Below are 72,089 nucleotides of genomic sequence, written 5' to 3'. Positions count from 1 at the left end.
ACCAGATCCTCACCCCAAGCGGCACAGTGTCCACCAGGTACGTACAAATAGTTACGCCTCTCATAAATAACCAATTCATAGTATAAAGTCATCCATCCTCTATACTATAAAGAGGGGTTTCTAACACATGTTCTAGCATCCTATCGTCATCCATCAGATGGCTTACCAGTTCATGGTTTTTATAGAAAATACGATATTTAAAAATATAGCTTAATATAGGCTAACAATTAATTCCTCACCAAAAACAAGATGATAAATAACATATTTCATAAATTTGCTTAACAAAAAATCAATTAATAACTCGTAAGGCATGCATTTCATTTATGCAATTAAACTATGAAATTATGCAAATTTTAGAAAGGGTCCACTAACAGATACTCCTTAGCAGTAGAGTTGTGCCGATAAGGATTACGAATTCCCTCACTAGCAACTTCAGCTAAGCACAAAAATGTAATAAATAAATAAAAGGATTTTCTAAAGGATTTGGACTTGAACTAAATTAAATAAAGATTTGGGTTGAATGGGATAAGGTCTAATGGGTTTTAGGATCTTAAGGTTTTTGTGTTAAAAGGGTTTAGGGTGAAGAATGGTGGTTTGGGCTTAAACCCAAACCCACACTCACACACACACACGCTAGCCCACACATACATACACACACGTGCACCTCACACACGTGCACATGCTTACACACACATACCACACTTGCACGGACACACATACACACAACACACACATGCACAACACATGCACACACACACGGGTACACACCCACACATGCACACACGGACACACACTCACACAACACAACCCAAAACACACACACACATGGGCCATGTAGGGCACGGCCCAATCACACACACACTCTACACAAGCACGACCTGCAGGCCAATTAATCAAAAAGGGACTGGGCTGGTTCAAGACTGGGCTAAGGCCCCGAGGTGTTTGAGAAGGCCTGATGGCCTGGGTGGCTCTGGTGCAAATTGGGGAAGAACACCGGAGCTGTTGTAGCTCCGATCGACGGCGAACGTTCAAACAACAGTCAAACTAAGTACCAAATTGAAGAGAGAAAATAGCTGAAATGATAGGAACGGAATTATACCACTTAGAATCTCAACTGTGGTCGAGAATGGCGAGGTGGATCTCGGAACTCGTCAGGTTTTCTTACCGGGTTCTGGAAAACAACAATATAAGGCATGCACTGATTAGAACCTTCATTTGAACTGAGAATGACTCAACAAAATAGAAATAGAGTAGTGAGCCTCGCTTGAGTTTGAGTTTCAAAGGTTTGAAGCTCTCGGCTTCAATGGCAGAACAGACAGAGGTGTTCTACCAACGCATGCAGGGTTATAGTTGTGTTCCTATAGCTCCTAAGATCCTAGATATGTGGTAAATTATTTAGGTTTGATTTTTTTTTTTTTTGAAGAGGAAAGAAACAAAAGCTCTTTGAGCTCTTGGAAATTGAGGTTTCCCATGAGAGAAAGAGAGAGGTTTGAGATGGAAAGTGTTTCGGGAAGAGGGGGAAGAGAAGAGAGTCAGAGAGCTGCCACATGGTAGTTTAGGATAAAAAGGAACCTGGATCAACGACTAGGATTAAAAGAGAATAAGGGATTAAATTGATAGATTTAAAATATGTTTTAGGGGAAAAGAGAAATAAACTGAAAATATGGGGGTGGTTGTAACAATTTACCCCCTTATACAAATTTCGTCCTCGAAATTTAGAAGTTACACGAAAAGAAAGGGATATTGGTTCTGCATTAATTCCTCTGTTTCCCAAGTAGCTTCTTCGACTGCATGGTTTCTCCACAATACCTTTACCAAAGGAATAACTTTGTTCCGCAACACCTTATCCGGTCTGTCAAGGATAGCCACTGGTTCTTCTACATAGCTAGCATCCGGATTTACTTCTAATGGCTCTATCTGGATGATATGAGAGGGATCCGGTACATATTTCCGAAGCATGGAAACATGGAAAACGTTATGGATCAGTGATAACTCTGGTGGTAACTCCAACTTATAAGCAACTGCACCAATTCTCTCAATAATCTGATAGGGACCGACGTATCGATGACTCAACTTCCCTTGCTTACCAAAACGAACAACGCCCTTCCAGGGAGACAACTTCAAGAATACAAAGTCGCCCACTGTAAACTCACGATCCTTGGAGTGTTTGTCTGCAATGCTTTTCTGTCGGTCTTGTGCTACTTTCAAATTCGCCTTAATTAGTTGGATATTAGCGTTGATGGTATCCACAAGCTCTGGTCCCACCAATGGCCTTTCTCCTGCCTCTGTCCAATATAATGGCATCCTACACGCCTTCCCATAAAGTGCTTCAAAAGACGTCATACCAATACTCGAGAAGAATGCATGTACTGACATACTTGATTCACAGCAAATGCCAAATCAGGTCATTTCTAGGTGAGATACTGTAAAGCCCCAACTGTTGATCTATAAAATGTAGGATATAAGAAAAGAGTGCCTGAGTGATCCAATTTTGCAGAACCAACAAGAGTGGAGCAAGACTTGACACCAAGCATATTAGTTTTCTTTAACAAATCAATAACATATTTTGATTGGTTTAGAAACAACCCTTTAGCAGACCTATGAACTTCAATACCCAAAAAGTAATGAATGTCACCCAAGTCCTTCACTGGGAACATAGTTTGTAACTAAGCAATAATAGATTGACAGACTGAGCTAGAGCTACCAGTGATGATGATATCATCAACATATACTAAGATGAAGGTGATGGTAGAATCCTTTTTTATAAACAAACTGGTGTCATAGTAGAAAGAGGAAAATCCCAATGACAGGATGGCCTTGTAAAATGCTTCATACCAGGCTCCAGGTGCCTATTTTAAACCATAGAGAAACCTGTTGAGCTTGCATACATGGTGGGGTTTGGTTTGATCAACAAAGCCAGGTGGCTAGATTATGTAAACATCCTCATTTAAAGTTTGATGCAGGAAATCATTACTTACATCAAGCTGGTGCACAAACCAATCATAGGAAACAACAATGGATAACAAAATTCGAATAGTTATAGGCTTAGCAACAAGACTGAAATTCTCAGAGAAATCAAGCCCCTCTTGTTGATGAAACCTTTTTGCCACTAAACGAGCCTTATATCATTCTATTGAGCCATCTGGTTTATGTTTGACCTTGAACACTCATTTGCAACCTACCAGATTTAAACCAGGATGAGAAGGAATCAAATCCCAAGTTCTAGTGGATTGCAGGCACCAGTTTGACTTGGGGGTGGTGATTTAGTGGTAGTGGGTGGCAAAGTTGCTTTGTTACCTATTCCATTTAGAACCGCAGATTTTTTGTGTGCATCACATTCATGCATTTACAATTCATGTAACGGTATTAATACTTCTGAAAGGTGTTCTATTTGCTTGCAGTTCATGTTTGATACCAGATAAACCAAATCTTGGTTTTCGTTTCCCTTGTGACAGGCCGGGAAGTAAGGGGAAATGCCAAGTATCCGCTTGGGATTATGTCTTCTTAGGACTATTCTGGATGTATAATGCAAAGCTTGAAACTCCTCCTTCATGGATACCAACCAGTGTGGATTCTTTGAAGCTTGCAGAAAAGTTGTTGGTGTTGGAGGAAGATAAGCAAGTGACACGACAGAAGGTGGGAGAGAATGTTTGGTTGCAGTGACCTTTGGCTTGTGAATACCATCTTTAGCTCTTGTAATCATTGGGTGATAATTAGTAGGCAAAGGTGCAGGTGCCAAAGAGATAAGAAGTTGTGGAGTGCTTGAAGTAGTAGATGCGAATGCGGTAGAACTAGCAAATGTTGTAGAGACCTGATTATGTGATAAACAACCTTGACTAGCAGACCGGTAATTAGTTGTTGTAGAAGGAGCTGGAAGAGTCACAGTAATGGGAGATGAACTTGTAGATGGTGCAACTAGAGAGAAGCTAGAGGCTTAGAACATACCATTCTTAAAAGAAAACAGTTGTGCATCAAAAGTGATATGCCTTGATACATAAACTTTGTTAGTCACATGGTCAAAACATCTATGACCACTATGATTGAGACTATACCCAAAAAAAAACACACAGTTTGCTCTTGGCATCAAGTTTGTGAGATGAATAGGGTTACAACTAAGGATAACAAGCACAACCAAAAGCTTTATGAGTATGATACCTTGGAGTTGCTTTGAAAAGTATTTCTCAAGGACTAACAGAAGAGGATTGAGGAGGTAGCCTATTGATGAGATAGATAGTAGTTTGAAAAGCCTCTACCCCAAATTTTGTTGCCAAACCACTCTGAGAAAGAAGAGTTATACCTATTTCAAACACATGCTTATGTTTCCTCTCTACACACTTATTTTGTTCAGGTGTATGAGCATAACTTAATTGATGTGTAATGCCTTGTTCATTAAGAAAACTATGAAAGTTCTTGCTTAAGAACTCACCCCCTGAATCTGACCTTAGGCATTGTATCTTATGTTGGAAATGTGCCCTAAAACCAATCATATGATGATACTTTACGGACATTTCACATGTTAAACTAATCTAGTTTAAATATAAAGGGCAAAGATTATTGTTTGAGCCGTCTCATATAAATGTTATATGCTTAAACGATAAGTCCAAGGAATATGTGATTGGGAGAATGCAATCTAAAGAAGTTAGATTCATGAGACCATTCTTTCGTAGACACATCCTAAACGTTCCTGATCATAGGATTGCCAATTGGGCATTGACAGTCCGTTAAGATCAGTACGTGCTGTGTCTTCTCTCAGGGAGAGTGACTAGTCTCGAGTCATTGGTGTGTGTGACATCAAGACAAGTACGTAGGTGCTTAATAGAGAATGAGTTCACTGAACACGATCAACGAAGAGTTCTCATATTCATGTCACATGAGAACTCATGGTTGGGATAATGCAAAGTAGTCCTTTGACCTGAGGCATCACATCTGTCTTGTGGTTAAGTCCCTGATCTTTGATTATGCCAAAGTCAACCCATCCGCGGGTGTCCACGGCATCGTTGGGGTTAAGCCACTTAGCTATGGAGGCAAGTGAATGTGCAACAAGGGATCTCTAACCTTCAAACCATTTGGGGGAGAATACTCTATGATATGATTTAGAATCTCTGGCCAGAGTATGAATGAGATTTAGGAAGTCGTTCCAAATCACATTCAAGGAAATCATATAAGCACACGAATCACATTGGATAGTAGACATGAATAAATAAACTATCAAACCAAACAATGTGGTCAAGAGTATTGTATTAGAGAAAGACCGTATTGCATTTGTAATCCTAAACTGAATAGGTTCTCTACCTCTTCTGATTAGCTTGGGTAACCATGATATGCTGCTAGGTGTCACTCATGGTTTGTGGAAGCCCTAAACGTGTGTAATCACTAAAGGGAGAATTGAAAATAGTTTCAATTCACAATCGATGTAAAATGGTTTTAATCGCCCACTACCTCGCTAAAAGGAACCTAATGGATCGCACACCGTAAAAGGTAGAGATTGAAGAAACAATGGAGATGAGTAAGAATAATTAAATGGTTTAATTATTTATGGCAAGGATTAATTAATATGTTAATTAATCAAACGAATAAGTTCGTTAAAGACCTCGGGATAGTTTTGGACCTTAAGGCCCAATGGGCTTCGAACGTCAAGCCCATTGACTTAAGTTGTATGACAATTTAATGAATAAAGATTCACAAAGGCCCAAAAGCCCATATCCCTTATATGGCCGGCCATGTGTGTTGAATTAGGGTTTTTGGTTATTTAGGTCATTTAAAGAAGTGACTATATAAAGAACTTTATAGCCTAAAATTCATTAAGGGTTTTCTTTTGGAGAAAATTGGTGAGAACTTGTCTCTCATTTTCTCTCTAGGAGGCCGACCCCCTTGGAGGGTGTATCTAGCAATCCCACTACTCCAAGGTCACTCATTTCTTCTCCAATCTCTCCTTGGTGTGGAGACTTAGAGGTTTTCAATTTTGGGAACTTGGAGAAACCTTTTCATCCATCCAAATCCATAGATTTTAGATGCAAGGAATGAAGGCCCTCTCTTTGGGTGATTAGCCTTTGCTTATGCAAAGAGGAATCTACAAAGGTAAATTTCAACTCACTTTGATTTTGAGTTAAGTCTTGGTTCACCAATCTACTAGGCTTTGAATTTCATGGTTAATGTTTTGTTTTTGAATGCATGCAAGCATGATTCCGCCTTTTAATTGTTAATTGCATGCTATAGATGTTATTCAAATGAACATGTTTTCACAAAATCATCCTTCATCTTATAGTAAAAAATGTTTGAACTTTGAGAACAAAAGTCTTGAAAATTAAGTAGACATCAGATTTATAAACCATAGGATATAACCAGTTGTATTTAGTATAGTCATCTACCAAAATAAGGTAGTATTTGTAACCAGTACATGAAGTAATAGGAGAAGGACCTCAAACATCAATGTGTAGTAAATGAAAGGGCCTAGTGGAAGTACAAGGCAAAGTAGAAAATGGTAACCTAGAGGCCTTACCCAATTTACAATCAGTACAAATAGACCATGTATTGACAAAACCAATAACATGTAGCTAGTTTTTTATTGACAACAATAAGTAATACTAATTGATGGATGACCTAGTCTTTTATGCCAGATATGAGCATTAGCTTTAGTTACATCAATGCCTAAGGAGAGAGTGCAATTCCAGAGGTACCATTGGATGCATCCCAGTAGAAATGATATAGACCACCCTTACAGGGGCCCTGGAAGAGCATCCTCTCAGTTCTTAGGTCCTTTATACATAATCCAAATGGATCAAAGCTCAGAGAAGCTTAATTATCATAGACAAACTTGTAAACTGATAACAAGTTATGTGATGCTTTTGGAACTAACAACACATCATTGAGTTTAAAGGTAGCATTTATAGTACGAATTAAAGCAAATTCAGTATGAGAAATACACAGACCTTTACCATTACCAACAAATAGATGATCACTACTAGTGTAAAGAATGGCAGAATTGAGAGATGTGGGATCAGTGTCACATGGTGAGAGGCGCCACTGTCAGTTAACTAATAGCTCGGTGGAGGGGAAGTAGCAGCAGTCATGCCAATAGGAGGTCCGGTGTATGGTTTTTTAGATGAAAAGTGAGAGAGTTTCTCACAATTGAGAGCTTCATGTCCATATTTGAGACATAATTGACACTGAAGAAATCTACCAGAATTGTAAGTATTAGAGTTTTGATCAGAGAATGTGGATCTTGAACTAGGACCAGGACCAAGAAGACCTCCTGAGTTATTGTTATTATTACGATGGCCTCCAAAATTCCAATTTTGAGGGTATTGATTCCAATTTTAAAAGCGTCCACGATAATTTCCTCTATAATTGTTGGTTCCAGAAGATCTTTGTTGAGCTGTATAAGCATGAAACAGTGTAGAGGAAGATGAAGATGCTCTGGTCTTGCATTTTTGAAGAGAAATCTCCTTACTCAATAGTAATCCATGTAGTTCATCAGGATTAACAAACTCCGGTCTTGTTTCAATAGAATCAATAAACGATTTATACTCATCAGAGAGACCAGAAAGGATGTAAGCAACAAGATCAGAGATCAAAAATTTCCTTGAGAGAATTGAGATAATCAGTCATGGAAGAGTCGCCTTTTTGAACAGTTTGAATCTTTGAGCGTAAGCTATGAATATGAGTGCGAGAAACACCAGAGAAATGACACTCTAGAGATTCCCAGAGAGATCGGGAATCATCTATGCCAACCGTCAATGGAAGGAGATCTTCAGAAAGAATCGAATTAATCCAAATCATCAAGATTTGATCTCGTTCACACCAAGTCTTATACACTGGATTATGAACTCAAGATCCAAAAGAATCAGTCACAAATGGATGAGGACACATATCAGTGCCATTAACAAGCCCTAAAAGCTTGAATCGTTTCAGAAAAGGAATGAAGAGATTATGCCAGGTGATGTAATTGTGACGATTGAGCTTCATCACCACCATACCACTGATGTTCTGAACTGTAATCAAAGAGAGGCATTGAACTGGCCGATTTGTAACCTCGCCAAGAGAGCCAGAAGAAGCAACCGGAGAAGATAAGTTCGCAATAGCATTTGCCATCATAGAATCAAGATTTGAGAAGAGAGTGAAGAAATTGAGGGAATTAGGGCAGATAAGATCTGTTTGGGAGATAAAAAAAGGTGAGAAAGTGCAAGAAAATGGAGGCGATGTATTGAAGTCGGTAGACTACGGCGAAGATACCATGTAGAAACTTATAACTCTGTAGAAGAAAAGTCAGAAGGTAGAAAGGGAAAGAGAATTGTAGAGAGAGAAGCTGTTGAATAGAATGATTTCATTACTCTAACCATAATAGCTTAATAGCTAAGTAAAGCTTTAATCAGGTACATCATTAGTTTGTGGTCCTATTGTATCCTTAACAGCTCATGCGGACTTTATCATCGAGAGGCATGCAAAACAAGATTTGATGCACAATCCCTTCTGGCAACTAAGGTATTCGATCCACACTGTCTGTTAACATCATCTCCAGTATGTCATGATTCTCAAAAAATTGGTTACGGAAGGTCTGCCGCTTTGTAGTTCTCATTCTAATTTTCTAACTTTCTAACCTTAGCTGGTTAGCTTATCTATATATAGAGGATTCTTATTCCTTCTTGTTTATGGAATAGAATTGTATAAGGAATCAGACTACTATACCTCAACAATCCTCTCCTACAGTGTATACTTTTTAGCCAAAAATTCGTTCTACAGATGGATTTGAGCTAATTTTTCAGCTAGCAGCTGTCAGCTGTCAAATATTTGTGACGTTTCAAGGGTTTTTTTTAAAAAAATTTTGGCTGCTACCCATTGTTCTATTTCCTCACCACATTAGAGCACATCTAATGGGAGTCTTAGACCATCCCCAATAAGGGCTCTATCCTCTATAGGGCTCTCTATATTAAAGCCTTAATGAAGATATTCATCCCTTGTTGACTGTGAGATGTGTCCCTGAAATTGGTAGCCACCATCTATCTATTAGCAACAGATAACCCAAAGTCAGCCAAAAGGCAACCCCAATTTTAGGTGAAACCTGCACCAAAAAGCTATAATTAAAGGTTCTTATCATTTTCAATTGTCCATCAAGCACAAAGTTATCCATACTCGCCTCATGATTTTTCTTCAAAAATCTATATTATTCACAAGCTTCTTAATTCTTGTTACATTTGCCAAACTTGTTATCTGCAAAATTTTATTTTATCTATTTGCTTTCATCTTTCTTCCACCAAAGGCGAAAAAATCTTAGAAGGCAAAACTTGATTGAGGAAGATATAGTGTTAAGCCAAGCATGGATGTGATTAGGGAAGATACAATTGTTGGGAAAATCTTGTTGGAAATATTGGCAATAAGAACTACTTTGTAACAACCAGTCCCGAATAATTTTATGAATTTTTTATCGGAAAGGTATTTTGATAATTTCATTAGGTTTAGGCTAGATATTTTGAAATAGGTACTATTTGGTTCTTAATTTGTGTGCCTTGTGGGGCTCACTCTTGTTGGTTTGTCCCCCATCCCACTCTCATTTCTCATTTCCCTTCCCCGTGTACAATCTTAGACCTTCATCCCTCTATCTTCCTCATTTTCTCTCTATCTCTCTCCCTCACTGCATTCCCTTTCCCCCGATCACCCATACACACCAACTTTTTTTTTCTCTCTCTCTCTCTCTCTCTCGGATCTCCCTCACCTCCGTCATTCCTTTTCCTCTCTCTGTAAGTGCAGACTAGGAATGGCACCATGGAAACCGATGCAAAAACTTGGAGAAACCTGGCAAGTCAATCACCTCCGACGTTGGTTGAGCTTCGAAAACACCCTAAATCTTCCTCTTTGTTCCTTATATTTCATTTATGATAATATTTGTGTGTTGTGGACGTCGAAAATACGAAGAAAATACCTCGAACGAGCTTGTCCCAGATTCTGGTGAGGAACTTGGGCTTTAATTTGGTATATTGCATGATAGGTTTTGGTTAGGTTTTGGGGTTGAACGAAGCTTGGAAAGCTCCGACCTTCTTCTTCCTCGAAAAGGCCAACCCGGCCTGGAAACGAGTCAAACCCGACCCGTAAAACCTAGCCCAATGTTGGAAATGTGCCCTAAAACCAATCATATGATGATACTTTACGGACATTTCACATGTTAAACTAATCTAGTTTAATATCAAGGGCAAAGATTATTGTTTGAGCCGTCTCATATAAATGTTATACGCTTAAACGATAAGTCCAAGGAATATGTGATTGGGAGAATGCGATCTAAAGAAGTTAGATTCATGAGACCATTCTTTCGTAGACACATCCTAAACGTTCCTGATCATAGGATTGCCAATTGGGCATTGACAGTCCGTTAAGATCAGTACGTGCTGTGTCTTCTCTCAGCGAGAATGACTAGTCTCGAGTCATTGGTGTGTGTGACATCAAGACAAGCATGTAGGTGCTCAATAATGAATGAGTCCACTGAACACGATCAACGAGGAGTTCTCATACTCATGTCACATGAGAACTCATGGTTGGGATAATGCAAAGTAGTCATTTGACCTGAGGCATTATAGTTGTCTTGTGGTTAAGTCCTTGATCTTTGATTATGTCAAAGTCACTCCATCAGGCGGGTGTCCACGGCATCGTCGGGGTTAAGCCACTTAGCCATGGAGGCAAGTGAATGCGCAACAAGGGATCTCTAACCTTTAAACCGTTTGAGGGAGAATACTCTATGATATGATTAAGAATCTCTGGCCAGAGTATGACTGATATTAGGAAGTTGTTTCAAATCACATTCAAGGTAATCATATAAGCACACGAATCACATTGGATAGTAGACATGAATAAACTATCAATCCAAACAATGTGATCAAGAGTATTGTATTAGAGAAAGACCGTATTGCATTGTAATCCTAAACTGAATAGGTTCTCCACCTCTTCTGATTAGCTTGGGTAACCATGACATACTGCTGATCGGATCATATTTATATATATTTTTACTTCGAATTCACTCGTCTTTTCTTAGTTAGTTCCTTATATTTTTGAGTTATTTACGTTATTTTTGTGTTTATAGGATTTGTTATGCAAAGAAAATAAAAATAGAACAAGTGAAATTTTATGTAATAAATTCGTCAAAAGCAAATTTAAATTACAATATTGCTAATCCATTGTGACGCTAAATGATAAACCAATATTTAAACTATATATTTCATCCTTTTATATTTCTTTTCTTGTCTAATTTAGTTGGAAGTTTTAAGTATTTATGATACTTTTGATTTATTGTGTTTCTAGGAGAAGAAAGAAAGCTAAGAGAGATCAGCAAAAAGAGAACAGAAAGAAGGAAAAATAATAATGAGGACAGCAGGATAATTGGGAGAGGGAAAGAAGGCAGGCGTGAAAGGAGGGAGAAAACGGAAAGAATAAAAAATAAAAAGAAGAAGCTGCTTTGCAGCTGGAAAAAGGGAGAATAAAATAAAAAAAAGGCATGAAGAGAGTGGGAGTCAGTAAGGAGGAATAAACAAAGAAAGAAACAGAAATTGAATAAAGAAAGAGAGAGGGGTACGGGACAGATGGGGGGAGCTGCTTGGGCAGCGTGAAAAAAAGGAGAGCCTCGTGCGGGGAGTGTGAAGCGTGAAAAAAAGGGTTTACCTCGTGCGGGGAGTGTGAAGCAAAGAAGGGAAAATAATAGAATAAAAGAAAGGAGTTAGACAGTGGGTGGTCTTGGAGCTGGAAAGGAGGGAGAGGGGGCGCTGACAGGAGGTCAGGGCGTGGAAAGAATAAGGAGGGAGCTGCCTTGCGGAAACTGGGATAAAAGGGAGAGACGCAAGGATTGGGGGGGGAATTGGTGGAAGGCAGAGGGCTGCCCTTTGGGCAGCGTGAAGCTGCGGAGAGAAGGGAAGGGGGAAGCTGCCCTTTGGCAGCGAGGTCAGACAGCACAGGAAAACAGAAAGAAGGAGGGCAGCTCGCAGACGTAGAGAGGACAGGAGATCAGCATGAAAATGCAGTTCAGAGTCCATGCAGTTCAGAGTCCAAGCAGCAGATCCTTTCTTTCGGTTTAATCTTTCCAAACTCCTATTTTATTTTTGTTTTAATAATGTGTAATTAATTTTATTTTGGCTAGAGGTTAATTCAAAGCCATGATTTATATTTGTAATATGAATTGATTACCTTCGGTTGTGATTTCATAAGTTGTGATTTCAATTTACTTATCTGTTCGTATAAAAACTGATTTGTGTATGTTGGTTGAGAGTGCACGCTTAATTTACATGCATGAATTTGACGCTAAAATATAAGGGAATTTCACCTAATCGTTATGAACTTATATTCATAAGTAGTGAAGGTTGCTAGTCACAATCACGTTAAGTAAATTCTTGGCATAAGTTTCATGCAAATCATAGTAACGAGTGTCTCGTCAATGCTTATGTTTTTCATAGAACTTATTGATTCTTGCTTGTATCTCTATTATGCAACTCATGTAGGGAACTTGTAGGGAATGTTTTGGGTTGTCGTATGCAATCATCCAACCCAATAACTTGTGGAAAAACTGAGGGTTAATTTAAGCGTACCTAATTAACTTGGGGCATTGAGAATTAATAATTTATTGAAAGAACAACTGAAAATCAATTTAGGTTGCATATGTGTCATGTGTGGAGAAGAACCCTCTAGCTAGTCCGTCATTTATCATTTTACCTTAATTTTATGTTTTTGTCAATTCTGTAATTTAATTAAGTTTAATTTACTTTTCATCAAAACCAAACACCCATCCATTATTAAATTATATTATTTAGTTAGTTTTCTTTATTGTTAGTCTTTTAATTTAATTTCCGTCCATTTCAGTTCCTAGTGTTTAATTTAATTGTTTTCATTATTTTGAGTCATTTTAAGTGTGTTTCGAGTTATTAGAGTTTTTAGCCTAATTTTGTGTCCTTAAGTCTTGTTTAATATTTTTAAATTAATTTAGAATAGATTAGCAATCCCTCCTAATCCCCGGCCTAGAACGATACCCTACTTACATCTATACTACAATTGTCAAAAAGAGGGTTTAATTTGTGTGTTAACTTATTTCTCACATCAAATTTTGGCGCCGTTGCCGGGGATTAGCAACTTTGCTAATCCCTTTATTTTTGTTTTTGTTTATGTTTATATTGGTGTTTGTGTATTTTACTTTTGATATTTGATTTATTTTTCTTTCTTTGATTTTAGGTTCAAATGGAGCCGAGGGAAATTTAAAGGAAAGATGCGTCCGGCTAAAGACGTTAAATCAAGCGCTTCTTGGGAGGCAACCCAAGCATTCAACGAAGGGAGACTTTGGAATCGCTAACCCAATCAGCTTTGCATTCTTCCAACCTTATCTTTACTGCTTTCATTTTGTTTTGTTTAGTTAGTTGTGTTATTTGGTTGATTTCTGTGAGTTTGTGTTATTTAGTTTAAGTGTGGGGAAAGGTTAACCAAAGTCTCTTTACATTAATTTACATATAAAAAAAATAAAAAAATAAAAAAAAAGATAAATTTAAAATTAATGAAAAAAAAAAAAAATACATAAAAAAATAAAAAAAAAAAGTACAAATATTTTACAATGATGTAAACTAATAGTATTCATTGGTCGGGTGGTGCTTCAGTAGTAGGCGGGGCTTCAGCAGTCGGCGGGGCCACAGAAGGAGGAGGCGGCAGAGGTTGATCAGTTGGAGCTTCACTACGCGGTGCCGCTCCAGAAGACGAAGGCAGATGTTGTTGGAACAAACCCACAAACCTCCGATGATCAAGTAAAATTTGACCATCGGTGTCCTGCATCTGGTCAATCTTCCTCTTCATGCTGGTGGCATAGCTGTGTGCGAGCTTGTGCAATTCTTTATTCTCATGCTTGAGCCCTTTAATCTCTTGTTTGAGACTCTGTATTTCAGCCACCAACGACTCAACATGACGGGTTCGAGCATATAGGCGTTGGGCCATGTTGGATACAGAACCCGCACACTGCACGCTAAGGGCCAGAGACTCCTTAACCGCCAATTCATCAGACCGTCTAGCAAGTAGTCTGTTATCTTTAGGAGTGACAAGGTTCCGGGCCACCACCGCAGCTGTCATATCGTTCTTCATCACCGAAGCCCCAACGGTAAGGGGACCAGTAGGGGATATGAAGGAAGGGCGCCATATGTTGTCTGGTGAAGGCGGAGCTGCCTCTTCACGAATGTTCAAGTCAAAACGTCGATCAGAAGGGCCTGCCATTTTCTGAAGGTGTTGAGAAAGAAAGATCGGACAAATTAAGATTTCGGAAGTGCAAGAAGGGAGTGTTTACTGGAGGGATAAGTGTGTTGTGGAGCAAGATTAACGCCTCTATAAAAAGGAAGAAATCAAAGAGGCGCTCCTCAGAAATTGAAGAGGCGTCCTCTCGCAAATCGAAGAGTCGGGGCTCCTTTCTCAAAAGCCGGATTCTTTTCTGAAAAGAGGAGTTTCCTTTCTCAAAAGCCGGATTCTTTTCTCAAATGAGGCGTTTAATTTCTTAAAAGTTGGGCTTGCTCAGAAACCACGAGCCGAATCCCGGATTTCGAAAGATCACTTTGTCCAGACGTGTCGTCACTCGTCACATGCAACCGGTAGCTTTGCGGAAATTACGGGCAGCTTTGTCAGAAAGCGCGTAATTTGTACTATTCATCCATCCACCGGCTACCGACAATGAGTGAGATAACAGTTCCGGTTGTGAAGAAAAGCCCTATAAGTATTTACCTTCACCTTCCACAGCAAAGGCACACCCTCTCAGCACTTCTTCATCTCCGAAAATGCATTCCCAAAGAATCCTCCTAAGTCACTCTGTATTCCTCATTCCCTGGGATACCCTTGCTAACAACCCATCCAGAGCAAAAGTATTTCATATCATAAAGGTTGAAAGCAAGAGTATCTCATATCATGCTTTCTCCATGTCCTTCTCCTTGTCTTTGTTTTCCGACAAGGAGAAAGAGAGCAATCAGCCAGCACTTGGTATCAATCTTCCAATCTGGAGCCAACTGCCTGGAACCCCTTCCTGATTGCTTACCTAGCCTTGCTCTCGAGTACTCATCTTCTTCATCTTATGCTTCCGTTTTGTCTACCACATCTACTTGGGGGACAAGTAAGGGAGGTGAAAATGAGACCTCGAAGCATGTGGAGACAACGTGCTGATTCATCCTCAGCTAGGGACAAGAAAGAAGGAGAGAGCAAGAGGTGGGCACTTGGAAAGATTGAAGAAAGAATCAGACCAACACCTCTACCTCGTGCCTGCCCGCCGTGCAGAGGAAACAAGCAGAGAAGAATGCAGACTGCACAATCAAATAATCCCAGCAGAAGAAGTCTGAAATGAAACCAAGGCACGCTAATATTCCTCGCTCAGAATTCCAAACCAGTTCAAGAGGAAAGCTGTGGAAAGTCAACAAGCACGATCAATGATTACTTATTAGTTTTATTCATTATCTTTTATCGTAATTTTCAATTTTTCGTTTGCAATTTTTTTTAATTAATTTTCTTGCGTTACTTAACTGAATTATTTCTTTTCTTTGCAGGAACTTTTGGTTATTTCCACCCTTGAAGTTGATTGCAGAATTTTAGCTTGGGGGGTCATCGCTTGATTTTACTGCAAATTAGGGAAGTTTTCAGTCCAATTGCTTTATTTTGTTTTTTTTTATTATTTTGTTTATTTTATTTATTTTTGCATTATAGTGTTTTCTGACATTGGGGACAATGTCCAGTTTAAGTATGGGGGTAAAGGGTAAAAATGACCAAATTGAAATTTTTTGTACCTTCAACTTCGAACTGGTTTCATTTGTTTCTGTGTTGTTGCTTTTTATTTTTTAGTTTTGTTTTCTCTATAAAAAAAAAAAAAAAAAAAAAAAAAAAAAAAAAAAAAATCGGAAAATTTAAAAATCCAAAAATATTGTCTTGTTTTCCTTATTGTTTTGAATTAGATTTTTGTTAGTTTCCCGACCCAATGATATAATTGGATAAAATTTGAACCATGATCATCAAGAACTTAGTTAACATGTGTTTTGTGAAATTCCTAATTCTCGTATTAGTTTTGTACATGTTTGATCATCTTTGAAAAACCAAATGCACATAGCCTTGTTGATGTGAAACTAAAGCATGACTTAAAGCTTCATATGTGAATTTAGTGACCATATACATCCTATGTGAGTTTTTGAGCCTATTGAAAGTGTGTGCATTTTTCATACACTCCTATTCTTTCATGTGTGATGAACTTATGTGAGATACATCTCTAGAACTTGCGTAACGATCTTTCGAAATGTTTGTCATTGATTGCATGAACTTGGAAATGATAGAGGCATTAGGTTTACCACTATGGCCCAAATAACCATGTTTCCCAAAGAAAAATGATATCATTAGATTGCCAATTTGAGCCGTATTTGTTGAGCCTTTTATTTCTTATCACCAGATATGTCTACCCTTATACCTGAAACATTTTTCCTTACCCTTTCCAAGCGAGCAATGCGAGATTGTCTTATGAGAAACGTTTGTGAAGTACTGTGAAGATGTTTAGCAAAAGATTAAGTGTGGGGGTATTTCATTTTTGTATTAAAAAAAAAAAAAAAAAAAAAAAAAAAAAAAAAAAAGAGAGAAAAGAAAAAGAAAAAGAAAGATTGTATACGAAAAAAAAAAAAAAAGAAGAAAAAAAAAAAAGTTTTTTTTTTTTTAAAGTTTCAGTTTAAGAGTATGGTTGGAGGTGCTAGAAGAATTGTTGGAGAGCTTGAGTTCTTATAAATCTAAAGAAAAGAATTGCTTGCAATGTAGCTTGGAATTTGTGTTTTCCTATTCTTTTGTTTCAATAACCCTATCCCTAAACCTCATTACATCCAATAAAAGTCCTCTTGATTTAAGTTTTGCAATTATGACTGTAGAGAAGTGATCCTTATGCAAGCTTATGGTAGAAATTTCACATTTGATTCTTTGAGCGAAACACATTAAAACTAAACACATGTGTGATTGAGTGCATATCCCGTGAGAATGTCGCTAGTTTGCATATGATGATTTTAAAAATATAAAAAATTTTGAAATTGCATTAGTATGGCTATCTCACACACTACACTTCAAGGATGATTCAAAGATTACTGCTAATATTTGAATAAGGAAGATGAACTTGGATTAGTTCCTTGATGCTAGCTATGGTTCTTGATGATTTGTGTTCTCAAATGAAATTCTATGAGGGTCACATAGGGGGAAACTAATGTTTTTCATGTTAGTACTTTTTCATGTTTTCTTTGTTTTGCTCGAGGACTAGCAAAAGCTAAGTATGGGGGTATTTGATCGGATCATATTTATATATATTTTTACTTCGAATTCACTCGTCTTTTCTTAGTTAGTTCCTTATATTTTTGAGTTATTTACGTTATTTTTGTGTTTATAGGATTTGTTATGCAAAGAAAATAAAAATAGAACAAGTGAAATTTTATGTAATAAATTCGTCAAAAGCAAATTTAAATTACAATATTGCTAATCCATTGTGACGCTAAATGATAAACCAATATTTAAACTATATATTTCATCCTTTTATATTTCTTTTCTTGTCTAATTTAGTTGGAAGTTTTAAGTATTTATGATACTTTTGATTTATTGTGTTTCTAGGAGAAGAAAGAAAGCTAAGAGAGATCAGCAAAAAGAGAACAGAAAGAAGGAAAAATAATAATGAGGACAGCAGGATAATTGGGAGAGGGAAAGAAGGCAGGCGTGAAAGGAGGGAGAAAACGGAAAGAATAAAAAATAAAAAGAAGAAGCTGCTTTGCAGCTGGAAAAAGGGAGAATAAAATAAAAAAAAGGCATGAAGAGAGTGGGAGTCAGTAAGGAGGAATAAACAAAGAAAGAAACAGAAATTGAATAAAGAAAGAGAGAGGGGTACGGGACAGATGGGGGGAGCTGCTTGGGCAGCGTGAAAAAAAGGAGAGCCTCGTGCGGGGAGTGTGAAGCGTGAAAAAAAGGGTTTACCTCGTGCGGGGAGTGTGAAGCAAAGAAGGGAAAATAATAGAATAAAAGAAAGGAGTTAGACAGTGGGTGGTCTTGGAGCTGGAAAGGAGGGAGAGGGGGCGCTGACAGGAGGTCAGGGCGTGGAAAGAATAAGGAGGGAGCTGCCTTGCGGAAACTGGGATAAAAGGGAGAGACGCAAGGATTGGGGGGGGAATTGGTGGAAGGCAGAGGGCTGCCCTTTGGGCAGCGTGAAGCTGCGGAGAGAAGGGAAGGGGGAAGCTGCCCTTTGGCAGCGAGGTCAGACAGCACAGGAAAACAGAAAGAAGGAGGGCAGCTCGCAGACGTAGAGAGGACAGGAGATCAGCATGAAAATGCAGTTCAGAGTCCATGCAGTTCAGAGTCCAAGCAGCAGATCCTTTCTTTCGGTTTAATCTTTCCAAACTCCTATTTTATTTTTGTTTTAATAATGTGTAATTAATTTTATTTTGGCTAGAGGTTAATTCAAAGCCATGATTTATATTTGTAATATGAATTGATTACCTTCGGTTGTGATTTCATAAGTTGTGATTTCAATTTACTTATCTGTTCGTATAAAAACTGATTTGTGTATGTTGGTTGAGAGTGCACGCTTAATTTACATGCATGAATTTGACGCTAAAATATAAGGGAATTTCACCTAATCGTTATGAACTTATATTCATAAGTAGTGAAGGTTGCTAGTCACAATCACGTTAAGTAAATTCTTGGCATAAGTTTCATGCAAATCATAGTAACGAGTGTCTCGTCAATGCTTATGTTTTTCATAGAACTTATTGATTCTTGCTTGTATCTCTATTATGCAACTCATGTAGGGAACTTGTAGGGAATGTTTTGGGTTGTCGTATGCAATCATCCAACCCAATAACTTGTGGAAAAACTGAGGGTTAATTTAAGCGTACCTAATTAACTTGGGGCATTGAGAATTAATAATTTATTGAAAGAACAACTGAAAATCAATTTAGGTTGCATATGTGTCATGTGTGGAGAAGAACCCTCTAGCTAGTCCGTCATTTATCATTTTACCTTAATTTTATGTTTTTGTCAATTCTGTAATTTAATTAAGTTTAATTTACTTTTCATCAAAACCAAACACCCATCCATTATTAAATTATATTATTTAGTTAGTTTTCTTTATTGTTAGTCTTTTAATTTAATTTCCGTCCATTTCAGTTCCTAGTGTTTAATTTAATTGTTTTCATTATTTTGAGTCATTTTAAGTGTGTTTCGAGTTATTAGAGTTTTTAGCCTAATTTTGTGTCCTTAAGTCTTGTTTAATATTTTTAAATTAATTTAGAATAGATTAGCAATCCCTCCTAATCCCCGGCCTAGAACGATACCCTACTTACATCCATACTACAATTGTCAAAAAGAGGGTTTAATTTGTGTGTTAAGTATTTCTCACATCAACTGCTAGGTGTCACTCATGGTTTGTGGAAGCCCTAAACATGTATAATCACTAAGGGAGAATTGAAAGTAAGTTTCAATTCACAATCGATTTGAAAGAGTTTTAATCGCCCACTGCCTCGCTAAAAGGAACCTAATGGATCGTACACCGTGTAAGGCATAGATTGAAGAAACAACGGAGATGAGTAAGAATAATTAAATGGTTTAATTATTTATGGCAAGGATTAATTAGTATGTTAATTAATCAAACGAATAAAGTTCGTTAAAAGACCATGGGTTAGTTTTGGGCCTCAAGGCCCAATGGGCTTCGAACGTCAAGCCCATTGACTTAAGTTGTATGACAACTTAATGACAAATAATTCACAAAGGTCTTAAAAGCCCAATGAAACCCTATGGCTGGCCATTTTGTTAAAGGAGTGGGTTTTGGACTTAATTACAAGTTTGCCACTCCAATGAATAAAGGTATAAATATGACTTTATAGCCAAAATTCATTTAGGGTTTCTTTTAAAGAATTGGAGAGAACATATCTCTCTCTTTTCTCTCTAAAAGGCTGGCCCCCTTGGAGGGATTAGCTAGTAATCTTTCTCCTCCAAGGTCACTCATCTCTTCTTCACATCTTACCTTGGTGTGGAGACTTAGAGGTTCTTTACTTTGGGAACTTGGAGAAACCTATTCTTCCATCCAAATCCATGGATCTATGAAGCAAGGAATGAAGGCCCTCTCTTTGGGTGATTAGCCTTTGCTTATGCAAAGATGAATCTACAAAGGTATAATTTCTCAACTCACTTTGATTTGAGTTGAGTCTTGGTTCACCAATCTACTAGGCTTTGAATTTCATGGGTAATGTTTTGTTTTTGAGTGCATGCAAGCATGATTCCGCCTTTAATTGTTAATTACATGCTATATGATGTTGCTCAAATGAACATGTTTTCACAAAATTTCCTTCACCCAATCCCTTATTTTGGCCCAAACCTTAGGCCTATGTAACCAAGGCAACTTAGAGACCTAACCTATTAAGCCAAGTCCAGACCCAATTACCCGAGGCCCAACCCAGAACCCTGACCAACGCATGGGTCTGAGCATGGGCTTATGTGTGGGTGCAAGTGAACGTCTGCCTTGGCCGACACGCCTCTGCCGAAGGTACCATGCTCTGTCACCATCCATAGTAGTGACCACGGCGGCACTGGTGACTTTTCCAGCCAACTTTCCGGTGACTCAAATCAGTGCATGGCCATCTAGGATGCCGTCCGGTGGCCGCATGAGGGCACTTGCGGCGATGTGTAGGTGTACCCGAGGTCCCCCTTTATGTTTTTCGACATACTGAATTTGTTTATGACGTCCGTTTCCTGAAATTCAATCATTATGATAGAGTTTTATTAATTGGTACCTTTATGTGATTAGGTTCAATTATGTATGGCATTTCCGTCCTCTCTTGTTTGCATGGTTCTTCGACGGCGAAGTATCTGTGAGTCTCCCCCTTCTAAAATGCATGATTTTACTATTAGAAATGCATACATGAAAAGCATGATTTTATGTCTACGTTTTATGAAACGTTTATGAGTGAATTGGTTTCACGCTTTATGAATTATCATGCTTATTCGACTTGACGTTCTTTGTAGTATATATGATTGATGACTATATACCTACTTATGAACGTGGTATTACGATATGACGTTTTAGTTACTAAGCTCCGATTTGAGATATATATATATATATATATATTAGAAATATTATGTTAATGTTTTTATGTGGTTATTTAGTGGTTATTCATACGATATTGCCTACGGGCGAATGATACTTATATATATGACTTTGGCCGAGTGTAGGTTGGTGGCTTCAGCCGGAAGATACTTATATATGGCTTCGGCAGGGCGTTTGGTTGGTGGCTTCGGTCGGAAGATATTTATGTTGGCTTCGACCAGGCATTTGTAGATGGCTTCGGCCGGAAGGTATTTATTTGTGGCTTTGGCTGGGCGTTGGTTGATGGCTTCAGTCATAAGATATTTATAAATGGATTCGGTTGGGTGATGTAGGGCCTTCGGGCGATTTTGATACCACTTTTAAGCACAATATTTATAATATATGTTTTATGAAGTTTTATGGCATGCTAGGGTTTTCAGAAAACCTATAACATATTATACTATTGTGTTTTCATAAACTTTTGGGGTTAGTACGTTAAAGATTAACTGTTTTAGCATTACTTATATATCAACTTGGTCCACTCATGTTTTGTTTTGCGACCCCTCAGGACTTAGAAACGAGGCATACAATCCCGGCATCAAGGCACTCCCACATCGGCATCTTCGAGTCCTCTCGGTGTAGGACCCATCCCTTTGTTCATTCAATTTATTATTATTCTTTTTTAGTGTCTCAGATTAGTTGTATGCTCTGAATATGTTCCATAATTGCATATTCATTATAGAATTTACAAGTTTTATTTATGTTAGTTATTTCTTTCTGGTTCTCATGCATTCTAATATGGCTTCGTCATCTTCGGGTGTCGGTCAGCACGTGCCTACCTTGGTATTTGGAGGATATCAGGGTCAGGCATGTCATACTTTCCTAAAACAAATCACATAAAATTAATAGCAGTATATCACAATTATATTATCACAATTTATCAAATAGAATAAATCAAATACGATAAAATACTTATCTTTTGCAAGGTAGAAACAGCTTTTTATCGATGCTTGATTAGAAGATTTTAGGTTGAGGCGTGTAATCACTGTCTTTAAGAGTCAATTTGGCCCCTCGGAGACCATGTCTCGATGTAGCAGGTTATGGCGCCCACCCTCTAGGATACAACAACCTATGATCCTTGTAAGCGTACGCTCGCACTACTTAGATCGGGTGAACAATTCAATTCTTCCATTGGTATAAACCAATTGAATGACGTATCAACATTTGAAAGAATGAGGAATCCATAGACGAGAAAATGAGAGAGTTTTAGAGAAAGAGAAATAGATGAAAACATATATAAAAAATAAAAATAGTCTATCTATTTGCCACAACGTAAGGGGGAGTTTATATGGGACAAAGAGTAATTAAGTATTAGATAAATAATTACTAATTGAATGAGGAAACTTTACTATAAATGCCCACTAATGGGTTAATCAAGATAGGATCTTCAAAGACAAAATAAGGTTAAAGCACCAACATAATAACTCCTTTAATTTGTCAGTTTTGTTTGCAAACAAAACTGAAATTAAGATTAAAAGAAGTAATTGAGAATGATCAACATGATCAATGAGGAGTTGTATTTTGAAATACCCAATAAAAAAGTTCCAACAATACCCCACATATTTTAAAATACAATTCGGAACACCCACATATTTTAAAATACAATTCGAATCAGCAAAAACGAATTTGAGTAACACAAGTTTAAAGAGGACAACGAAGTACCAAAGGAAAGTGAGAATCCAACACATTAGAACTTATGTCTTTTAGACTTGAACCAGCCTTAGGACTAACCATCCACATTGAAATTTGGTGCATTTTAAATTTTCTATGAACCAATATTTCTTGTGTGAATCATAGGACTAACCATCCACATTGTAGTCTTGGAATCTAGCTTGTTCGAGCGGGTTGTCGTGAATAGGCCATGTGCCCACCTGAACATTCATGAGTGTTTTAGAGAACCTACCTAAACTCTCATAGCAAGTGGCCCCACTCCTACACACATACAGGTGAATCAATCAATTGTGCACTACAGTCAAGCACGCCACCCATATATAGGCTATAGTATTCATTAAGAACATAAGTTCAACCTTGGACACTATAGTTGTTGCAATCTCTACACCATAGGGATAGACTCTCAATATTATAAATTTGATAGGGCACACCCGATCAACAAATGACATGTCTTTTACCCATACGAACCTACTTCCTAGGATCTTCATTCACATAGGTTGGGTTACCATCACTCTTGATCAATGTTACAGGCATAAGTCTCATCGCCCTCAATGTAATAATCATCACTAGTATTTAGCTTAGTAGATTTGTCAGAGGATAGCTAGATCCAATTTTGACCTCAAAGTAGTAATTATAGCAAATACATATGCATAAGTCGTTTAGCTTAAGCTCTCATAGCTATGACATCACACACGATGACCTAGCTGATTTCTTCCACGAATAGTGGGATATCTCAAACCAAATACATTAGTCTCTTCCACAAATAGTGGGATATCTCAAACCAAACACAGTGATCTCTTCCACAATTAGTTGGATATAAACCTCTATAAGAGGCTTTTACGTCATTTAGCATGTACTGAAGCATTTGTAAAGGCTAATAACTTAGGTTTCATAAATTTACGTATCTATTCAAAAATCTCCGAAATATGACATTAACATGTATAACATCTATCACAAGTATCGTCATACTTATTAGTATCTTAAAAATATTCAGTACTCAGACTATACCTTTCCATGATCCATGCGATTTTGGTGCATCTACTTAAATATATCATAGAAACATAGCATACCCCCACATTTTAAAGTAGGCTTTTTAACTAAATGGTTACTGAGATTTGTATAACTCTTCACTTTGGTCCCTAAGATTTGAAATCAATAGAATTGGTCCCTGAGTTTGTCTACCATCAAACATATTGGTCATTCCTTGAAAAATCTCCATTAAATAAGAATAGAATGACCAAAATTCCCTTAATTTTTGTCAAATCATTTTGCCCCATTGTTTATTAAATTGAGGGTACATTTGTTATTTTGATCCTTATTTAACATAATTTTGTACAGAATGACCAAAATAATTGATGGTGGACAATCTCAGGGACCACTGATTTCAAATCTCAGGGACCAAAGTGACATTTTATACAAATCTCAGGGATCATTTTGGCTAAAAACCCTTCAAAGTATATGTCATCTCCAGTAATAAAGTTATTCCATTACATTAGGCTCCTTCAACCCCACAATTTTTAATGATGTCATGAAATTTACTCAAACAGACTCATTAGTGTCAACATCTAAAGATGTATAGTAATACTCATAATCACACAGGACAAAGCATCTAATTTAATTCCTCCAAGCAAATTCAGATGGAAAGACCCCCCACAGCTTAAAGATGCTATAGAATTGATATGCCAATATTGTCTCTTAATTAAATTGTATTAACATTGTGAAAAGAGGGACGATATCCTGATCTTTTCCACCAAGGTCACCGGATCAAGTGATCTAGGCCTTTGAAATTTCATCAAACGGCCAAAAATTATTATAGCTTTTAAGGGATCAAAACTGGTGGGCTGTTGGACGAAATTTCAAAGGCCCGGATCACTTGATTCGATGATCTTGGTGGAAGAGATCCGGAAAGAATCTCTTTCTGTGAAAAGACAATATAGTAGCCATAAAGACCAATAAGGAAAAGTGAAATAATCAATTTAAAAGGCAACCGTCTTATTCTCTTAGCCCCGTTACCAGGAAATAAGAAAGAAAGAAGAATCAAATTAATTATATAATTGCTAAACAATACATTAAGAATAAAGTAACAATATGGGTCTTACATGTCAAAGCGGCTTCCTTTCTAGTGATAGACAATGGCCATTAAACGAACATTGTCTATGGAAAAGGTTTGTTGCGTCGACCTCCAGAAGAAACACATAATCCTAACCAAATGAACATTTAGTACTTGGAAGTAATTATTTCCAACACTTTAAAACTTCCAACATATATATATGCAATGCCAATCTGGACTAAACTGCATCAATAAGCTTTTCTAAGTACCACGAATCCACATAGATCCAGAATGACACTAAACCAATCACAAAGAAACAGCAACTATGATCGCAAACGCCAACTCACTTCTTATATATACGTCACCAGTATACATACATAGATACATAGATACATATATATATATATATATATATATATATATATATATATATATATATATATGTCACTGATTATAGTTAAACACTACAAATTTCCCCACATTTTCATGTTATTCGTCTCTTTAAAATATAAAAGCATGAAACATCATCTCTCAAAATAATTTCAATACTAAATGCTCAAGAAATTTAGGATATGTTCGATACTTTACGTGAATCCAACTTTTTAAATTCAAAATCACTTTTCAAGTTTTAGACATTAAAAACTTGTTTGGTAGGACTATGTTCAAAAACTAAACTCAAGACTGACTTTAAAAAAGGCATATTTGTTGATTTGCCCCCTAAACTTGTATAGAGAGAGCTGTCAATTTCTCCCCTGAACTTTAATTTTATCTGATTACCATTCTGAACTTTTATAATTAGCCAATTTCCACCTTGAACTTTCATTTTAGCTGATTACCCCCTGAACTTTTTTAAATAGCCAATTTCCTTCCTGATGCTAGATTTAAAACATTTCATCCAATTTTTTTATCTATTTTGATCACGCAGACAACACATGACAATTGTATGTAGGCGACAAGAAAGGAAAATTAGATGGCTGAAAATTGGATGAAGATTTTAAAACCTAATGACACACCCCGACCTGGAATGTCCACCTGGACTTCGAATTAAACTGTGCTGGTCGACACCAGGGTGACAAAGCCATAAAGTCTAGTGATGTGGAAAATGTGCATAAATTTAAATCTAAAAGTGCCTAAATATAATAATGCGTTTGTGAGCGGGAATGAACCCATTTCACACATGATGTCAGAGCAGAAGTAAAGTACAGTAAGGTAGGATAAGAATTATACCATCAAAGGTAGCCACCTATACCGAGATTTGCCAAGAATCCTCATTGACACGAAAGCTCAGCACTAAAACTTGGAGGGGCGAAAAACAAGGGTGAGTGGGCCTAAAAACAAAGCTTTGTAAAAACCTTTTCGAAAACATAATAATCCCTCGCCGTAAAACAAGCATAGTTTCCAAATATACATACTACTTATAGTAAGAAAATATTTACCGTAGCCTACAAAATCTCAAGAATTCACTACGGCACAATATTTCATAAGTAAGCACATGACGTCCGTAATCACATAATCTCGCATAAACAAACATATCATATCGAGTGCTCATCGACACATTCTGACACACGAGTTCATGCAGAGATATTCTGACATGAACAAGGCTGGGTGTAACAATGATATACGTTTTAGTACTACAATCACGTGAAGACTGGCGCTATGCGCAGCACATACGAGTCCTAATTGCCTATAGCAATCTAGGACAGGACTGGCACCTACAATGGATCCAAAGTAAGCGTACGGTGTGATGTGCACATACACATGAAGGCCTAGCCCTGGCCTCGACGAGTACTAACACCGGTGCAACAACGATGAGCAAATAACGCAAACAAAATCATACAACGGTAAATCAATAACTTACGCCAACATAATACTATTCACTGCCATAATATAAATAAGGGATTCCTTAATAATATGCATACATGTGCATCCCGTAGGATTTAGGATAATTTCGTAAATTCCGTTATTTCGTTAATTCTTATAAACATTAGTCTAATCTAGGCATACGTAGGAAGTTCTTTTTCAAATGTATAAATGGAAACTAACTAAGTATATAATATTTAAAAGCAAAGACCCACTCACAGATACTTGCGAGGCTGTAGCCGTTCGAGCTAGGACAGTCGAAGTCTTCGATAGTAATCGCACCTAATCATAATATTGGGACTCATTAGTAAAACTCCACAAAGAAAATTAAATTTGGGAAAAAGAGTGCGGATTTGAAATTAGGATGTCGAAATACGCTAAGGAGGGTCCCCATAAAATTGTACTAAAAGTCCATAGAAAAGTCAACGGTCAACCCTAAAAATCAACCGAGTTGCCTTGGCAGTCAACTACGTTAAAACTTTGAAATGTCACTAAATGGATGTCAAAAATAGACTCAGGCCGTCAAAATTAGCATATGAGGGTTTCCGAGAAAATTTCAAAAAAGTTAACTGACTGTCAACAGTTAACTTTAACGGAATATTCCTTCTATATCTCTAAATGGGTCCGGGTCGGTTGGTTCAGATCTGGGTTTGGACTTGGACCTTCTTTTTTTTTCCTCTTCTTCTTCTTTTTCTCTAGCCAGTTGCCACTGTAACTGCCAGAATAAATCTTAGCTCCGACCATACAATATCTTCACTAAACCTAGCCTTCCAATATATCAAATTGAAGCTCAAAGGACAAGGAATCAGAATATACCTTTGGTTTCCTCGGTCGTGGTCAGAGTTGGCCAGAAAACGGCTCGAAAGTCGCCGGATCTCTGCTGGAAAACTAGGTTAAGCTTCCCCGAGTTAAATCTACCATAAAACCAGTCCAAAAATCATCTACTATACCTAAAATTGAAACTAAACAATAAGAGAGATTCACCCAAGGCATTTTTGAAACTCACCTTCATCGAAGAACATGGTGGATAGTGGCCATGGCTGCCATTTTGCAGAAAAGGCCTAGGTGTCATGAGTAAAACGAGATGATAGTCGTAGTGGTCTGCCATGAAGCTGGATAGAATGGTGATGGTTCAATGGTGGTGTAACTCGCCGAAGTTGCGAGGGATGATGGTGTGGTGTCGGGTTTGCGAGGGAGATGTTTATGAGAGAGATAAGTGAAGAGATAGAGAGAGTTGAGTGATGAGGTGAGGTAGTAATAAGGGAGTGGGTGAGTAAAAAGAGAAAGACCGAGATATCTAGAGGGTGAGGATTCAGGACAGGGCAGGAGTGGAGTGGGCCACAAATGGCTCACAAAACAATACAAAATATCTCTAAACTATGAAATTACCAATTTACCCTTGATATTATGTGTTTCGTAAAATTTTAACCGTAACTTCAATTTCGATTCCGCTTACGCCTACGAATTCGTACCGTTGAGAACTTCAAGAATACAGCAAAATAACAGCTCATACGCATCACAAAAAAAAAGGTCAATGAAAGTCAACAATCTCACCTCTAGGGCATTTTCGTCGATTCACTCACTTAAAATTTATAAAATCGTTAAATTTGGGACGGGTTGTCACACCTAATGCTAAGGGGAGATTGGCTATTTATAAAATTTTCGACGGGTAATCGACTAAAGTTAAAGTTCAATGGGGAAATTGCCTAATTATAAAAATTCAGGGTGTAATCGGCTAAAATTAAAGTTCAAGGGGAAATTGGCACCTCTATACAAGTTCAGGGGCAAACCGACAAATACCCCTAAGAAAAATAGTCTATTCTTCAAAAAATACCAAAAGTGAGTTTTTAGAGCTTTTAGACTTAAAGCTCACTCTTTTCTTTTCTCTCTCTCCCTTTCCGTCTCACTCTGAATCTATCTCTCTTTTTTTCTTCTCTCTCTTCCTTCTCTCTCATTTTTCTTCTTTCTCTGTCCTTCTGTCTCTCCTTCCTTCTCTCTACCTCATTCAATCCTCTCTCCTCTTTCTCTCCACCGATCCTCTCTTTCTTTCTTTCCTCCTCTTTCCTCTTTCTCCCTCTCCTACGACTCCCTCTTTGTAGATCTCTTTATCTTTAAGTTTTAAGATTTAAAAGAAATTTTAAATCTCATACTAAACAAGTTTTTGGGTATTAAAGAAAAGTGTTTTCAAGAGATGTTCTTAAGAAATGTTTTGAGAAATGATGAAAAATAATCAGTATATATATATATATATATAGTATGAAAAACAATCAGTATAACAATGTAATGCATGCAAACTGCAAATGTCTAATTATCACTTTTTAATAACTACCATCAACATGCATCCTCTATAGCATCAAGAATAAACCTTTCTACAAGCGACCATAACCCCTCCTGAGCATCTGGATAAGAAAATGTTGAACAAAAACTACTTTTTTCACCAATGCATTAGTCACACCACTCGAACTGTTATACACGTAGAGACAATATTGAGGAGCTCTTCAATCATAGGCATTGTTGGGAGTTCGTCATGAGCAAAGCTAGGAAAGAGGGATCACTGGAGAAAAAGGCCAAGGTAAGTTTGATCGCCATGAGCTTAGTGATAATAAGGCTGACCGGCGTCTAACAAAGAAACCCACCTTCAGCTCAATTGCATCTATAGATGGTAGGGGATGCAAAAGGAAAGAAAAGTTGGTAAATCCAAGCAAAAAAGGGGAATTCCAACTACTTTGAGGTGAACTGCCCTCAAGCACCACCAGACTGACTAAGAGAACCCTTAATTCTGAATCGTACCTTAGAATTTTGACCATGGACTCACCCGCTTCCCCATATGAGCTGCACAGACGGAGCAGTGATGCTACCATCATCCTGTCTTGGAGCAGTTAGCGAAGTCCAACGACTTTGCTGAGAAATACCATGTTTGTTCCACAAGACACAAAAACCTAATTCAAAAAGGAATCAATAGATATCCTATATTCTTGGAATCCTTATAATATAAGGATTGGCGCGCGCCACAAATAATCACATTCCTACGATTATTCAATATCTACTTCCTAGATATCCTCTGGGATTTTCCGATTCAATACAGATTCCATATCCTGAAAGGCCTATCTTAACTAGTATAAATACATTGTTTTATGTTTCATCTCTGGTAATGCAATTGTCACACACTTATTCTTTTGCCTACTACTTGAATCTCATAATATTGCTTACTTACTTGCCATCGGAGAGCCTTTAACTGACACACCCTTGCTCCGTCCTCAAGGTCCTTGGCTACTTACGGTTGTTCGTTATTTTATAGGTTACTCGAGTTTGTGTATCTCCACCACGTTGGTGTACGAATTTGGTTCCAACAACACATAATGGAATTAGGACTGCAACATCAACTATATTGTCTAAAACAATTGATAAGTTTGAAACAACCCCGCACATAAGTCATGTGCAAGGCACACAAATTATTTTGGAGGAAAATTTAACATTATGTATTATGTGTAATGATAAATTAAAATTTTAGAAAATTGAGATGACAATTCACTTAACATTTTAATTCATATGACAAATTGTAACAAGTGTACATATGTTTATGACATTTAAAAAACATCCCTTATTAAATTCATCCCTATCATCGTATCAAAATTCGCGTAATGCTAAGATAAATATATATCACATGCATACTTCTCTGTACTCCTCATTAGACTTTTATCACAAATGGTACCTGAAACTGACCCTTACCATCAAGATGGTCCTTGAAATTGAAAATCAATTAATGTAGTCCCTGAAAATAGGTGTCGCAAATCAAAGTGGTCATTCCGTCCCAATTCTATTAAAAGTTCCATTGAGTGCTGATGTGGCACATAAATGGGCCTCACTAGATTTACAAGTTTTTATCACAAATGGTCCCTGAAATTGAACCACACCATCAAGATGGTCCCTAAAATTGACCCACACTATCAAGATGGTTCCTGAAATTGAAAATCGATCAATGTAGTCCTTGAAAATAGATGTCGCAAATCAATATGATACTTCTGTCATAATTCTATAATTTTTTTGTTATGTGTTGATGTGGGTTTAATAATTAATTAAAATAGTTGTCTAAATAACTTTTTGCACAATGTAATTTTTTTTCTTGTAGTAGGGCCTACTTCAAACAAAGATCTCTTCCATAAATTCTCAAAGGCATAAGTCTTAACCAAGGTCTAAGAGGGGGCAAGGAAATAGTTTTCAACGAACAATAAACGCACCTCAGGTATAACCTCATTATCTCAAGGTAGATCTCCATGTTCTTTGCATCACCAGACCACCAGGGAAGCGCCGAACAAGCTCTCCAATATTAAGGTTGTGAGGATGTTGATCGCCTAAATGTTAACAGTCATGTCCCAAAAGTCGTTGCCAATCGGCCAAGCCGTCACCAAAGGTGATCTCTGAAGGATAAATTTTGTCCTAGCTAAGAACATGTGAGAACATTTGAACACATAGGCTAACTAATAACACTTTAAAGTAGGCATGCATTCAAAAACAATTCTAAAACCCATGACTTTCAAAGCCTAGTGAATGGTGAACAACAAGACTCTTTAACAACATTAAAGAGAAGAAAGGATTTTGAGATTCATTGCTCTTGAAGCTCATCCTTGTTTAAACAAGGGATTCACCCAAGTGGAGGGCCTTCAAGTCACCTCCTAGCTCCTTCGATCTTCCTTGTGTTTTTCTTCCTTTTGATACTCCTTTGCTCCTTGAGGATGTGAGGAAAGGATCTCCAAGAACACCAAAGATTTAGTGTCTCTAAGTCTCCACACCAAGGATGAGGTGTGAAGATGAAATGGATGACTTAGAGGAAGAAAGATTGCTAGCTATCCTTCCCCTAAGTGGTTGGCCTCTACGGAGAAAAAGAGAGAAAAAGTTTCTCTTCTTTTCCTCAAGAAAACCCTAGTGAGAGAATGCCTATAAAGTTGCCTTTATACCACCTCACATATGAGTGGCAAACTTGCAATTAACCCAAGTTTGCTACCACTCACCCTTGGTCGGTTTTGACTATGTTTTTGGGTTAATTTCCATTTAGTTTTAGTTGTCAACAACCTAAACTCAATGGGCCTTGTGGACCAAAAACCCTTTTGGGCCCCGAAACCCAAAACCAACTTAAAAGCCCAATACAAACCTAAGATCAATTAACTAATTAATTAATCTTGACCATTCTCAATTAAACTATTGATAGGAGCATATTTATGCGACTTAGTTAGCTTGTTTTCTTGCATTTTCATACTTTGTTTGTGTTTATTATAGTGTTTTAAGCTATTTTCGTGTGTTTGTAGGTCCATATAACAAAGTTGGCAAGAAAGTGCAATTTGGAGCATTTTGAGGCAGTTTTGGGCACCAAATGGATATCTTATGAATGGAGCAAGATGGATGGACGAATTTGAAGTTCAAGAGGCTAGGAATGTGCTGAAAAGAGTGAATAAATAAATCCAAGTCAAGGAAGATAAGAAATCAGCTCAAAAGAAGGAACATTATCCAAAACCTTATCCAACCTTATCTTATCTTATCCTTGCCAAACCTAACCTTATCTTATCCTATCTTATCCAAATCAATTTGTGCCTTAATTCCAGCTATTTCTAAGGGATAATTATGCATTTAAACTATATATTTCAGATTTTACAACCTTTATCCTTCTAGAACCCCTAAATTGGTGCTATAACATATTTTCTAGAAGCACCTAAAAATCTGGCGCCTAGACCCTTTCTAGAAGCCCTAGAACCTGCAATCCTTTTCCCTTAAGATTGTGCAATCCTTTTCCCTTATGATTTTGGTGAACCCTAGTCCTTTTCCTTCATGAATTGTGCCAAATACACATTCCTTTCCTTCAGAAATTCGTGGGTTTCCCTAGCCCTATAAATACAAACCTTTGTGCAGCAATTAAACCACCACCCTCTACCATAAATCACCTACATCCATCCACCACACCATCCACCACAATCCTCTTGTGCCGCAGCTTAGGAAGGAGAAGAATGAGCCATCTGGAGTGTTTCTAGGTGTATTCTATCTTTGTTTTCAATGTTTAATTCAAGTTATCTTTGTTTAATTGCGAACATGAGGAACTAATTTCTTTATAGTTAGAGGGGAATTCCAAACCATGATTATACTTGCAATATGAATTGATTACTTTCAATTGCGATTTGATAAATTGTGAATGCAATTCCCTTAACTGTTTTATTCAAAACTTATTCTTGTATGGTTATTAAGGTGGCCAACTTAGTTTGCATGCATGAATTTGATACTAGAATGTAAGGGAGTTTCACCTAATCATTATGAACTTATATTCATAAGTAGTAAAGGTTGTTAGTCACAATCATGTTAAGTAAATTCCTGGCATAAGTATCATGCGCTTTCATAGTTACGAATGCCTTGTCAACACTTATGATTTTCATAGCACTTAATGATCTTTGATTGTGTCTCTATTATGCGCTTCCATGTAGGGAACTTTTAAGGAATAATTTGATTGTGATGCGCTATTTCCATTCAATTCAATGATTTAAGGAAAATCTGAGGGTTAATTTAAGCGTACCTAATTAACTTGGGGTGTTGAGGTTCATGGTTCATTGAAAAAGCAACTGGAGATTGTTTTGTATGCAAGTGTGTCATGTGTGGAGAAAGACCCTCTAGCTAGCCCATCATCCATCTAATTTCACCAAATTCGTGCAAATCTACCTAGTTTAGTTCTTGCTTTGTTTTACTTTATTTTCGTCCAAAACCAAATCCCCCTTTACTTTAGAGTGTCTAACTAGTTAAAATCTGTTTTAGATTGTGTTTTTAAGTGTTTTGAGTCAAGGAAAACCCAAAATTCGTCCAAAGTTATGTTTAAAGTTAGAAACTGCCCAGATTACGTTTTTAGGCAGTTTTGAGTGTTTTTAGCTTATTTTGAGTCTTGTGAACTTGTTTTGAGTCTTTTAAGTCTAGTTAAGTGTTTTAAAGCTTAGTTTGATCTATTTGAGTTAGTTTAGAGTGTTTAGCAATCCCTCCTAATCCCCGGTCCAGAACGATCCCTACTTATACATATACTACAATTGTCAAAAGAGGGTTTAATTTGTGTGTTAAGTTAATTTTCGCATCAACTATTTAATTGCTTATCCATCTCATATATATTTCTTCACTTTCATCCTTACTCAGTGTACGATCCATTAGGTTCCAATTAGCGAGTCAGTGGGTAATTGTTACCCTTAACGATCGATTGTGAATTGAAACTACGTTTCAATTCTCCCTTTGATGAAGATTAGTGTTTGCTAATCCTCAAGGCTTCCACTAACCATGTGTGACACCTAGCAGTATGTCATGGCTACCCAAGCTAAGTAGAAGTGGTTAGAGAACCTATCTAGTTACAATTACAATGCAATACGGTCCTTTTCTAATACAATACTCTTAATCACATTGTTTAAGTGATAGTTTGTTTCATGTCTACTATCCAATGTGATACTTCTCTATATGATTCAATTGAATATGACTTGGAACAAACTTCCTAATTCATATTCGTATGCTTTGGCCAAAGACTCCCGAATCATATCTCAGAGTATTCTCCCTCCACCATGGAAGGATAGAGATCCCTTGTTGTGCATTCATATGCCTACATGACTAGATAGCTTGACCCCAACAATGCCGTGGACACTCTCAATGGAATGCCTTTAACATGATCAAATATCAAGGACCCAACCATTAGACATCTATGATGCCTCAGGTCAAAAGACTACTTTGCATATTGCAACTTAAGAGTTCTGACATGACATGTATGTTCGAACTCATTTTTTATTGTTGTTCAATGTACTTAATTACCTTTTGAGCACCTATGTGTTTGTCTCAGTGTCCAACACTAAATGACTTGAGACTAGTCATAATCACGCTTGAGTTAACATAACACATACTAACCTTAGCGGATTGTCAATGCCCAATTGGCAATCCTATGGTTAGGAACGTTTTAGGAATGAACATAAGAGAAAGGTCTCGTTAATCTAACTTACTTAGATCACTTCTCTCTTATATTAAATACATTCCTTGGATTCCCTTATTGCTTAAACACATAATACAATAAATAGTGATTAACAATAAGATTTGCCCTTCATTAAACATATAATAGTTTAACACAACAAGTATTCCAAAAGGTATTACATCAAATGAGTGGCTTTGTGGGCATACTTCCTACAATCTCGATCCAGGTTCAATTCGGTAAAGGATGTCGAAGTGTGTAAAGATGGGTATATTGAGATTTTTTTTTTAATAGAATAGAGAGTGAAGGAGGTAGAGAAATGTGGACTGGGATCGTAGGTGATTGTAGGACTGGGTTTTTGGGTTGACAACTTTTTTTATTAACTATTAAATTATTAAGCCTATTTGTAATATATTTTTTAATTTAATTAGACTTGTATGACCCATTTATGTGTCACATCAGCACATACATAATTTTTGACAAAATTGTGATGGAAGGAATACATTGATTTGAGACACTTGCAGAACTATATTGTTCAATTTATAATTTCAAAGACCATTTTGATGTCCCGGGTCAATTTCAGAGACCATTTTGATGTCCCAGGTCAATTTCAAGGACCATTGTAAGAAAAAATTACTTATGGAGCCCATTTATATAGCACATCAACACTTCACATATTTTTTAACAAAATTGTGATGGAAATACCATGTTGATTTGCAACATTTATTTTCAGAGGCTACGTTATTTGATTTTCAATTTCAATGACCATCTTGATAGTATGGGTCAATTTCAGGGACCATTTGTGATAAAAACTCTTCCTCATTTTATGTGTGTGTGTATAATTGAATTGACGCTACGTCTTTCTAACATGTCTCTAAACTCAATTTCCCGCACTCATAACACAATGTAAATAACTTTGCTATACGAAGTACATTAAGAAAAATGCGCTCATTTTTGCTGGCTGAATCAAATGTTCAACGTTAATGCATGTTCTTTTTTTTTCTAGTTGGTAGTTTACATTACTAATTTTGTGGGTGAAATTCTTAGGTAGCTGCCTCAAAGTGCGGTGACACGGCATCAATTGACCTGAGAACATATATTTAGACTTTTTTTTATTAGCATCCTACATAATGTTGAATGCATCCCATATTAAAATTTAATATTAAGTGGCTTATGTAACTTACTATGCAATGACAATTTCGACCTTATGAAGTTTAAAGAAAATAAGAAATTTCTAAATACACCCCAAATTACTTTTAATGTATTACTTATCTTCTTCAATTATCAAAACCCCTCTCACCCTCCACTCCATTATTGAATAAAATTCTAACTATTGAAACTATAAAAACGTTGATTGAGAAAAGAAAAAAATTAACAAATGGAACACGATATCAATATTTCGGAAGCTTCACTGTTTCTCTGTTAGGTTCCTCCCAGTTGCCATTTTTTAGCAGAAATCCTTTTTTTGTTAGCAAGAGGCTTAAGAGACAGAGTAATGAGATTGGTTGTGACGACCCAATGAAATTCAAGCTCAACATACCGGATTGTAGACTTCTTTTTTTTAGAGAATGTTAGGGTTTTAATCCCAAGTCAATTTAATTTATTAAAATTGAAAATGAGTATTATAAGATTTGAAGAATGTGGGGTGTATCGAAAATGTGGGGCGTATGTGGAAAATATTAGGTGTATGAGAATGTGGGATGTAAGAGTATTATGAGAAAGTATGTGAGGTGTATTAAGATAATTTTTAATTGAAAAAGCAAATATTGAGTGTATTAAGTATGTGAAGTTTAATCAACAATATGTGAGATGTTAATTGAATAAGCCTATATTTATAAGTCAGCAATTTGACTTGAGACTTTTTGCATAGGCTTATACTGACAGTTGTGTATATAATTTATAATAGCAGAAATGAAATTGGCCACCTACCACCTCATTGGTTGAAATTACAAACATCATAAAATTAGGGGGGGAAATTACATATTGGGAAAAAAAAGTGTGAAAATGATTTGGACAATTGGCCATCTCAAAAGGCTAATCAATCTTGCTTGAATCATAGGGGCACCATTTTATAAGGAACTGATCAAGTCCACAAAATATTATTCTGAATTTATATTAATTGATATAATTTTAAAGGATTTACCACAATATTCTTCTTCTTTGTTCTTATCTATCCTAATTAATAATATGCTCGTTATTGTTTATATCTTTTTCTGATGGTGTAGTACTTTTCTAATGAATTTCCTATCAATTGGTTAGCCATTGACTTAGACTTACTCTCTAACGTATTGAGCTTAAGTCAAACTGAAGGTAAATGGAGTACTTTAAATACGAATATGAGGTTAATGTGCGCGCGTTTATTTATATAAAGAATAAGAGTTGGACACTTAGTAGGGAGAAAAACTTACTGTACACCGTCGCATGGTATTCTTTCTCAACAAAATAAGAATATGTGGACAAAAATTTATACATGTCTTTATTTTATTGACACGGAAAGCCACCGTGACAGTATACATATGTTATACTTCATCACGCAAAGTCACTTTGCGCAACGAAACTTTAAACTTCGTCACGCAAAGTCTTTACAAAAATAAATAAAATAAAAGAATTATTTTTTAAAATCTTTGCGCTACGTAATCCAAATATTTCGTCGCCTAAACCAATTTATTTTCGTTTTTTAGTTAATTTATATTATAAAATTTAAAGTGAGAATTACTACTTAGGACTTACGCAAACTTGAACTTTTGGATTCCCTTTTAATTGTGATATACAGCAAGTGAACATTTATTTAAGTGTCCTCGTTCATTTGTATGGTTAAGTAATGTCAAAGTCAAGGCAAAGCCAGATAGGCGACTTGCATGCAAGTGTGCATAAATGAAGGGATGTGCTGATCACGACAGGAGCATTGAATTGGAAAGGGATCCGTTCCACCAAATCCTCCTCATCAATAAATCGGGACCTTTGAAATTTGATCCAACCATTAAAGTTATTATAACTTTTAAAATGAGTCCCCATTTTTAACCGTTAGATCAAATTTTAAGGGATCAGATTAATTGATGGGGAGGATTTGGTGGAAAGGATCCAGAGAGGATCCCTTTCCCATTGAATTTTCCAGTTCTGTGTACGTACCAATTAGGGTTAGAGAAAGAAGACTAAGTCTGTAATTCTTATTATATTTCTCATTTCACTGCATTTCCATGGAAATTCTCCACTTGCAAAAGATTCTTTTTACAAACACAAACAAATTTGACTAAGTATCCAATAGTATCTATTTTTTTTTTCTTTTTTTTTACTATTATTCTACTACTTTGGCAATATATATTGCAAGACTATATTCATGGAGAACATGCTTGAAGCTCAACTTAGAGAGAAATGGGAATGTTGAAAAACCTTCGATTTGTATTCCTTTGTTGTTTTTCTCTTATACTTCTAGTTCATGCACAAGATGATCAATCAGGTAAAACATTTGATCATCTAAAACTTGAAAATTATTAATTTTGTTCATAACTGTCCACCAGTCTTGTTGTTGCTAACTTACCGTCTCCGATCACTCAGGTTTCATCAGCTTGGACTGTGGACAGCCATCAAATTCTAGCTACTCCGAGTCAACAACCGGCATTGACTACATTTCAGATGCAGCCTTCATAAGCACTGGTGTGAGCAAAAGCGTCGCACCTGCATACAAAGCTACTCATCAGCTACAGGCAGCTTATGTCAGGAGCTTTCCTCGGGGGGTCAAGAACTGTTACAAAGTAAACATCACAAAGAACACCAAGTATTTAATCCGAGCTGCTTTCCTGTATGGTAATTATGACGGCCTAAACAAGCTGCCAAAGTTTGATCTTGTCATCGGAGCTAGTTACTGGGATTCAGTGGCATTTATTGATGCATCTTTAAGTACCATCAAAGAAGTTGTTCACATTCCCACGTTAGACTACATAAATGTGTGTTTACTCAACAAGGGAACCGGAGCACCATTCATTTCATCATTGGAATTAAGGCCTTTGAAAAACACTACTTATCTGACTCCAACGGGTTCATTGGCACTCTCCTTTCGATTAGATGTCGGTTCAACAGTTAATCAAACATACAGGTAAGGTCATTTCAGTAGTACTGGTTTTAATTATATTCTATTTGCTCAGATACTGACAATAAGTAGTACTTTTACTTAATTAAGGTATCCCTATGATGCTTTGGATCGGATTTGGCAACCCTTCAACTTCAATAAGTGGACGCAGTTAGCTACCTCGCTTACCGTTGATGCTCAAAGTCACAATGATTACCATGTACCATCTTTCGTAATGAGATCTGCCAGCACGCCTCTAGATCCTAGTGATACGATGGACTTCAATTGGAATGCCCCGGATACAAGTACTCAATACTATATCTTCATTCACTTTGCTGAATTCCAGCTGCTTAAAGCCAACCAGTCCAGATCATTCAATATCACGTTAAATGGAGATCATTGGTTTGGACCTTTTGCCCCGGCTTATTTATCCACAATCACTGTGTTTAGCCCCTCAGCCTTAACCGGAGGCAATTATAGTTTCTCACTTGTTCAAACGGAGAATTCAACTCTCCCACCAATTCTCAACGCCATGGAGGTCTACACATTGATAGATTTATCACAATCTGAAACCGACACAGATGATGGTAAATCAATCATTTCAACATCTTCTAGTCAATTTTTTTCCCTAAAATTCGTGTATTTGCTTTATTAAATTGACTGCTACATGAATATGCCTGTGAAAATACTAGCGTCTGCCATCACAAACATAAAGTCAACATATGGAGTGGACAAAGATTGGCAAGGAGACCCGTGTACTCCTGAAGGCTACATGTGGGAAGGTCTAAATTGTACCTTCAACGGTTCCCCCAGAATTATATCCTTGTAAGTTTAAGCAGGTCTTTCTTGTTCTAGAAACCATCGTTTTTTATTGTAACTTCGTTAATTAACAAAATTATCGAACTTTTATTTAGGGAGCTGTCCTCGAGTGGATTGACCGGGGAGATAACTTCATATATATTTGACCTCGCCATGTTACAATCTTTGTAAGTATCACATTATCACAAGCTCAATGGTTCATATATTTCTCATAATGGGTACTAAAAGTGTGAATCTTTCTTAACTCAGGGATTTATCAAACAACAGCTTAACTGGATCAATACCTGAATTTCTGTCTAAAATGCCAAACCTGAAAGTCCTGTAAGTACCTTCGATTTGAATTGTTACTCCAAATTCCGTGGTAAAGTAGAAAATCAGGTGATCAATAACTTTGCTCTTCCTTTGCAGTAATTTAGGAAGAAACAAGCTCAACGGTTCAGTTCCAGCCGACCTCATTGAAAGATCGAAAAGTGGTTCGCTATCATTGAGGTTTGTTTCTAGCCAAAACCATTTTTCTAGTATACTGCTTTAATATTTCCTTTTCCTCTTCTTTTCATTACAATTTTCAATGCTTCGATAAACACTGTTGATACCGACTGTATATTCATCAACCTTGTCAATGCTAGTGTTGGAGAAAATGCAGGCCTATGTGCAGAAAATTCATGCAAAAAGGAGGAGACAGAGAAAAAGAAGAACATAATTGTTCCAATAGGAGCAGCAATTGGTGGATTTTTTATTCTTGTGGTACTTGTAGTGGCTATATTGATGTGGCTAAAAAGAGGAAGGAAACAACAAGGTAAATCAAGTATAAGTTTTAAGACTAAGATTAAAAAATCGATAATCCAGAATACATGTTCTGAAGTAAATAGAGCGAACACATGTTCTAATGCTTATGAAACTTTTGATGATCTATTTAAACAGTTGTAACAGCAGTTTCACATCAACCCAACAATCAAGTTGATTCATTCGAGTCCAAAAAACGACAGTTTACATACTTGGACGTCCTGCAGATTACAAACAACTTTCAGACAATTATTGGCAGAGGTGGATTCGGAAAAGTTTACCATGGTTTAGTCGATGATACTCAAGTAGCTGTAAAGATGCTTTCTCCAACATCAGGTCAAGGATACCAACAGTTTCAAGCAGAGGCATGTACCAAGAACCGATACAGAAACTTTAATGAACCAATTTCTAGGAACAAAATATGACTTTAAAGCTTAAATTGCAGGTCAAACTTCTAATCAGAGTTCATCACAGAAACTTGACAAGTCTTGTGGGATACTGCAACGAAGGAACCAACATGGCGCTCATCTATGAATTTATGGCCAATGGAAATTTGGACTCGCATCTTCTAGGTATGGTAGAAACTTGACAACGCAAACACATTAAAGTTTGAAATTTTACCCAGTTTTATTGAAACATTTAACCAATATAAATTGGTTATTTTCAATACTATTGTACAGGTGAGAATAATAATGCAAATGTTTTGACTTGGGAAGGTAGACTCCAAATAGCAACAGATGCAGCACAAGGTTAGCCAGTAAACTTGGGCAAAATCCAAAATTCCAAACTTATTCAACGCTTTCCTATTTTGTTTCCAGTAACAAATTAAAGAGTGAAATTGAAATGTAGGATTGGAGTACCTTCACAACGGTTGCAAGCCACCCATAGTCCACAGAGATGTGAAGACAACAAATATTTTGCTAGCCGAAAATTTCCAAGCAAAATTAGCTGATTTTGGTCTGTCCAGAATTTTCCCAACTGATGGACGCACTCATATGTCTACTGCTGTAGCTGGAACTCCGGGATACCTTGATCCCGAGTAAGTGTCTATTTCATTTTGTCAATATCGATTTTCATTCTCCTTTTTTTTTTTTACTTTATTACCAAAGCACAAAAAATAAGAGGAGCAAATAGATATGATAAAATGGGAGTGTACACCTTGTATGCACGCTTTCTAAATGGTACGCTTGAGTAACATTGGTCTGGATTTGCAGGTACCACACAACAGGTTGGCTCAATGAGAAGAGTGATGTTTATAGCTTTGGAGTTGTTCTGTTGGAGATCATCACTGGCCGCCCTGCGATATCAAGAACACAGGAGAAGGTTCATGTAAGTCAATGGGTTAGCTCCATGCTTGCTATGGGGGATATCAAAACTATTCTAGATCCGAGATTACGTGGAGATTACGAAATCAACTCTGCCTGGAAGGCTGTTGAACTAGCAATGAATTGTGTGTCAGATACATCCAACAAAAGGGCAAACATGAGTGAGGTAGTGAGAGGGCTTAAGGATTGTTTGGAAGCTGAGTTGGCTCGAACGAACGTCAACCGTGTGACTGAATCAACAGATTCAGTTATTTACTCTATGAATGTGACTACGGAACTTAGTCCTTTGGCAAGGTAGTTCTTTGTTCAGAAGATGAATTTTCCAATGCTTTGTATTTCAATCTTTTTTAGTTTATCTTGTATTGAAGCTTGCAACTACTTAATTGTAAAAAAATCAATTACCAGAGTTCGTATTGGTAACATGATATAAAATCATGAATTGGCTATCATTTCCTTTTTCAATTAAGATATGACTTTTATAAACCCTAGAATTTTGCAATTTGGATGAACTAAGTTCTCGCCACTTGGTCGAGATCGAATAGTTTTGGAGCAAACTCCGTAATCACGGATAATCTGCATAGTTACTTTTATCAAACTTGTGAAGATACGTTGACCGACAACTTTGAACACAAAATGGTAAGGCAATCTACAATCCGAAATCTACATTGAGCATTCACCAACTTGTACATAAAATTCTGTTGAGAATGTATAGAAAATGACCATATAGATGTCCAAAGCGAAACGATGTAGAAAACAAGTCCAAGCATAAAAAATAGCTCAGCTTCATCCCGTAAACAAAAGCCATGAAGAAGGCAAAAACAGATTAAGGAGCGAAGACACAACAGAACACCATCAATCTGGAAGTACTGCATGTCCAATCCAACCGGAAAAGGTTGCAACCATGAGATATTTTTGCAAACATAAGCATGCAGATCCAGCTCATGTGGACTTGCTCAAGCCCCAAAGTAAATATTGAAAACTTCTGCTTTAACTAATTTAAATTTGCAAAGCTCCGGCTAGTTAAGGAATGAGAAGAATAAATTGATATCGGACTCCACATTTCTGAAATTTAAATCTAAGACATTTCATTAGACCATAATACTAAGTGAGTATTAAAGGATAATTTAAAGCTTTTTTGTTTCGATGCCTCTTTAACTTGACTTTAATGACTTTAATCTCAATTCCTTGTTTGAAACTAAATTCATCCCTTAACTCTTAGAACTCAACTTTTGTTCTACCGTACCTAGACTCTGTAATAGGCATTACCTTTGCTTCGGTGGCAACATAATATAGGTGCTCCATCTTTGAGAACAAGGATAATATGGGTATTTTAATTGAGATTCAAGACTGATTAGTCTGGTTTATTGTTGAAGGAGAACATTTTGGTGGTAACAAGGCCATGCCCTCGCCTCAAAAAGATTGGGTTTTAGGTAGTGGCTGTTCTGGAGTTTGGGCATAGGCGTTTCAGTTTAATAGTGGGTTTTAGGCATAGATGTTGAAGGTCTGATTGATAATTATCAAGGTTCTAAAGACACTAGACTTTAATCGGGTAGCAGACTAGAGTCTAGAGTTTAGCACCTAAGCATCTAGACTTTTTTTATTTTATTTTATTTTAATTAAAGTTATTATATAACATATAAATAAATATCTACTAATACTTAAAAATATATATATATAATTGTATTGGGATAATATCCATGATCCCCAAGCGCGGCAGGCTACCCCTAGGCAGAAATCTACATGAAGAGTACATACGGAATGAAGAGAAATTGGCAAGGCGACCCATGTGCGCCTCAAGATTACTCGTGGGAAAGGTTAAATTGCAGCTATAATGGTTATGAGCTCCCCATAATCATATCCTTTTAAGTATACAATCCTACATATGCAGACAAACATACATTTTTCACACATCATGCTTAAATTTCTATCCCACTTATATGTCCTTGGTAATGGTATGTAAACCCAATGAAGGAACATGTCTTGTAGCAGGTTAGGCGGGGTGATATAAAAACACTTAAGATCGTAGGTATTTCACTTTGTTTGCATACCCATTCAACTCTGGGTTGCCTGTATTTATAAGCTCAACAAGATAACAACTGAGGGTTTGAAAACCCTATTTACAAGGAGACTCAAACGTCAAGGAATCCATAACAGAAAACTACGGATTACAAGATTACAGATATACATCCTAGAAACAAGGAAACCTAATCAGTGAGAAGTTCAAAACAGAAACAAACTCCTAGAAGTACGTTGGACTCCTCAATGCACGGTTGAATTATCCTGAGGTTGACTTCGTCTAACAGCCCCCCGCAAGCTAACTGGTTGGGAAACAACCGGAAGCTTGGAAACCAGAAATTTAAACCTTGACGAAGATAACCCTTTAGTGAAAATGTCAGCCAGTTGGTCCTGAGAACAAACATAATGAACCAAAAGCTGCCCACGAACAACTTTCTCACGAACATAATGAAAATCAACTTCCAAATGCTTGGTTCTGGAATGAAAAACGGGATTGGAAGCAAGTGCAGGAGACATTGTCACACCATATAACTGGTTGAACCAAATGCAAATGGAGATCTCGGTATAACGACCGTAACCACGATAACTCAGCAGCAGTATAAGCCAATTAACGGTACTCCGCCTCGGCACTCGATCTTGAGACAGTCTTCTGCTTCTTCGAGCTCCAGGAAACAAGGTTTGAACCCAAATAGATACAAAATCCTCCAGTAGAATGACGAGTATCAGGGTTACCCACATAGTCTGCATCAGAATAAGCTGTTAACGTGGCATCTCCAGGTCGATACAGTAAGCCATGATTAAACGTTGCTTTTAAGTAACGAAGTATGCGTTTAACCGCTGCCCAATGTGTGTTCTTTGGTCAATGCATGAACTGGCACACCTGATTTACAACATACGACAAATCAGGCCGAGTTAGTGTTAGATACTGTAAAGCACCAACGACACTACGATACATTTCTGGATGCTCATAGGGATCACCAACATGTGCATTTAATTTCTGTCCAGTCACCACCGGAGTAGAAATCGGTTTGGCTTCGGTGAACTTAGTTCGAGTGAGTAAGTCTAAGGCATACTTAGACTAACTGAGATGCATGGAATCACCATTATATTGGACCTCAATACCCAGGAAATAATTCAAGGGCCCCAAGTCCTTCATGGAAAACAAACTGCCAAGTTTCTTGATCAAATGTGCCATTTGAGTAGAACTATTCCCTGTAATTAAAATGTCATCGACATAGACTAACAGAATAAGATATACACCCCGTTTATTGAAGACAAACAAACTGTAGTCACATGTGGATTCTTCAAAACCTAGTTGAAGTAAGAAGTCCGAAAACGGTTGAAACCAAGCCCTAGGAGCTTGTTTTAAACCATAAAGTGAACGTTGCAACTTACAGACATGGTCGGGAAACTGCTGATCAATGAAACCCGATAGTTGACGCATGAACACATCTTCAGTTAAATGGCCATGCAAAAATGCATTTTGCACGTCCAGTTGGCGCACATGCCATTTCTTGGACACGGCAAGACTCAACACAAGCCGAATTGTGGTATGCTTAACAACAGGACTGAACGTCTCATTATAATCCACCCCAGCTTTGTGGTGAAATCCATTGGCTACTAAACGAGCTTTGTGACGCTCTATAGTACCATCAACTCTTTTTTTAATCTTGAACACCCATTTATTGGGGAGCACATTCATGGTATGATGATATGGAACTAAATTCCACGTGCCACACCGTTGTAAAGCATTGAACTCATGGACCATTGCATGTCGCCATTCCTCATGCTTAACGGCCTGACTGTAACAAGTAGGTTCAACAGAACAGAATCAACTGCAACATGCATAGCATACTTAGGATTAGGTTTGATAACCCCTGACTTGAAACGAGTAGTCATGGAATGACCCGTATCACTAGGCTCATCAATATGCACAGGTCTTGAATCCACTAATACTTGCTCATTGGATTGAAGGGAGGGTCCTAAAAGCCGACTAGGTTCAACAGGGGACAAGGGTGTATTTGGCACGGTGGTGGGATTATTAGGGGAGTCTGAACATGGGACGGAGGTCGTGACTTGGGGGATAGAACAAGAAACATTTGGGGTAGGATTAGGCAAAGCAGGTAGCATAGGGTTACTAGATAAGGGAAAGGTAAATAATAACGGGGGTAAAAAATTGTTACCTGGTGTATCAACACTTTCAGAAGAAGACGTGAGTCCCTTAAAAGGGAAAAAATCCTCATCGAATAGGACATGGCGAGACAAATAAACTCGTCTCGTGGACAGATCCAAGCATTTGTATCCTTGATGATTGAGTGAGTATCCGAGAAAAACACATGGTTTAGATTTTGGTTGCAATTTATGTTTATTGTATGGTGTTAACCAGGGAAAACAACGACACCCAAAGACTTTCAACATGTCATAATTTGGTTTTTTTTGAAAAAAAATCTCAAATGAAGTGTTTGAAAGCACATGCGTTGGCAAGCGATTGATTAAGTATGTAGCAGTTAAACAAGCATCAACCCAAAATTTATTTGACATGGAAGATTTGGAAAGCATGACAATGGCAGTTTCAACAATGTGGCGATGTTTGCGTTCTACTAAACCATTTTGTTCAGGGTGTTTAGGGCACGAAAAGCGTTGTGAAATACCATGAACATCAAGAAATTGTTGGAAAACATGACTTTTGTATTCACCACCTGTTGGAAATGTGCCCTAAAACCAATCATATGATGATACTTTACGGACATTTCAAATGTTAAACTAATCTAGTTTAACATATAAAGGGCAAAGATTATTGTTTGAGCCGTCTCATATAAATGTTATATGCTTAAACGATAAAGTCCAAGGAATATGTGATTGGGAGAATGCAATCTAATGAAGTTAGATTAATGAGACCATTCTTTCGTAGACACATCCTAAATGTTCCTGATCATAGGATTACCAATTGGGCATTGACAGTCCGTTAAGATCAGTACGTACTGTGTCTTCTCTCAGGGAGAGTGACTAGTCTCGAGTCATTGGTGTGTGTGACATCAAGACAAGTACGTAGGTGCTCAATAAGAGAATGAGTTCACTGAACGTGATCAACGAAGAGTTCTTATATTCTATGTCACATGAGAACTCATGGTTGGGATAATGCAAAGTAGTCCTTTGACCTGAGGCATCACAGTTGTCTTGTGGTTAAGTCCTTAATCTTTGATTATGTCTAATTCACCCCCTAGGGGTGTCACGGCATCGTTGGGATTAAGCCACTTAGCTATGGAGACAAGTAAATGCGCAACAAGGGATCTCTAACCTTCAAACAGTTGAGGGAGAATACTCTATGATATGATTTGGAATCTCTGGCCAGAGTATGAATGAGATTGGGGAATGCGTTCCAAATCACATTCAAGGAAATCATATAAGCAAATGAATCACATTGGATAGTAGACATGAATAAATAAACTATCATACCAAACAATGTGGTCAAGAGTATTAGATTAGAGAAGGACCGTATTGCATTTGTAATCCCGAACTGAATAGGTTCTCTAACCTCTTCTGATTAGCTTGGGTAACCATGACATGCTGCTAGGCGTCAACCATGGTTTGTGGAAGCCCTATACGTGTATAACCACTAAAGGGAGAATTGAAAATTGTTTCAATTCACAATCGATGTAAAATTGTTTTAATCGCCCACTGCCTCGCTAAAAGGAACCTAATGGATCGCACACCGTGAAAGGTAGAGATTGGAGATTAAACGGAAATGAGTAAGAATGATTAAATGGTTTAATCATTTAATTTATGGCAAGGATTAATTAATATGTTAATTAATCAAACGAATAAGTTCGTTAAAGACCTCGGGATAGTTTTGGACCTTAAGGCCCAATGGGCTTCGAACGTCAAGCCCATTGACTTAAGTTGTATGACAACTTAATGAATAAAGATTCACAAAGGCCCAAAAGCCCAAAATTCCCAAGGTAGGCCGGCCATGAAGATGAATTAGGGTTGTTTGGTTATTTAGGTCACTTAAAGAAGTGACTATATAAATGACTTTATAACAAAATATTCAAAAATGTGATTAAGGGTTTATTTTGGGTGAAAATGGGTGAGAATTGTCTCTCCATTTTCTCTCTAAAGAAGCTAACACCTTGGAGGGTACATCTAGCAATACTACTACTCCAAGGTCACTCATTTCTTCTACAATCAAACCTTGGTGAAGAGACTTAGAGGTTCCCTATTTTGGGAACTTGGAGAAACCTATTCTTCCATCCAAATCCATGGATCTAAGAAGCAAGGAATGAAGGCCCCTATCTCTTTGGGTGATTAGCCTTTGCTTATGCAAAGAGGAATCTACAAAGGTATTAATTTCAACTCACTTTGTTTTGAGTTGATTATTGGTTCACCAATCTACTAGGCTTTGAATTTCATGGGTAATGTTTTGTTTTTTAATGCATACAAGCATGATTCCGCCTTTAATTTGTTAATTGCATGCCATATGATGTTATTCAAATGAACATGTTTTTCAAAATAAATCCTTCAAGTGGTATCAGAGCCTAGGTCTAGTAGTTGGTGAATCCTTTTGGGTTTTGTAGTTCATAAGTTTATGATTTAAAAGTTGTAATTGTTACAAGCTTTATTCTTGCTTCTTTGAATGTAAATTTTGTTTGAAAATTTGCCATCTCAAATGTTGTAGATGTAGTTCATATGAGCATGAATATTGGAGCTAAAATTTGGTGTCATGATTTTGGGGATTTTCGGCCAAATCCAAAGGGTGATTTTTTGGGTTCATGTTTGTCTTGTTAAAATGGTTTTAAGGTGACTTTTGGAACCCCTAAGTACCCTAGGATGTTAGCCTCATTTTGAATGATAAAAATTTGAGTTTTATTGCATGAAAACATTCATGGAGCTCTTATGGGTTTTCATGGATGTTCTTCATATGTTCTTGATGTTCTTGCCAAAAACACAAAGGTTTGTGTTTTGATTCAAAGTTTTGATTTATTTCATAAAGTTTATGATATATGTTTTTCAAATGATTTATCATGTATTTAAAGTGTTAAATATTTGTATAAATGATGATGGAAACATCAATCATCAAAATATATATTAATTTTATGAAAGTATTTAAAGTGTTAAATATTTGTATAAATGATGATGGAAACATCAATCATCAAAACATATATTATTTTTATGAAAGGTGAAAGCACTACTTGATTGTTTTTGACAAAACTAATAAATCAAAACACCCACCACTCCATTTTATCCCTAAAAACCGGCCACCCTAATAAAATAGGGTAATTTTGGGGCTTTTATGCAATTACATAAAGTTTTGATACTTTTGTGTATTTGTACTTTGACCCGAAAGTTTACGTTTTGACGTTAAGGCCTAAAAACGCTAAAGGACAAATTGTTTTGCTCCTTTAATGAAGTTTTTGAATTTATTTAAATTTTGGGTTCTAGTTGTATTTACATGAAGTAGTGACTTTTGTGTTTTTACAAAGTGACCCCAAAAGTTTATGTTTTCGCAATATGGCCCAAAAAGTTGTGGTTATTGCATGATGGCCCAAATAGGATGAGAACAAAATTGTTTTGTCTCTTTAAATGAGAATTGGATTTTCATTTTGTTTAGCTCCACTTAAATCAATTTTATGGATACAAAAACCAAATGAAAATGTTGCATTCAATTAATTAGTTAAAGCGTTAATTAATTAAAGGATGATTATGAACCTAAGCCTAATATAATTGAGCTATGTGAAAGGCGTTTCAAATTTGTTTGAACCATGGGAATGTGTAGATTAGATTTTGGTTGTAATTTGATTTGATCAAATGTTGTAAAAGGGCATAAGTCCTTCTTTACTTTAAGGTAATTTGTTTTATGCAAATGTTGTAATGAGCATAAGCTCATCCTTTACTTTGAAGTATTTCTTTCTTGCTTTATATGATATGCATGAAAATGAAGTAATTGGGTCCAACGCCCCTAAGACAACACGCCTTAATGTGATTAAACGCGTAACTAAAATCAATCTCCATCCCTAGACCGAGATTCAACACAAGGCTCGTGTTGAATCTAAACAAAGGTTCATAGTCATCCTAAGGCCCTAAGGCAACTATATAGTCCATCAAATGAATGCAAACCTTATGTTAGTAGTAACATATACTCTTGCTTTAAAAACCGTTTTAAAAGCATAGTGGGAGTATTATGTACAACTAAAACAATCATATGGACCAATAGTTGTAATAGGACCAAAATTGTTTTAATAGAGATTAAAATGTATATTGAAATGTGATGAGACCTAAAACCCTCAACCAACCTAATATTAAGTTGAAAGCGTGAGAGTGCTTTGAACACTCTTTCGTGGCCTTCCACCGTGGTAGGCTCCAATCGTTTATGACTTGTACACCGCCTTCACCCTATAATGGGGAAGTACAAAGTGCATGCTTATACTCAGGAGGAGTCTATACGCATATGATGAGGTGAGTGTAGGCAACGAGTTTAGCCAACATGATATAATTCTGAGGCTATGCTTGAACCCCTACATGAACTAAGCATGGTGGGAATGACTTAACTAAGTGCAATGGAGCCAACATGATATAATTCTGAGGCAATCATTCTCTAGAGGCCAAATAAGATGGGTACTTGCATTAGTTGCAAATGAGTAAGCGTACTCTCTCATTATCATTAACGCTAGCCAACATGATATAATTCTGAGGTGGGCTTGGTAATAGTGAGCCTCCCATAACCTACTAAGAGTTTCATCCAAAACTCTCGAATTCCAATGAGGGATATGGAATTTGCCAAAAATAGTGGGTGATGCTATTTGATTTAAAAACCCGAATCAAATGGCTTAAATTCAATCAATTTATATTCGTTATGTATTTGTTTACCAATATATTTGCAAACGCTATCCAACACTTGACAAATAAAAGCCGAACGTTTAGTTTACGGACTTGGTACTACAAAACCATAGATTGTCTTTAATGGCTTGTAAAAGTACCTAAGTAGTCTCATCCTCACAATCTTCCTATTGATAATGTATCATTAGAAGAATATGTTAGAAAAGGTCTATCATAGAGAGGACAACACTTTTAATGTCATAATTCTTCAATTACAAATTGTTGTATGAAGAAATAAGAGTTGCTTTGAACAACCCTTAGTCAATACAAACACTTAGTGCTTATTTCTTTGTTAATTGAACAAAGAACTTGAGAAGTAAGCACAAGGGCATGGACACTTTATGTGCCATGATTCTTCACTTACAAATTGTTGTATGAAGAAATGAGAGTTGCCTTGTACAACTCTTGAAAGTTTGTAATTATGTTTAGAACATAATGGTTGGTTGACAAAAATAGTCCATTAACATGGACTTATGATGATTTTGAATCATTGAGTGTTGAAGTGTTAAACCACTTAACGAGACGGAAACTAGGCAAGGACTTCACCTTTGTTTCCCTATCCTAATGGTTCACTAAGTTTATGGTAAACTATGTAGTGAACAATAACCACATACTCTCCAAATTGTTTGATGTGTATAACACAATTGAAAAAGGTTTCAAGAGAGATAGTGGGAGTTTAGGGACCATGACTAATGTAGTCAAAGGTGAAAGTCAAATAAAGAAGATAAATAACTCCAAGGGAACAAACTTTCTTTATGAAAGGATGGACATTGGAAGGGGTATTTGCAAGAAATGTCTTGCAAGTGTCAAGAACACACCTTTCGAAGGTGTTGTAAATTGTTCTTGAATAGTTCAAAACAATTGGTTCTTCTACTTGAATGTATGATTCCGTATTAGTAACTATGTTTTACAAATCGTTGTAAAAGTGTGACTAATAAGAAGTAGAAGATATATGAGAGAAGAAAAGGTGCTTCACATACGGAACGTGAATAAGATATAGATCTCTGCGAAAGCAGATAGTACTTACTTCCTCATATGAACTACCAAAGAAATTGGATTCTAGTAATCTAATTGATTGTCTCTATAGTAGAGATGATATGGTAGTGTTAACTGTTTAGAATATAATGATGCTTAAAACCCAAAAGGTTGCAAGGTAGTGACTAATCCCAACTAAATTGTGATACCTCTAAAACATAAGTTACGAGTTGGTGAAACAAGGATGCTTTGGATCGTTAGATCCGGATCCAATACCTTCTTGTTAAAATTGTATAGAGGCGAAATGTTCGAATCTTTATTCTTTTGGAAAGAAGAAAGAATCACAAAGTTGTTGAGGTTAATTCACTTAGATGTTAGTGGCACTTGTCCACAACATAATACTACTCATGTTATATGACATTCACCGAAGATCACTCTCGGTTGGACTATAGTTTATTTTGAATAAACACAAGTCCGAATACTTTGCAAAAGGTTTCAAAGAATTCAAGAAATGTAAATAGATGAGTAAGATATCTAAAGTATTTACCTCCTTAGATTTGATCCAAGGAAAGGTAACACTTTAGATGAGTTTCCTTGAAAGATATCAAGGAAAATAGCATCATAAGATAATGTATTTCTCCATTAGGAGAAGAACGAACTCGAATAAGATTTAGTTCGTTAAATGTTATCTATTACCCATATATAGGATATATATTTCTAAAACAATATGATTGTCAATGAGAAGATCTTCCAATATTTTCATGACTCCATAAGATGTAGTTGGAAAAGAAAGACAAATCTTAAGCATGTTAAAGATTTGGGGTTGTGTGCTAATAAGCAATATTCGTTTGATAACAATCTTGTAGGATATCCTTAAAATAACTTTTGGATATCGCTTCTATAAACCAACTAACAAATGTTGTTTTGTTGGGAAGTTCATTGTAATCCTACAATGTGATTTGCCTAAGAGCAAATGAACGAGAGATAGAACTCAAAGAATGGGTTCTTTGAGAGACAAGGAAGTAATCAACAAATATAACAACCTAGTTCCTATACCACAAGCTCCAAGGTAGTCGATAAGAATGAAAATCCTTATGACTACATTGAGTGCATATACGATATATACTCAAGGAAATGGTAAAGTACCATTTGACTCGAAATAATGAAACCTTCATAGCTAATTGGTAGCTTAAGGTAACTACAATCAAAGAGAATGGTTGACTTTGAAGAAACCATCTTTGAGATAGGCTTTGTTTCAATTAATTCGAAGATTGCTAGCTACAACTAAAATGGTGATTCAATGTTTTGACATAATATGGGTTTCCGAAACCATTATTAAGATAGTCTTGATAATATATGTCCAAAACTATAAATCACAAGACATGTAAGTTGTAGAGATCCATCCATCATGGATCTTAGCAAGTTAGTGGGAGCTATTTGCATTTTATGAGGAAAAAGGTTCAAATCGTTTGATTTCTCATCAAGATGTAAATAAATCTTTTGTTTACGAGTTTTACAAAAGATTAGTGGGAGTTAATCATGTTCCTAAAATTTAAGTATATATGATATATTAATTTTGGAAATGAAAAGAATACTTCTTCGTTAAAGTTATGACTTTAATACATTATATGAAGATAGAATGTATATGGGAGATATAGTCTATATACATGGGATGGAAATCTATAATGATATATTTCATGATATAATTGGATTATATCAATCCCTAATAATAGACAATGGATGCTAGGAAGTTTCTCATATGATGATAAACTTCAATAAGAAGGACGATTCTAGTGAGACTAGCAAGTTGCCCTTCTCAAAGGGAACGTACCCTTTGACTCCCATAGAAATAATGCGTAAATTGAATCCTTTATGCATAAGCAGAAAGGTGATTTATGTATTTCATATTGTATGAAAAACATTGATATGAGTTGTACCTAGAACGGTACAAGACGATATCAGTGCAAGCCCAGGATCAGAACCGTGGCAACTGTCAAGTGAGTCCTTAAGTATTTAAGAAATACTAAAGGATAGATTCCTTAAAGAATGAGGAAGAATTAGAGTAACGTAATGGAAGCGTAAATGTATTAGATTATGAATCTAATCCATCATTGGATGTTTCTTCATTATGAATGAAGAGATAAACAAATATCTCTTTATTATGACTAAAGAGATATTTGGATGGAAACATTAAAGTAATGACTTTAGTGTGTTCCATTATGAATGCAAAATATATTGCCATATAGAAGTTTACAACAATGTTGTTTGGATGGGAAAGTTCATTTATGAGCTCTCTATTCGATTCCAACCAGAAAGTGTATGACACTAATGGGGCGATAGCTCAAGCCTGGGAATCAAGGTCTCATCAAGATCCGAACACAAATGAGAGACTGAACCACATGATTGAGAATCATGTATAATGGTGACGTCGTTATTCTCAAGGTTGCTTCTGTGGATAACACATATAGATATCCACTGTCTAAGGCCTACTATTCAGCCATTTATGAAATGACTACAGAAGAGGTATCATCAAGATGACCTAGCTGATTGGCTCTAGTGCAAGTGGGAGATTGTTGGAAATGTGCCCTAAAACCAATCATATGATGATACTTTACGGACATTTCAAATGTTAAACTAATCTAGTTTAACATATAAAGGGCAAAGATTATTGTTTGAGCCGTCTCATATAAATGTTATATGCTTAAACGATAAAGTCCAAGGAATATGTGATTGGGAGAATGCAATCTAATGAAGTTAGATTAATGAGACCATTCTTTCGTAGACACATCCTAAATGTTCCTGATCATAGGATTACCAATTGGGCATTGACAGTCCGTTAAGATCAGTACGTACTGTGTCTTCTCTCAGGGAGAGTGACTAGTCTCGAGTCATTGGTGTGTGTGACATCAAGACAAGTACGTAGGTGCTCAATAAGAGAATGAGTTCACTGAACGTGATCAACGAAGAGTTCTTATATTCCATGTCACATGAGAACTCATGGTTGGGATAATGCAAAGTAGTCCTTTGACCTGAGGCATCACAGTTGTCTTGTGGTTAAGTCCTTAATCTTTGATTATGTCTAATTCACCCCCTAGGGGTGTCACGGCATCGTTGGGGTTAAGCCACTTAGCTATGGAGACAAGTAAATGCGCAACAAGGGATCTCTAACCTTCAAACAGTTGAGGGAGAATACTCTATGATATGATTTGGAATCTCTGGCCAGAGTATGAATGAGATTGGGGAATGCGTTCCAAATCACATTCAAGGAAATCATATAAGCAAATGAATCACATTGGATAGTAGACATGAATAAATAAACTATCATACCAAACAATGTGGTCAAGAGTATTAGATTAGAGAAGGACCGTATTGCATTTGTAATCCCGAACTGAATAGGTTCTCTAACCTCTTCTGATTAGCTTGGGTAACCATGACATGCTGCTAGGCGTCAACCATGGTTTGTGGAAGCCCTATACGTGTATAACCACTAAAGGGAGAATTGAAAATTGTTTCAATTCACAATCGATGTAAAATTGTTTTAATCGCCCAATGCCTCGCTAAAAGGAACCTTATGGATCGCACACCGTAAAAGGTAGAGATTGGAGATTAAACGGAAATGAGTAAGAATGATTAAATGGTTTAATCATTTAATTTATGGCAAGGATTAATTAATATGTTAATTAATCAAACGAATAAGTTCGTTAAAGACCTCGGGATAGTTTTGGACCTTAAGGCCCAATGGGCTTCGAACGTCAAGCCCATTGACTTAAGTTGTATGACAACTTAATGAATAAAGATTCACAAAGGCCCAAAAGCCCAAAATTCCCAAGGTAGGCCGGCCATGAAGATGAATTAGGGTTGTTTGGTTATTTAGGTCACTTAAAGAAGTGACTATATAAATGACTTTATAACAAAATATTCAAAAATGTGATTAAGGGTTTATTTTGGGTGAAAATGGGTGAGAATTGTCTCTCCATTTTCTCTCTAAAGAAGCTAACACCTTGGAGGGTACATCTAGCAATACTACTACTCCAAGGTCACTCATTTCTTCTACAATCAAACATTGGTGAAGAGACTTAGAGGTTCCCTATTTTGGGAACTTGGAGAAACCTATTCTTCCATCCAAATCCATGGATCTAAGAAGCAAGGAATGAAGGCCCCTATCTCTTTGGGTGATTAGCCTTTGCTTATGCAAAGAGGAATCTACAAAGGTATTAATTTCAACTCACTTTGTTTTGAGTTGATTATTGGTTCACCAATCTACTAGGCTTTGAATTTCATGGGTAATGTTTTGTTTTTGAATGCATACAAGCATGATTCCGCCTTTAATTTGTTAATTGCATGCCATATGATGTTATTCAAATGAACATGTTTTTCAAAATAAATCCTTCACCACCTTCATCGCATTGAAGAGTTTTTATTTTGCAATTAAACATATTTTCAACTTTGGCTTTAAACTTGACAAAAATTTCAAACACTTCAGATTTTTGTTTCATGGGAAAAATCCAAGAATATCTCGAAAAATCATCAACAAACAAAACATAATAACGAAAACCTTCATTAGAAATAATTGGAGAACACCACACATCAGAATGTAAAAGTTGCACTGGAAATTCAGACATAGACTCGGAAATATTGAAAGGTAACCTAGTGCTTTTACCTAGAGGGCATGACTCACAAAAGGTTACATCACAGGCACCATCAATAGGTACCATTTTATTTGAAACTAAAAATTTAACTATGGGTTGCCTGTATTTATAAGCTCAACAAGATAACAACTGAGGGTTTGAAAACCCTATTTACAAGGAGACTCAAACGTCAAGGAATCCATAATAGAAAACTACGGATTACAAGATTACAGATATACATCCTAGAAACAAGGAAACCTAATCAGTGAGAAGTTCAAAACAGAAACAAACTCCTGGAAGTATGCTAGACTCCTCAATGCACGGTTGAATTATCCTAAGGTTGACTTCGTCTAACAGGTGATACCTCCTTCTTTAATGAATCTCACATTGCTACAGACTTTGTAAGTGTGTGACGGTATCAAATGATTTACTGAACTATGGAAAGCGTTACTAACTCAAGACAATTCATTTCAACAATTACATTTCACTAATTTCAGGGATTTATCAAGCAACAATTTAACAGGATCAGTACCAGAGTTTTTGTCTCGACTGCCAAACTTAAAGATCCTGTAAGTTATTAGGATTTGTAGCTAATACATCACTACCTTTTTGTAACTTCACTGTGACTCCTAAGTTTGCGATATTTATAATTACTCTACCTTTTTAGAAACTTGGATAAAAACAAGCTCACAAATTCAATTCCAGCTGGATTAATTCAAAAATCAAATGATGGTTTGCTCTCATTAAGGTGTGTGAGGATAAACAATTAAAATATCCACTCATTTATGAATCTCTGTTCAAGTTTAAATCAACTTAAGGACTACCAGTTTTCTCTTAAACTATGAAATTTTCTACTGAAACTAAATGATTAGGAGTTATATGGTCTTCTGATATTATATATATAGAAATTTTCTACTGAAACTAAATGATTAGGAGTTATATGGTCTTCTGATATTATATATATATATAATGAAAGATATTTATAATTCCATGTCTTAATGGTGTGGCTTGTTAGAGTATGAGTATGAATAGGATACTAGGGCCGGCTATGATGTTTAAGTATGATATGGAAAAGTCATTTGTAAAGCTGAAAATTGTCCTAGTTCTTATGGGATTATAGAATTGAGAGTTATTAGTTATGTGAAATTGGACTCAGAACTAGAACTTTGTTTATACATAATATGATGTTGATTAAGTTGTTCGAGTCCTATATCGATTCTGATAGGGGATTGGTTAGGACGAGGCTATATATATAATGTCCACTACTCTTACTAAGATCTGCTCCTTTTGTTTCGTAGTCCTATTGATTTGGAAGAGTACTTGTTCTTTGTGAAAGAGAAGAAGGATCATTGTTCAGAAGCTATCATGGCTTCTTCATTGATAACAAGTTCTGTAGGTATGTATTCATATGTTTTCCTTTGAGGTGTTAATCTAGTGGTTATGTTTGTATTAGTAATTCAATAGACATAATTTGGTTCTAAGGTTGTGTTGTTGATGTAGTTCTTACATGTAGTACCAGAGCCATAGATTATGCCCATTGAGTTCGAATTGATGTTCAATTTTATTGCTTGAACAAGAGCATGTTTGCTGGGTTAACCAAAGCCACTGATATAGAAAACAAGTCTAGGGTTCTTTAACTTTTTAAAAGAAAAACGACGTCGTATGAGTAAAGAGCCTTTATAACCTTTAAAATAATTTTTAAAAAAAAGTCGACCGTTAACTTTCTGGGTTTTCTCTCTTTCTCCCTATTGTTTTTGTTGGTTTCTCTTTTTCTCTATCTCTTGAATGCGATCTTCTCATCTTAACAATATGCAATCTTCAAATGTATGTTCTAGGATTCACAATGAATTTAAAGAATTTTAGATTTAGTATTGAAAATACTAGAAAGTTTTTCAAAACTGATTTTGAAGAAATTTGAAATGATTGATGAGATTGCTTCCGCTGCTATTAAAATTATATTGTGATTAAAATATTTCAATTTTCTCAACCTATGAGATCAGATGTATGATCTAGAAGCCATCCTTTTGAACATAAATCTGATTGTTGAATTCCATTGTTTATTCTATGTATGCTTTATCTTGAAAGATGAAAGGCTATATGTATGATTAAATTAATTCATATTGTGATTATATAGTGAATTAGATAGAAATCAGGAATCTTACAACATTCGAATTGTAGATTTCATGGTTGTCTTCTGCAATTTCACTGAAAACGATTAATTTGGGATTTGTGCCAATACTCACTAGTGGAAGCAATTATATGAAATGGAGAACAAATATAGAATTGCTTCTGACATTGAATGAATATGATCACTTGACACACCTCAGCCTGCATCTCTGATTGACAAGAGTACAAAAGTTGAGAAGGCTAATTTTGAGAGGTGGACAAGGGCTAACAAGGTTGCATTGACCACACTAGAGAATGTAATGACCAGAGTCGACCATGAGGGTGTGCAAAAGGTGCCACTGCATAGGGCCCCCAATTCGGAAGGGCCCTCAAAGTTTCTTTACATGTGAACAGATACCTATTATATACTTAAATGTGCAAAATAATAATAATCACCACACCAGCGCTAGTGGTGTAGGCCTTCAATCTTCTTGTACATGGCCCGAATTCGAGTCTTTGTCAAACTATTTTGCTATTTTTTTAAGTTTTGCAAATTTATTAACTTAAAAAGTTGATAAGTTTTACACAAAAAACCATGCAACATATTTCGAACCAAAGACCTTTCAAGACAGGAAACACTCTTGTCCACTCAAAGTGGTGCTCTAATTTGTAGTATTTAAATTTTATAGATACAAATTGAAAAAAAAAAATAACAAAGAAAATACAGTATTAAAAAATGGAGGACCTCCATCTAAATCTTGCACAGGGCCCCTAAATTCTCAGGGCCGGCCTTGGCAATGACTGATACAGTGCGTGGAGGAATCAAGAAATTTGATATGGCATTTAGCTACCTTAAAGCTATGGAGTGTGAGTTTAAAGAATCACAAAAAGGGAGAGATTGGCCAACATATCACTCTTCTGACTACTTACAAGTTTGAAGGAGGGGGGTCAATTTGAGATTATATCATGAAGATGATTGATGCTTCCCATAAGCTTAATTCTTTGGATGTCAAATTGATGAGAAGTAATTGGTTTTCATGATCCTGCAAGCACTACCTCTGAAGTTCAACCAACTGAAGATCTCTTACAACACTCAAGATAAAACCTGGACAATTGATGAACTTATTACTTAGTTGTGTACATGAAGAAAATAGACAAAAACAAGACAAAGGAAAGGAAGTTGACTGTCAATTTTGTGCAAGCATCAAGGGGAAAGAAAGAGTTCAATGCTAGTTCGGGTAAAACTTCTAAATTCAAACCTTTTGATAAGTCCAATGTGCCTGCTAAAATTTTTTTTTTCTCTAAGTCTAATAATCTTAAGGTGAAAACTAAAAATATTGAAAAGATTAGATGTCACCATTGTAAAACTAAGGGCCAATATAGAAAAGACTGAGAAATTTTCAAGGATTGGTTTAGGGCTAAAGGTAAAACTGATGTTTATGTTTGTGAAGAATCAAATCTCATTGAAATCCTTGCAAACTCTTGGATATAACAAACACACTGCATGGTTTTGAAAATGTTTTTGTTGGTGAAGGAACTAAAGTTTCAATTGAGGCTATTGGAATTGTTAAACTTAAATTAGCCACTGGTTTTGTTTTAGAATATTTTTTAATGTGCCCACAATGAGAAGGAATTTGATTGGGTAAATTACATTTTACCCCCTCAAGTTTGGGGTCGATTTCAATTTCTTACAGCATCTTTAGAACAGTTCAATTTCATACATTTACTTATCATTTTATTTCAATTTCATACATCCGTTAGAAAATTTATTAAGTAAACCATTAAGTGATGATGTGGCAAATATGGGATCCACATTTGTGCTAACGTGGTTGCCAAATTTGTGCCATGTGGTAAAGAAAAAAAATTTTTGTGTATTTAAAATATTATAATAATTTACCCTATTAAAAAAATTAAAATAAAAATAAAAACAAACCCATAAACCCATCTTCCCTTCCCCCCCCCCTCGACCCACATCCTTATCCTCCACTCTCTTCACCTCCCCTCCCATCCAAAAACCCACCCTATCCCACCCCACCTCACCCAAAACCCCCAAAAAACCCATATTCTTTGCAGGAAGAACAACACTCCTTCAATTGTCAAATACCAAAATCCCATTTCGATGTTGTTGTTGGCTGCATCTCGTGGATCCGATTGACGCTAATTCAAGGTTAGAATGAGAGAATGATGAAGAGAAAAAGATGGAGGAGTTTGCCGGAAATAGGTGGGTGGGGTGGGTGGGGGTTACGGTGGGGGTGGGTTGGGGTGGGGGGTTATGGGGGAGGTAAGGGTGGGGTGCGACAGGGTTGGTTTTTGGATGGGAGGGGAGGTGAAGAGAGTGGAGAAGAGGGAGGTGGATCGGGTGGGGGGAATGAGTTTCTGGGTTTGTTTGTTTTTAAAATAGGGTAAATATTATAATATTTTAAATACATAAAAATAATTTATTTTGTCACATGGCACAAATTTAGCAGCCACGTCAGCACAAATGTAGATCTCATTTTTGCCATGTCATCACTTAACAGTTTACTTAACAGATTTTCTAACGGATGTATGAAATTGAAATAAAATGATAAGTATATGTATGAAATTGAAATGTTTTAAAGATGTAAGAAATTGAAATCGACCCCAAACATGAGGGGGTAAAATGTAATTTACCCAATTTGATTTTCGCATCAAAATTAGTCAAGCAAGATTTTATTTTCATGGGAAGAAATGAATGTGTCAATTTTTTTCGAAAAGGCTCTTTGCTTGGAAAAGCATTTTTGCATGATTACCTGTGGAAAATGAATGCTCAGTTTTGAACAATAACTTGCAAGTTTTAAATATAACAACCAAAATAATGCATAGTTTTGATCATAACTACATGTTGTGGCATAAAAAGTTTGGACATATTTCAAAACAAAGGGTTTTTCAACTGTCAAAATTAAAATTTATACCTGCTATAGATTTCAAAAGTGCATCTGAGTGTGTTGATTGCATGATAGGAAAAACAACCAATGTTAGAAAGATGAATGCTAATAGGAGTCAAGCTTTACGAGAGATTATACACACAGATGTTTGTGGTCCTTTCCCTGTGAAAATCATTTGTAGGAGTTCATATTTTGTGAGTTTTATAGATGATTTCTCCAGATATAGCTATATTTTTCTCATAAAGTAAAAGTACGTGGTTCTTGAATATTTTAAAGTCTTTAAAAGTGAAATGGAAAAAATAATTGAAGCTAGTGATTAAGATTGTTAGATTAGATAAAGGAGGAGAATATCTTGGCAAGTATATAGAGGCTGGACAATAGAATGCACCCCTTTCACATTTTCTAGAACAACAAGCTATTGTGGCTCAATACACCACTCTTAGAACACCTCAATAAAATAGGGAGGCAAAGACGAGAATCTGGACTTTAATAGGAATGGTTAGAAACTTAATTTCAAGATCCAAGTTGCCTGGTTTCCTTTGGGGAAAAGCATTGAAGATAGTAAACTATAATTTGAATAGAGTTCCTTCTAAATCTCTGCCTAAGACACCTTTTGAGTTATAAACTGGCCGAACACCAAGTTTTGATCATTTTTCATGTGTGGCTGCAAACCAAAAGCAAGATTTTACAATCCAAATGAAAAGAAGCTAGATTTGAAACCCATTTCATGCTAATTTGTTGGAAATTCTAAGAAATCCAAAGGTTTCAAGTTCTATTCTCCATAAGCACATACTAGAATTCAAGAAACACACAATGCAGTTTTTTGGGAAGATGAGGATGTTTTAGACTTGGTTTAGGACACCTTTATTTTCGAAGAAATTGATTAACAAGAAGACAACTTATCTGCATAGCTTTATAGTCAAATATCAATGGTTCTAAGCATGACTGCATCAAATGTTGATTCTAATCAAGAAATAGATGAATTTGTGATACCAACAAAAATTCAAGAAACTCTAGAACAACCAAATGGTTAACTCACTCAAAATCTAGAAGAACATGTGTAAGAAATAGATCAGTTGTCTGCCCAAAATGCATTGAGGAAATCTAGTAGAATAAGGAAGCCGACCATTTCAAATAATTATGTGTATCTGCAAAAAACTGAATTTGATTTAGGTGACATTGATGACCTAGTTACATACAGTTAAGCAATTCAAAATCCTTAAGTACCTCTGGAAAAAAAGCTACGGAGAAAGAGTTGGATTCTGTATCCAAGAATAATGTTTGAACCATAATGACTTCATCATCTGAGTTCAAGCCTATTGGGTGCAAATGGGTTTTCAAAACCAAGAGGGATGCTAATGGAAAAATTGAGAGACACAAGGTAAGGCTGGTTGCAAAAGGCTTTAAAGGAAGGTATTGACTATAATGACACTTTTTCACCTGTTCCCTCCAAAGATTTAACCTCCTAGATTTATTGAAAGAGGTAGAATAATATGATATGCAAGCTTAACAAGTCAATTTATGGACTTAAACAAGCTTCAAGACAATGGTTTCTCAAATTTGATCAAGGGATTACTGGACATGGCTTTACAGAAAACAAAATTGATGATTGCATTTATCTTAAGTTCAAAGTATCAAATTTTATTTTTCTTCTTCTTTATGTTGATGACATACTTCTTGCTAGTTCAGACTTACAATTGATGAAGGAAACAAAAGCCATGTTGAGTACTAGTTTTGAAATTAGAGACCTAGGATAGCCTCACTATGTTTTGGGAACAAAGATTGTCAGAGATAAACAGAGGAAGATTCTTGGTATATCTCAAAAGGGTTACATTGAAAGAGTGTAATAAGTTTAACATGGAAAGCTGTTATAAGGCTGATGTTTGTGAATGAAGGTAATAAGTTCTCTCGAGATCAATTTCCCAAGAGTGAACATGAGGTTGAATTAATGAAGATGAAACCTTATGATTCGTTACTTGGTAGTCTCGTGCATGCTAACATCAGTACCAGACATGATTTGGCTTATATTGTTGGATTACTTGGAAGATCTCAGTCAAATCTAAGAGAACCTCATTGGATTGTTGCAAAGAAGGTGTTGAGGTACTTAGAGAGAACAAAAGAATTTATGTTAGTATATGGCAAAAAGGAAAATTGCTTGGAAGTTATTGGTTATACAGATTCAGATCTTACTGGAGATATGGATGAAAGAAAGTCAACTAGAGGCCACATTTTTGTGTTGATGGAGGTGCCATTTCATGGAAAAGGGCTAAGTAAACTGTAGTGTCAACTTCTATTGTGGAAGCTTTGTTTGTGGCATGTTTTGAATGAATGAAGCAAGCAATTTGGCTCAAGAACTTTATTGCTGAGATGAAGATAGTGTATTCAATCAAAAAGCCTCTGAAAATGTTCTGTGACAATACTACAGCAGTGTTTTTCTCAAAGAATAACAAGAGAACATCAGCTTTTGGATCTGAAGTTTCTCAAAGTTAGAGAAGTGGTCAAGAAATGAGAAAATGAGATTCAGTTCTTGTCAAAACAAATTTGATGATAGCATACCCTCTCACTAAGGCACTACCAAATAATGTGTGTAAAGACCATGTTACTCGAATGTGAGTTTTGGAGATTTTTGACAAGTGGGAGTAGGCTGATTATTGAAGCTTAAGGACTGTTATTGATGCTTCATTGTTTAGCATTGTTGTTGAAGTTGTGGATCTAAAAGCTAAGTTAGTTTGTTGGTTTTTGGTTAAGCTGTATTTCTTTTCTTAGTTAGTTTTTCTAGTTGTTTTATTTTGGTTTTCAATAAGGATTCAATTTTTCATTTTTGTGATCAATTGTTTCAGAAGACAAATTCAATTTATAATAGTTATTTTGCTAGGAAATCATTTTGTGATTTTGTTGAAGCATGTTTTTGGACTATTTCATATACTATTCTGGTATTGAATAATTGTTGGTTAATGAGTTTCGGCATTAACTGGTATCTTGACTTTTTTGTGTTGAGATTGGCATGAATAAGTGGGAGAATTGTATTTTGACATTGCTGTGTTTTTTACTCACATAAATACAAAATGTAGATTATACATGCAGTAATTCTTGGGTTAATTTTGAATTGTGCAAAAGAAATTTTTGAGTTCCATGTATTAAAATGCATAGGTAAGTTGTATGTGAAAGTAAGCTTTTAATCAGTTAAAACTTTGTGATCACTTCCATTTTCTTAAAAGTTGGATATCTTTGTTCATACTCAAGTGGGAGAACGTTAAAGTATGAGTATGAATAGGATACTAGGGCCGATTATCATGCATAAGTATGATATGGAAAAGTCTTTTGTAAAGCTAAAAGTTGTCCTAGTTCTTGTAGGATTATAGAATTGAGAGTTATTAGTTATGTGGAATTGGACTCAGAACTAGAACTTTGTTTATACATAATATGATGTTGGTTAAGTTATTCGAGTTCTATACAAACTCTGATAGGGGATTGATTAAGGCGAGGCTATTTATGCAATGTCCACTACTCTTGCAGAGATTTGCTCCTTTTTGTTCCATAGTCCTATTGATTTGGAAGAGTGCTTGTGCTTTTGTGAAACAGAATGATCATTGTTCAGAAGTTATCATGGCATCTTTCTCGATGACAAGTTCTGCAAGTATTCATATGTTTTCCTTTAAGGTGCTGATCTGTTGGTTATGTTTGTATTAGTAATTCAATGGACATAATTTGGTTCTAAGGTTGTGTTGTTGATGTAGTTCTTACATTGCCAACATTTCTTTCAATACCAAGTTGTGTGAGAATCAAAATCTAACTGCACCGCTTTCCTGTAGAAAGTAAATAAAGAATAAGAAGAAGGAAAGGTTCGTGGTTCTAGTAGCAATAGCAGGAGCATTTCAATTGTTGTAATTTTAATTCTTTCATCAACTGTAGTTGTTGTTTGGTGGCGTTTGAAACCGAAAAGAAAACATAGTAGAATAACATGTACAAATTTCAACCGAAGATTCATATAGCTATGCATAAATAGAAATTCTTTGTCCATAATATATTGTTATTTAACTTTTATCAATGGTCTCCACAAATGTTACTGATTCAATGCCCATCTCACGGCCAGGGACATCAGAACTATCGCAATGTCAATTTACATACTCTAAGGCACTTAAGATCACTAACAATTTTGAAGGGACTGTTGGTAGAGATGGATTTGGATTAGTTTACCATGGCTACATAGGTGATACTCAAGTAGTTGTGAAGATGTTTTCACCATCATCGATTCAAGGAGTCAAGAATGTCATTCAAAAGTATGTAATAAGTAATAGAAAAACTTTTCAACAATTTAGATCAATCATATACTCATAAATGAAATAAAATAAAATTCATTTTTGCAGGTTAATCTTCTCATAAAAGTTCATCACAAAAATTTGACAAGCCTTGTTTGATATCGTATGGATGTAACCAACACAGGGCTCATCTATGAATACATAGTCGATGGACACTTACACGAGCAGCTTTCAGGTTTTGCTCATAAGCTGGAATTGATCTTTTCTTTTTCTTTTTTCAATTTTTTAGAATCAGATTAGTTAACGAAGAAGAACGAAACAACCGTCAAAGTAGCTTTAACAACACTCAGAACCATTTGAACATGCACCAAAAAGATATATGAAAATAAATAGTAGGCCGCATAAAAACAGATGAACAATAAAACCAACTACATTAACTTGCTCTTAACACTTGTCAGTTTTAGCAGCATTCATTAACTTTATCAGAATTTTGCGCTTTCAATATGTGAAATCTATTTCCTCTTTCAGGTTAGATATTGTTGAAGGATGCATCCCACATAAGAAACTTGACTAAGTAACAACTTATATCAAATGGTTCCACTCCTAACTACATCGAAATCTATTGTGACAAAACCCAACACCTGCCAAGTTGTGTAGGCGGTTAAGTAGTGGGCAACTGGCTGATGTGAAAATTAACTAGCACTCAAATTAAACCCTCTTTTTATCAATTGTAGCAATGTATGTAAGTAGGGATCGTTCTAGACCGGGGATTAGGAGGGATTGCAAAATCACTTGGAATTGACTCAAATACGTAAAAACAAGTTTAAAATACCAAACTAGACTCAAAGAATGCAAAACTAAACTCTAAAATACCAAAACAAACCAAAACACTCAAAACAGCCTAAAATCCACTTTCTGGGCAGTTTTGGACACTAAGCACCAAATTGGACGAATTTGGGTTTTAACTTGAATCAAAACACTTAAAAACACAAAGTAAAACACTTACTAACTAATTTGACACTTTAAAACAAAGGGGGAATTGGTTTGGACGAATTTAAAACAAGACATAAACTTTGTAAAACAAAACAGTTTTGAAAACGAATTTGGTTTAAATGGATGAATGGAAGGCTAGCTAAGGGGTTCATCTCCACACATGTTATACTTGCATTCAAAACGATTTTCCAATTGCTTTTCAATAAACCATGAACTCTCAACGCCCCAAGTTAATTAGGTCCGCTTAAATTAACCTTCAGATTTTCCTAACGTTATTGAATTGGATGATTGCATACGACAACCCAAAGCATTCCCCACAAGTCCCCTACATGATTGCATAATAGAGATACAAGCAAGAATCATTAAGTTCTATGAAAACCATAAGCATTGACGAAGCACTTGTTACTATGATTGCATGAAACTTATGCCAAGAATTTACTTAACGCGATTGAGATCATCAACCTTTACTACTTGTGAATATAAGTCCATAACGATTAGGTGAAATTTCCTTATATCCTAGCATTCAATTTATGCATGATAATTAAGCGTGCACTCTCAACCAACACACACAAATCAATGTAATTCACATAGATAAGTAAATTGAATTCACAACTTATGAAACGCAATTAGAAGTAATCAAATCATAACGCAAGCATAAACATGTATTTCGAATCCCCCCTAGCCAAGGGGGGGTTTAGTTCCTCATACGCACAAAACAAAGAGAATTGAATTTAAACATTGAAATCAAAGGAAAAGAAACACCTAGAAATTCCAGCGACGCGAACTTGAATTGCATGAACTTCCGAGCTTCCTTCTCCTCCTCCTTGGTGCGGCAAGGGTCTAGGGACAGGTTTAGAGCCTTAATGGTTTGGATGCATGGTTATGGAGGGATGTAGTAGTGTTTAGGGGAAGGGGATGGTGCGGCAAAGGTTAAAAACTAGGGAGAAAGGTGTTTGGTGGCTGCGGCAAGAGTGTGGAGAGGGTTGGACGAATTTCTGGAGTGAATTGTGAATTGTGGTGAGTGGTGATCTGATTTAGGGGTTAATAGGAGTATATATAGGCACTTAAAACCCTAGGGTAATCAGATATGGACTTGGATAACCCAAATCCACAAGGAAATAGGTCTAAACAATCAGATTTTGCAAGGGAAAAGTGGTCCTAGGTGCGGCAGGTTTGTAGGATATGGATAGGCCTTCTAGAATGCCTTGCAAGGCAAGGAACTAGGGCATTTAGAAGCTAGGGTGCGGCACCAATGTAGGGATTAAGGATAGGGCTTCTAGAAAGCCCAAAACTGATAGGAAATGTAGAAACTCACAGCAAGGAGGGGAATTCTTCTAGAAACTTCTCATTTGTGTCCTACAACACTTAGGAGTCCTTCTAGCATTAGGAAAACATGTCTTAATCCTCCTTTGACTTGGAATTCTTCTTTGTTGCTGAAACTTGATGCCATTTGGATTTAACTTTCCTACTTCGAGTAGGAAACCTTGTTTGAGTAGGAATCTTCATCTTCAAGGAATCCTAATTCAACTAGGAAACCCATTTTGACTAGGAATCCTAATTCAACTAGGATTCCATCTTCACTTAGGCGCTTTCCTACTTCGACCAGGAAACCTTGTTCCAGTAGGAAACATCATCTTCAAATCTTCAATTTCGTCCATCCTCTTGGCTCCAAGCATATGACATCCATTCCAAGCTCTAAATTGCTCCAAAAGGCTCCAAAATGCATCCTTTTGCATACTTTGCCCTTAGAACCTGAAAACACATAAAACTAGCTTAAAAGACTACTTTACTAAGCAAAAACACTATAAATGTACAAGAACAAGCTAAACTAAGGCGCATAAATATGCTCCTATCACTGGCCTAACTCTAAAATCTTAACAAATACCTCTTAACTGTGCAAATTATTTATATCACCACATAGGTTTCTAAATTAATTAGAATAACAAAGAAAATTGATTGATTCATTATGTACCAATGCAGATAACAGGTTAAATATATTGAGTTAGGTAAACAGACTTCGAACTGCAATTAACGCCGCACCCGCACATGGTGAGCAAGTAAAAATTTTCATACTCCTCCCTCTATAGCATTTCTACTTTTATATTGTTAACAAGTGTAATGAAAATTTTGAGTGTAGTATTGGAGTATCTACACTACATATGAAAACCACCTATAATCCATAAAGATGTGAAATCTACAAATATATTGTTGAATGAAAACTCAAATTTTGGCCTATTCATAAATTTTCCTGCTGAGGATGGAACTCGTGTGTGGATACATGTTGAGGGTACTCCTGGGTACCTTGCAGGTACTACCAATCAAACATGGTATATGAGAAAAGTGATGTTTATAGGTTTAGGATTGTGCTATTGGAGATCATCACAAATTGACCTATCATATCACAGATGCATGAAAAAGTTCACACTATGCGATGGGTTAGTTTCATGGTTGGCAAAGGGGACATCAAAAGTATCATTGATTCAAGGTTGAAAGGAAACTTTGATAGAAACTTTGTCTAGAAAGTTGTTGAAAAACCTTTGGCTTGTGTATCTTCTAGTTCTATCACAAGGAGTGAGCTAGCTAGTTATAGAGCTAAAAGAGTACTTGGCAACGGAGTTGGCTCGGAAAAAAAGAAGAGTTGCCATACTGATTCAGAAGATTCAATGGAAAATGATGTCATTAAAATTCACCACCGAGGTAAGTCCCTTAGCTAGGTAGTTGTACTGCTTTATCAATTTACCCGGGTGTGAAAAATTTCATCTTGTGTGCTAAATGTATAAATTTCAACTCTCTGATTGATGTATACAATAAGTACTAGTAAATGGCGCATGCCAAAATCAATTGATGGACCACGTTAGTGTCTTTAGGACTCTATAATTTGAATTTGGATGATTCTTAGCTACTGGAAATCAAAGAGAATGTGATCTCCAAGTTGCAGAAAATAGGTTGAACAAGAAAGAGAGGGAGAGAACGAGAGAATGAGAAATGGAGAGAGAAAGAGCAAAACCAAAAACATCTATGTGAGTCTACATTGGATTCCTTCATTCAGCTACAACAACAAAGAGCGTGTGAGAAAATATAGTCGTTGCTAGCTCACACTTTAGCTAGAAAGCTAGGCACGTGAGTTGCACATGTGCAACTTAAGCACATCACAAGATTAGATAGGTGACACAATATACACCATCTAGATGTTTTAGTTGTCGTCATCCATTACAAACGAGTACAATTTAATACTTAAGAACATTTCTAAAACTATAAACCAAAAACTAAGTTCTTTCAAACTTCAAGCCTTCAATCAATCATGCAACAACAGAGCCTACAGCTCAACACTCTAATAGTTAGGTCCTTGATCTTTGAATATGTCGATGACATTCCATTGAGAGTGTCCATGGCATTGTTGTAATCAAGCTATCTAGTCATGTAGGCATGTAAATACACAACAAATGATCTCTATCTAACCTTCTGTGGTGGAAGGAGGCTACTCTGAGATATGATTTGGGAGTCTTTGGCCAAAACATATGAATATGATTAAAGAAGAATGTTCCAAACCATATTTAATAGAATCATATAGAGAAGTATCACATTGGATAGTAGACATGAAACAAACTATTAGTTAAGCAAAGTTATTAAGAGCATTGTATTAGAGAATGACTGTGTTGCATTGTAGTTCTAACTAGATAGGTTCTCCAACCACTTCTACTTAGCTTGGATAGCCATGACATACTATCAAGTATCACTCATAGGTTTTGGAAGCTCTGAAGATTAGCAAACACTAATCTTCATCAAAAGGAGAATTGAAATGTGGCTTTAATTCACAATAAATCGTAAAGAGTAACAATTGCCTACTGCCTCACCAATTCGAACCTAATGAGTTGTACACCGAGTAAGGTAAATTTGAAGAAATATAAATGAGATGGATAAGCAATTAAATAGTTTAATTGTCCGTGGTCAAGATTAATCATTTAGTTAATCAATCGTACAAAAGGTTCATATTTGGACTTTTAAGTTAGTTTCGGGTTTCGAGGCCCCAAAGAGTTTTGGACCAGAAGGCCCATTGGTTTTAAGTTATGTAACAACTAAAACCTAATGAGGAATTAACCCAAAATTAAAAAGGGATGCCGACCTATGCAAGGGAGAGTGAGATGGTGGACACTTGTGAGGTGGTATAAAAGAATCTTTATAGCTATCCCCTCGCTAGGGTTTCTTTAAGGCAAAAGAGCAAAACAATTTCTCTCTTTGTCTTCTAAAGAGGCCGGCCACACTAAGGAGATACTAGTAGCAATCTTACCTATCCCTAGTCATCCGCCTTCTCTTCACACCTCATCCTTGGTGTGGAGACTTAGAGGTTTGCAATCTTGCAAACTTTGGAGTTCCTTTTCCTCAAATTCTCCAGGAGCAAAGGAGAAGCAAAGAAGAAACTATCCAAGGAGAAAAGAACACTAACACAAGGAAATATCCAAGAAGCAAAGGAGGTGACTTGAAGGCCCTCCACATGGGTGAATCCCTTGTGTAAACAAGGATGAGATGCAAGGGTAATGAAACTCAAACTCTTTATCTTTAATTTGTTAAAGAGTTTTAGGGTTCACCATTCACTAGGCTTTGAAAGTCAGGGGTTTTAGAATTGCTTTTGAATGCATGCCTACTTTAAGTGTTATATGTATGCTTATGCGTTCAAATATTCTCACATGTTCTTAGTTAGGACAAAAAATTTCCTTTAGCATTGAGCCACTACACCCTCTAGAACTCATCACATTCCCAAAAGTAGAGCTAAGTCTACTAAAGCGTCTTGGTGCCAATTGGGTAAACAGGTGTGCATCTTGGCCAAAAGAAAAGGGAGTCAAAGCAAGCAATCGCATGTTATTCATCCCAATTTTCCTTTGTATGCCTTTCCATTCATTTCATAGTAATGGCGGTGCCCTAAGTAAGCATGAAATTGCTTGCTAACTTACTTTGGGGTGGCTTTAAATCACAACCCCAGGAACCATGTTTCAAGACTTACAAAGTCAAAAGACACTATGCAAATACCCAAACACTCGTGCTCTTCATCAAGTTCGTGGAGAATCAACAAGCATAACAAAAATGTGCCAATTCATCCACACTAAAGCCGAAGACCACCCACCATGTGAAACTTCTCGTGGTCCCGTTTCGTTCAAGATCAAGCCTCGACGACCTTCAAAACACAGTGTCCATCACCCTTGAATCAAGTTATATGCAGAGGGACTTCAAAGCACAGTGTAGAGGAACTTCAGAACACGCATTCTACACATGACAAGCACACTTATATGTTGCATCTTGAAGTAAGGGCATTTGTAGCCATCAAAATTTCGATGAAATATATGTTCGCCAACATATTAAATTTTTTACTCGCAAAGGGTTTACATGGCATACATCATGGGTCTAGCCAAATTGCACGCATAGCATGTGACTCGTCAAAACCGAACGAATCATTAAGAGTGACACATGTTGACATCTGAGACATCCATCAAACAAATCAAATCAAGTAGAAAATGAGACAAGATAACCCTAATTTGATCAAATTATATCAATTAAGGTATGATTTCTAATCAGAAGTCTAACCCACAAATTACGGGATTTATAGGTGTTCCAAACCAAGCCAATTCTTTGCCTACAAATACTAGACACTCATTCACAAGTGAGGTGCAGAAAAAGAAGGAAGTAAC

General features: G+C 36.4%; 1 protein-coding gene and 1 non-coding gene across 2 annotated transcripts; both read left to right on the top strand.

Moving 5' to 3' along the window:
• Positions 1-36,159: 36,159 nt before the first annotated feature.
• On the top strand, positions 36,160-36,254 carry LOC114822842 (small nucleolar RNA Z107/R87). Its single transcript, XR_003771031.1, has one exon. It is a non-coding gene; the product is annotated as a small nucleolar RNA Z107/R87 (small nucleolar RNA).
• A 1,728-nt stretch (positions 36,255-37,982) lies between these two features.
• Positions 37,983-42,098, top strand: LOC103453535 (LRR receptor-like serine/threonine-protein kinase IOS1). Its single transcript, XM_008393070.4, has 13 exons — positions 37,983-38,116; positions 38,215-38,752; positions 38,837-39,312; positions 39,418-39,550; positions 39,640-39,711; positions 39,794-39,865; positions 39,953-40,033; positions 40,171-40,340; positions 40,466-40,692; positions 40,773-40,899; positions 41,008-41,076; positions 41,177-41,366; positions 41,542-42,098. The coding sequence occupies exons 1-13, from the start codon at positions 38,032-38,034 to the stop codon at positions 41,948-41,950; spliced, it is 2,649 nt and encodes an 882-aa protein (XP_008391292.3). The 5' UTR covers positions 37,983-38,031; the 3' UTR covers positions 41,951-42,098.
• The last annotated feature ends 29,991 nt before the right edge of the window (positions 42,099-72,089 follow it).

This window comes from Malus domestica, chromosome 17, assembly GCF_042453785.1.
Source record: "Malus domestica chromosome 17, GDT2T_hap1".
Lineage (NCBI taxonomy): Eukaryota > Viridiplantae > Streptophyta > Magnoliopsida > Rosales > Rosaceae > Malus > Malus domestica.
Note: the sequence above shows the minus strand (reverse complement) of the source record. Positions and strands in the feature narration are given on the sequence as shown.

Bases quoted from the DNA above. Each gene is read 5' to 3' on its own strand.
- LOC103453535 (XM_008393070.4), top strand. From the start codon at position 38,032: ATGGGAATGTTGAAAAACCTTCGATTTGTATTCCTTTGTTGTTTTTCT. The intron at 40,693-40,772 runs GCATGTACCAAG...CTTAAATTGCAG, and splicing joins ACCAACAGTTTCAAGCAGAG to GTCAAACTTCTAATCAGAGT. The intron at 41,077-41,176 runs GTTAGCCAGTAA...ATTGAAATGTAG, and splicing joins AGCAACAGATGCAGCACAAG to GATTGGAGTACCTTCACAAC.